The sequence below is a fragment of the Populus trichocarpa genome, chromosome 5 (assembly GCF_000002775.5).
Source record: "Populus trichocarpa isolate Nisqually-1 chromosome 5, P.trichocarpa_v4.1, whole genome shotgun sequence".
Taxonomy (NCBI): domain Eukaryota; kingdom Viridiplantae; phylum Streptophyta; class Magnoliopsida; order Malpighiales; family Salicaceae; genus Populus; species Populus trichocarpa.
Genome location: NC_037289.2, coordinates 10,210,141 through 10,282,229, shown reverse-complemented (window position 1 = coordinate 10,282,229; position 72,089 = coordinate 10,210,141). Strand labels below are relative to the sequence as shown.

Below are 72,089 nucleotides of genomic sequence, written 5' to 3'. Positions count from 1 at the left end.
AAATAAATTAAACCTACTTTTCTCCCAGCCTCCCAGCCTCCCAGCCTCCCTTCTTCAATGGAACAGCCGCCACATACATCTTCAAATTCTGCAGCACCAGCAGTCCAGCTTTCTTCTTCTCCGGCAGTGCAGCCCTCTTTTCTTGCAGCGCCTCCTATGCTTTCCTTTGCTGCGTCACCGCCTGGATTCTCCTCTGCCATGGCTGGTGAACGCCTCCTCTTGCAGCCCACGTCTGCTGCCTCTACTGCCGCAAACATTATCTCCCTTTCTCACACTCATCAAGTCATCTCCCTCAAATTAACAAACACCCATTATTTATATTGGCGTATGCAGATGTTGCCTTATCTCCTAGGCCAAGGAGTTTTTGGTTTTGTTGATGGCTCCAACACATGTCCATCAACACATGTTCTTGCCCATGATGGTATCTCTCTTCAGGTAAATCCGCTTTTTCAAACCTGGAAACAACAGGACCAACTCATTCTAAGTGCTCTTCTTTCCTCCCTATCTATGGAAGTTTTGCATCTTGTTGTTGGCTGTCAAAGTTCTTGTTCAGCTTGGGGCACTCTTGAGTGAGCTCTCGCTTCTACCTCCAACTCTCGTATTATGCAACTTCACGGCTCTCTTCAGGATCTTCGACAGGGTGATGAATCAGTAACTCAATTTATGCAAAAAGCGAAGGCCTTATTTGATGAATTGGCCGCTGCTGGTCGGCCAGTTTCACTTGAAGATTTCAATTTATATGTGTTTCGTGGTCTTCGGGGAGAGTTTAAAGACTTAGTTACCAGTCTTATTACCAAGGCTGAACCTTTATCATATGCAGATCTTCACAGCCATCTCCTCACACATGAATTTCTTCACAAATCTTCTGCTGCCATACATGCTCCTCTGCTGCCCACACCCAGCATTCCATCTTCTGCTCTTGTTGCGCAGCGCCAGACTTTTGGCAATTCTGGCCGCAGCAGGGGCCGCTTCAACGGTGGCTGGCGTCCCAACCAGTCCAACAGTAGAGGCAACCGATTTGCTGGCCCAGACCTGATCACCGCAGCTTCCAAAACTCCTCCTTCGGTGACAATAGGCAGGGCTCTTGGCAGCGCAATAGGGGGCAGAATCCACGCTGCCAACTGTGTCATAATTTCAGCCATACAGCTCCCCATTGCCCTCAATTCCAGCAGGGAGGTTATGGCTAATAGCCTACTGCCAATCTGACGCAGTGCAATCTCTCCTCAACCGGTTCTGTTGATTGGTTTCCGGATACTGGTGCCAATCAACACGTCACACCTGATCTTGCGACCCTGACTGCTTCAGAACCGTATCTTGGTAATGATAATTTGCATGTTGGTGATGGTAAGGGCCTCCCTATATCTCATCTTGGTCATACAAAAATATATACACCACATCGTTCTTTCACCTTATCTAATGTTCTTCATGTTCCTGCAATTACGAAACCTCTGCTCTCTGTTCAGAAATTTTGTCTTGATAATAATGTTTATTTTGAATTTCACCCTTGTGTGTTTTATGTCAAGGATCTCAACACCCATGAAATCCTTCTCTCAGGTCAGAGTAAAGATGGTCTCTATGCCCTTACCAAGTCTTCCGTCATGTCAGTTCCTCAAGCCTATTGGTCTCCCTGCACTTCTGCCTCTGCTGATTTATGGCATCGTCGACTAGGTCATCCTACTACACGTATTTTTCAATTGTTAATCTCAAAAAATATGATCAATTGTAACAAAAAACGTCTTAATTTTCAATGTCAAAGTTGTCCTTTAGGAAAATCATCACGTTTGTCTTTAGGACCTACGGGTCACAAAACTTCTGCTCCGCTTGAATTAATTTTTAGTGATGTATGGGGCCCTGCTCCTCTTTTTTCTTCAGATGGCTATCGTTATTTTGTTATCTTTGTTGATGCTTATACTAAATAAGTATGGTATTATCCTCTCGTTGACAAGTCTGATGTTTACTCTGTTTTTCATCAATTTCAGACTCTCGTTGAACGTCAATTTTCATTAAAAATAAAATCTGTTCAAACTGATTGGGGCGGTGAATACCGCAAATTATCCACATTTTTTCAGACTGTTGGTATTCATCATCGTCTGATTTGTCCTCACACTCATGAACAAAATGGCACAGTAGAGCGTCGTCATAGGCATATTGTGGAAACCTCTGTTTATCTTATAAATCGCATGCCTACTCCTGTTCTTGCCCATTGCTCTCCGTTTGATTGTTTATTTCACCGGTCTCCTGATTATCATTTTCTGCGTACTTTTGGGTGTCTCTGTTTTCCTTTTCTGCGTCCATATAATAATCATAAATTGGATTTTCGTTCCTCTCCATGTGTGTTCTTTGGATATAGTTCCTCCCATCTTGGTTATCAATGTTTTGACATTGCATCTCACCGTATTTATATTTCCCGTCATGTCCGTTTCCATGAACATGTGTTTCCTTTTGATAATTCTGAACAGATTGCAAAGGTTTCCACCACAACCCCCATCCCACCCGCTACTGTCACCCTTCCAAACTTGTTAAACCACCCACCACCACCCACTTTCATCAGCCACCCAAACATCCCACAACACACAGCTCTGCCACTCCAAACAGCCACCCGACCACAGCTCCCGACCATCCCTTGGCCATCATCACATGCTTGTTTATCTAACCCTTATGATGCAGGTTTAGGTCGTAAATTGATCTCCTCTCCTCATGGTCTTGGGGCACTCTCTAGCCCCTCCTCTACTTCGCCCACCCTGGCCAGCATTCCTGCAGATTCGGTCTCTATCGACAGCCCCTCCTCTGCTGACAGTCCTATGCTGGAGGCTGCTTCTTCATCATCCTCTCCCGCAGGTCTGCAACTTATGGTTGATTTATCTTCTTATCAGCTGCCATAGGTCTCCTCACTGCCACCATCTTCCCCTGCGTCTCCACCCTATGACTTTCAGACCGCGGCAGCCGAAGACAGCAAACCTGGCTGCTTCCGCTGCCGCCACCTCTGCCTCCATACGGGTATTGCATTCTCCTTCTTCTGAGCCCTTTGCATTTTCTGATGCTGACCGGTATGCAGTTTGGCATAATGCTATGTGTGATGAGATCGCTGCTTTGCGCTCAAATCGCACTTGGTCTTTGGTTCTGTTTCATTCTTCTATGAACGTTGTTGGTAGTAGATGGGTATATCGGATCAAACGTCGTGTTGATGGTAGTATTGAGCGCTATAAAGCGCGCCTTGTTGCTAGAGGTTTTACCCAGCAGGAAGGTATTGATTATTCTGAAACCTTCAGTCCAGTTATTAAGCAGGCCACTGTCCGATTGGTTTTCTCTATCGCGGTTTCGCGAAATTGGAAGATTCATCAACTTGATATTCATAATGTCTTCCTCAATGGTGTTCTTACTGAAGAGGTCTACATGAAACAGCCTCCAGGATTTGTTGACTCTTCTCTTCCATCTCATGTGTGCAGATTGCACAAATCATTGTATGGTTTGAAACAGGCACCGAAAGCATGGTACACTCGTCTAAGTGATTTTTTGCTCTCCATCGATTTCCGAGCTTCCAAGGTTGACACCTCCCTGTTTATCTTATCTGATGGTACTAATATCTTTTATCTCCTGGTGTATGTTGATGATATTCTGCTCACGGGTAGCAACTCTGCTATGCTCCAACACCTTATACAGTTACTCAGCTCTGAGTTCAAGCTTCGTGACTTAGGTGCTATTCACTACTTTCTGGGTATTGAAGTTCAGTCTACCGGTATGAGTTTAATGTTGCGTCAACATAAATATATTCTTGACATCCTCACCCGAGCTGGTATGACTTCCTGCAAACCAGTTGATACTCTAGTCTCCCCTTCGAAAGTCATTTTATTACCGGATCATTCATTCTCTGATCCTACACGATTTCGTCAAATCGTGGGTGCTCTTCAATATCTTACCTTCACCCGTCCAGATATATGTTTTGCTGTTAACAGAGTCTGTCAGTTTATGCATGCTCCTACAGATTCTCATTGGGCCGCTGTCAAACGTATTTTATGCTATCTTAAAGGTACGACATCTTATGGTTTCCATATCACTCGAGGCTCCTCTTTTGCTCTACATGGCTTTACAGATGAAGATTGGGCTGGTAGTATTGATGATCGTAAGTCTACGGGCGACTATCTTGTCTTTTTTGGTCAGACGCTGATTTCTTGGAAATCCGGCAAGCAACGCACTGTTTCTCGCTCCTCTACTAAGGCTGAGTATAAAGCCCTTGCTGATGGTACCGCTGAAGTCATTTGGCTTCAATACTTGTTAACAGATTTGCAGGTTCCCTCAGTCTCTGCTCCTACCATTTGGTGTGATAATCTTGGTGCTACCTATCTCTCAGCAAATCCTATCCTCCATGCTCGTACTAAGCATGTTGAAGTGGATTATCACTTTGTCCGTGACCGTGTTGCCAAGAAAGAATTTCAGATTCGTTTTGTTCCCTCTCGGGATCAACTTGCCGATGTCTTCACTAAACCGTTTCCTGTTGCATCCTTTACTGCTTTTCGGTTCAAGCTTCGGGTTGATCCCCCACCCTCAGCTTGAGGGGGCATATTATAGAATGTATATCATGTATCTATCAGAATAGGAAATTAATATAGGATGTTGTAATCATTACAGTTACTGCAGTGTTATGCTGCCTCTATATAAATAGGAAGGTTGGCTAAGGCACAACCTAACACATTCCATTATTCTCAACTTTGGGTGAGTATCTTATAATCAAAGCCATTGTGAAATCTTTGGTGTCCTATTGTATAACAAATAGCTAATGTGATAAGTTGTAGTCAACTGAAAATGGCACCATGCTAGAATCAAATCCAATTTGTTTTTATTGAAGTGATTTATTTTACCAAAGCACTTAAATTGATTTATTAAGGACCTGTAATAGATTATATAGCCTAGTTAGATTTTTAGCTTAAGTGGATCCAACTTGAGGAATCAGGAAAATAGATGAGTATAATTTTAGGTATAGGTTATGGTGTGTTAGAGAATAATATAAATTATATCTTGAAATCTTACCTAACATCTTACTTATTGGATTGAGATGGTTCTTTGACATAGTATCAGAGCCTTGATGACTAAGCGGTCACGAGTTCGAATCTCACCATCCCCATTTATTTGATAAAAATTAAGCACAAGGTAATGTGAACTTGTGCAAGTTTCAAACCCAAAGGGCTTTCACTTAAGGGGGTGTATTAGAGAATAATATAAATCATATTTTAGGACCTCACCTAACAATTTAATTAAGTTATTGGGTTGAGATGATTTTTTGACATTGTGATATTCTTTTGGTGCAAAAACAATAGTTTAGAAATTTTACTATATTGTGAATGTCATACTATTTTATTATAATTCTTTGTCTAATCTCGTTTTTAATTACTTACACATTTATTAATATTTCCTAATGGAATACATTAGGGCATTTGTTAATTAAAAATAATCTAAAATTCATACCAATATTTATTTCGTATAACCACTTCAGAATTTATCATATAAAGTAAAATTCATTATATATAAAATTTTAAATTATTTATTATTTAACATCCACTGGATTGAGTTCATTTATTGTACTTCATTGGATCATAACAATGATATATAACTTGTTAATTGTCTAGCCGGTTTCCGCTTAACATGAATTCTAGCTATTCTCATATGACGCAGGTTGTTTTTATAAGTTAGTTAGGAATCTATCATAACTGGGCTATGGGATGTATGTATAGTTTTTGCATGAATATTTATGGATTAATGTGATAGAGCTAAATTTAAAAAGAGATCTAGGTTGTGTTGAGTGATTGGTTTGATAAAAAGGTGTATAATTTTTTTATCTCGACTATTAAATCAAGCTTAAATTTTGTCAAGAGATTCCAAAAACATTGCTTTACGACAAGTTTGGCTCTCTTTAACCAATTGAAGTTCGAAAGACCTCTTGATTAGACCTAGAAAGTGTTGGTCAGACTAATTTTATTAATTTTTCTTTTTCTTTTTTGATTTTCTAGTTTTTTTATGACTTTTATTGCTTTTTCTGTTTAATTTTGAATTTCTTATTTTGTTAGATGAACATTTAGAATTTTTTAATGAGTTGTAAACCTTTCGGAGAGGTAGATTGCCTCAAAAGAAAATATTTAGTAATAAAAATTCTAATTATAATTTTATTGTGGGAACCCTATTTAGTAAAATTCTATGTTACTTGTATTTATTGTCTTTCTTGTGTTATTTCTGTTTGTGTTACTTTTCGATGTCATCATTAAAAAAAAATATAGGATTGTAAGAATATTATTAGTTGATTAGTTTTTCTTTTTTCTCATTTTTTGCGACAGTAAAATTGCATGGGTATGTTGTGTAATTAAGAGGATCATGAGGGGTGTTTTAGTATTTTCATATTATATTTTTTATTTTTTAATTGAAAAGCTGTTGGAGCGTGTTTCATATGCCCCAACAAATGGACGACACTCATGCTATTAAGGAGGCACGTGAGACGCTTCCCGGATGCCAAATCTGGCCATCCACCGTATCACTAGATGTGCAGTTGTGCTCTTTTTCACATGGTATGGTGTGTGTAGATATATTATGGTTGGATTGCCACTGATGATCGATTGTTTGCATTTTCTCTCTCCTAACAACTAAAGTGCACAATTGTCCTCTTTTTGTTTGTTGTTTGCTTGGGTCTGACAACCATTGGACCCAAGCATCATAGGTTCGACACCTACTAGACCCATGATCCATGGGTCTGGCACGACTGCCAAACCCAAGGCGCTTGGGTCTCGCATTGGTTCCATACCCAAGGCGCTTGGGTCCGGCATGGCCACCAGACCTAAAGCGTTTGGGTCTGGCATGACTGCCAGATACAAGATGTTTAGGTCCGGTATGACTGTAGGACATATGTCGCTTGGGTCCGACATGACCACCAGACCTAAGGCTCTTTGGTTCTGCATGGTTGCCAGACCCTTACCACAGTAGCCAAGGCGCTTGGATCTAGCACATTAGCTAGAGCCCAGCCAGACCCAAGGCACTTGGGTCTAGCATGGCCGCTAGACCCAATGTGCTTGGGTTTGGCATGGCCATTTGGGTCTTATATGGCCGCCAGACCCAAGTAGTTTTGGTTTCGCCATGGTTGCCAGACCCCTGCCTGACCCAAAGTTCTTGTGTCGGGCATGGCTGCTGGACCCAAGTTGCTTGGGTCGGGCATGGTCGCCAGACCAAAACTCTTGGGTCTGGCATGACTGTCAGACCCCTGCTAGACCCAAGATGCTTAGGTTTTCATGGCTTCCATGCCAGACCCAAGTCATTTAGGTCTGACATGACCACTAGACCAAAGGCGCTTAGGTCATACATGGCTGTCAGACCTTTACCAGACTCAATGCGCTTAGGTCCAGCATGACTGCCAGACCCAAGATGCTTGGGTCTAGCATGGCCACCGCTTTGGTCTGTGATGCAACCATATTATTCGATAGTTTTACCCATATTTAACTAGTGTTTTGCGTATGTTTTATATATAAAATGTCTTGATATTATTTGATTTATGTTTTGAAGGCACTTTTAGATGAAAGATGCAAAAATGAGTAAATTGGAGGTAATTGACAAATTTGACCTTCAGTCGATGTTTTGTGTACAACGTGAGCTCTGGAGGTTGAAATGAAGTGATTACAGTGCCATTAAAAAGCTAACATCCATACCTTTCTGAACATCCAAGACAAGAAAATAAAATAAGGAAGAGCATGAAAATCGCAGCCTTCAAAGTCAAATCTTGCAATCTGCCAGTGTTGACCTTCGACCATTCCGACTTGAATATCTAGAGTTAGAGAAGTCCAATTGATGCAAAATCAATTTCGTTGGATTCCTGACTCAAAGACCTATCAAAGCTCCCAATTTCAGCCAAAAAAGATGTCATATGAGGGAGATGAGAGTTTTCAAAGATGACAACTGAATTCTGCCAGCAAACAGGTTTCGTGAAGAAACGAGTTCAAATTACGTTCTGAAGCATCTAAACTGACATGCAAGTTTTTATTTCAGCAATTTAGCTCCTCTAAGTCAAAGCTTGAAGATTTCAAGAAAGTTTATTTCTCCGTTTTTAGAAAAATAGTTATTGAAGTATTTAAATATAAACTGTCTACTTAAGGGAGGACTATTTTGTAAAATAGAGACTAGGGTTTTCTAGGATATAAAAAGAATGAGCGAAGAGAAGGGAGGCAGCCAACCAATAAGAGAAAAACATCCCTTTCCTCTAAGAAACCCGAAATCATGCATTCCTCATTCTTTTTGATTAGTTGTTCAACAAACATGCAAGGCTAAACTCTTTTTCTTGATTGCAAGGACACGGAAACCTTCGGATTTCAAGAACTGTGGGATTTATTTTACCTTTTATTTTCAGTTTATATGATGAATATGAATGTTATCCTATTCTTATTTTTCCTATGATTGTTTATTTTAATTGCTAGAGTGGACTCTAATTTATTATTGTAGACAATCTATTGCTAAGTTTGATATCAAAACCGGAGTTGTGGTATATGAACTTGTGAAGCAACTAAGTTTAATAATTGTGGTGGATCTACATTATTAATCTTAGGGAGAACATTCAATCAAATCAAACATAGACTGCAGACATTTATGTTTTCTTGATTAATCAACTTATCTAGTTCTTAAGGCTGCCATTGAATTAAATTACTAGTGTGGACACTGTGGTTGTTTGATGGTTATGGTTAGTTATACGGCGGATCCGTTAAGTAACCAATGTTAAGAAGAGATATATATTCAAAATATAAATTGATGTCTCGTTTCCATGATCAGTTTTGATTTCTGTAAGTGGACGTTTACTTGTGACCAATGTTTGTTCTCTTGATCATTTTCTGATTTTATTTAATTTCGCTTGATAGTTTTCTGTTTTCTTTTACTTTAGCCTAGATAACGTCCAAACCCCTCCAAATTGCATATCATCTAGCATAAAAATCTGATTTGAAGCTTCCTCGTGGGATCGACCCCTTGCTTGCTTTATACTATCTTGTGTATTGTGTTTTAAGCTAGGGTAATTAATTTGTGCGACCGCTACATCACAACAGTTTGGTATGGATACCGCTTTGTTCTGGTATGGCCACTAGACCCAAGTCGCTTGGGTCGATAATGGCCGCCGCCAGACCCAAGGCGCTTGGGTCCAGCATGGCTGCCAGACCCAAGGTTCTTGGGTCCGGCATGACTGCCAAACCCCTTCAAAACCCAAGTTGCTTGGATTCGACATGGCCGCCAGACACAAGGCGTTTGGGTCCAGCATGACCACCACTTTGGTTTGACATGACTGCCAGATCCAATGCGTTTGGGTCAAGCATGACCGTCATATCCAAAGCTCATGAGTCCTACATGGCTGCCAAACCCCTACAAAACCCAAGTCTTTTGAGGTCATGCATGACTGTCAAACCCTTGCCAGACCCAAGACGCTTAGGTGTAGCAAGTCTGCCAGATCCAAGGCGCTTGAGTCTAGCATGACCACCAAACCTAAGGCGCTTGGGTCTTCATGGTTGTCATGCCAGACCCAAGTCGCTTGGGTCCAGTATGGCTGCCTGACCTAAAGCCAGACCCCTCCCAGGCCTAATGGAATGGCTGCCAGACTCAAGTCGTTTGGGTCAGGTATGACTGCCAAACCCAAGACTGCCACACCCAAGCGACTTGCCAGACCAAAGTTGTTTAGGTTTTGCATGGTTGTCAGACCCAAATCACTTAGGTCTTACATTGGTTCTAGACCTAAGTCTCTTGGGTCTGGCATGGCTCTCAGACCTAAAGCGCTTAGGTATGGTATGGATGCCAGACTCAAGGCTCTCAAGTCTGGCATGACTAGCAGACCCAAGGTGCTTAAAACATTCTCTATACACTTAATATTTTTTCTTACATTTTGAAAAAAATTGATTTTGACCCACTGCAGAGCGCGAGCCAATATACTAGTATACACTAATTGATAATCACATTAAAATTTAAACACTACTGGAAAATTAGAGAACATTAACAAAATGTTGATAAAAAATATTTTTTCATGATTTATCGATAAAAATTGTGATGGAATGTTTTCATCAGTAATTTTTGATGAAAAAGATGATGGAATAAAAAATAATAAAAATATTATGTTGACAATTCTATCAGCATGGCTAATGTGTAAAATTGCCAATAAAAATTTCATCAGTAATTTTAAAATGAATTAAAACCTGAATTCCTCACCTCTCCCTCGTTTCTTCTACTTCTTATTGACTAAAACAATAGTAATAGGAGCCCTTCCTACCCTAATTAAATCTAACAACCATACTTCCTCACTCACAAATCTGGCATTGAGACTACCTCTTTTTTACTCATCTCATGTATGATTTCTTTTTTTTCTATATTTAATAAACTTAGGGTTCGACATTGTTAAATTCTAAGTTAGGGTTAGGGTTTTTACATGATTTTGGGGTGATTTATTTTCCATTTGATTTATGTTATTTGAGTTTTTATGGGTTTTATTGATTTTTGAATGTTGGTAATAGAGAAATATTATTTTTGAAATTTTGTTATTGTTTTAAATGTGCAATATTTTTTTTACTTGGTTTAGTGGAGGATTTGTTTTGTTGATGATTTGATTGGGTTCATAGTGAAATAGAACTTTAATTAAATTGAATTTGATAATGTGTAGTTATGGATTTCTTATTCATATGATTTTATTTTTCAAAGGTTAGGTTTGACAATTGTTTTAATGAATTCATTCTTCTATGAAATGATGGTATGGTTTTCTTGTGAGCTTTGGGAAGAAATAGTAGAGGTTAAACGATGTGGTGCCTTTCCAAGCATTATTGTAAACAAGATGGGGGGTTTGGAGTAATATTTGAGGTAATATTGATAATTTTGATGTCATTGTGGAATTGAAATCATAGGTTTAATGATATATATATATATATATATATATATATATATATATATATAAAGTTTTAAGGAAAGGTCGATGCATAAGATATAACTTGAATTATGTTAATGTTGATGATCATAAGATATAACATGCATTTATGGGTTTTAAGATACAAGTATGATCGTGAGTTTAAGATAAAGTGTTGGTAATGCTCTAATTGTAGGCATTTTTCAATATGATTAGGAGAGTTAGATGAAATTTAAGGTTTTGTCAATGGTGTTTAATGGATGTTCTAGAATGGTTTCTATTGGTAATGAAAATTTCAAAGTAATTTTAACTAAGTGGTTTAGGTTAGATATTTGACAATTTTAGCCAATTTAAGGCAATACATGTTTTAATAAATAATAAGAGTTGAAGCAATTGCAATGTCAATAGTGGAGTTTTGAAAAATAGTATCTTGATTATTCTTTTTATTAAATAATGATATTCTTAAAATTTACCATATTATTGTCTCACAAATATGACTTCCTTTTGAATTTTGAATCCATTTTCCTTTTATTACATATGGGTAATGTATTATTGACTTATAAATAACTTGTTAAAGGTTTTGCTCATATTTGTGTTTCACCTAATTGATATCTTTTATTAATACAAGTGTGTAAGGGAAAAAGCTTTATTAAAGTGGTAATGAATATTCAGAAATGGAATCATTAAAGTAGAGCATTCAACTTTAATGTGGTGACTATCTGAACTTAAATGTCATAAGAATGCATTGTCATTGTGTTATTGTTTTCTCCTAGGTACCATTTATTCATGAATAAACAAGTCCAAGTCCAACAAAAGCATTACTACTTCATCAAGTAGTAGTCTCGGTAATGGTATCATGAATCTAGGTGATGATTATGAAGAGGCACCACTTAATATATAAGTTACCGATCAAGACTCAACCAATAAGGACAACAAAGTGGGCATCTCTTATTCGATAGAGCCTGTTTCATGCAAAATTATTGTAAAATACAAGGGTAACCTCCACTTGAAAATGAGATTAATGAAATTATTTTCAGGTTCACCAATAGTAAAGTTGCACGTTCAATCACCTCTATGATGAAGTGGTTGTTTGAAGAACCATTATTTCAATGGAGTTACCTTTATGAGCATCTTGAATAGATAAATATGGTAGATTTTTAGTGGAGAAAGTTTAAGGTTAGATAATTAAAAAAATCTCTATTTTAAGTTACTAGTTTTAAATTTTTTGAAAACTAATTAATATATGAAATTAATTAAAGAAAAGTTTTGGTGGGATGAGAGAAATGAGGTGTTTGTCATGAGAATGTGGAAAAACCAATTAGGTTAGTTTAAATCAACTAAATTTATATTATTCATAAACTCATGTTCTTTTATTTCCTTTATCTTTTCTTATAATTTTTTGTTATAGGTTGTATGATTTGTGGTATGATGTAAATAAACAAACAATTAGGAAAACCATCTCTAATGTCTTTGAGAGGTGGAAAAGATATAAATCGAGACATGTCACATAGAATAATTGGGCATTGTTTCAATAATTTGTGGAACCATACAAGTTTAGAAGGAGCTTCTGATCCAATGGATATGAGGGAATGAGAAAAGGTTTATTGATACAAGAGCGAAAGTGCTCATTGTAAGTTTTTTTATGTTGTTATCATTACCTTAATAATATTTATTTGCATCAATGATATAAAATGTAATTGAATTTAGGAATTTGATTTTATTTGTTAGATACATATAACGCTAGTATGACTATGAAATTTAGTGAAAACACTTTCACTTATCCTTCTCATTCCCTTAGTAATTTTAATGCACTACTATAAAATTAGAAAATGCTAACAGAATAGGTGATATCAATTTTGAAAACGTGCTTGCCAGGGTTTTCTATTTCATAGATAATTCTATTGGCATTGAAAAATATTAATGAAATATTTCATTGGCATTTTGAAGAACATTTCATAGGTGTTTTTTTTCTTTGTCTAAACAAGGCTACCAAGAAACCACCAACCTGAAGTAATAAAAAGCCTTCGTAAAAAAATAAAAATAAATATCAACGCTAAAAGACAACAACAATATTTGTAAGCTAAATGAAAGATAGATTCCTACTGAGTTCTTAATTTAAGCTCTTCATAGACAATAATCTCTACTCTTAATCACACAAGAACAACCTTCATCTAATGGTATGAAACATATACATAACACGATGACATAAAGACCTTGAACAAATAAATTGGTATATAAGAATATATTACTTGTTCTAGGCTATAAAATATTTCAATAAATTAATGGATACAAAATCCATGATACCAAAAATCATGATTAACAAAATATTAATTTTGTATTTCTAAGTAAAAAATTACAGATCATATCTTTTTTCATTGTCCGATGTTTAGGCATTTTATGCAAACAAAACAGTGGCCTATATGATAGGGTGGTCTTTTTCTAGACAAACGACGTTGAAATGCTCTTCGAAATGGTTTCAATCTGATGTTGGCTTAGAAAAAAGAAGTTTAAGCATAGGGTTTGCCAAAAATCTACTTGCCTCAAAAGTTTTAAAAAAGCTTTAGAATCATGAATAATAATATATAGAATGTCAATAAAACCATAACCAATTTGAAGGAAATTTCTTGTTTTTTTAGGTCATAACTTCTCAATCTTGATAACTCTCATTTTGATTAGAAAGGTCTTGTAAATGCATTTAATGTAGGCTAAGATGCATGTTTATGAAAAAAAGGAATTCGTTAGCCTAAAATACATGTAAAAGGTTCAAAAGATTTAGGATTACTTCTAGACAATCCTGCAATGTTTTCAACTTTTTATCCATTATGTTGCATGAACTCTTTTATATATATATATATATATATATATATATATATATATATATGCTTCTCGATGCTCATTTTTCATTGTCAATTTTTTTAAAATTTACCTCACCCTTGACCATAAGCTAATAGGACTTACTTTTTGCTCTAGCTCTTTTTAATTTTAATTTTGGTGTGCCTATTTTTTAGGACTTATCATGGATGCGCTACTATTTCTTTGAAATTTTACTTGGAACTTCCTTAATCTATTTGTGACTTTTGTTTGCCTGTAATATGGTAGTGAGATGAATGTTAAGGTTTGTTGCAAATATATATCTATATATTCTTTTTATTTACTAGGAATTAAAGAAGATCTTTTCCCATTTCAAACACGAATTGCTTATATTGATAATTATAGATCTCGTCCAATGTAATTTGCTCAAACTAGCATATAATTTTTTATCATTATTTCATGACTTTTGAATATATTGTGCCTCATTATATATAATTCCAAAGAAAAATATATGATATTCGAGGCAATGATGATTTATAAAAACTAAAGGTTTCTCACACTTTTTTTTTTTTTTTATTGTGGCCATTTTAGGGTAGGTTGCCTCTTACTACTCAGACAACATATTATAGGTTATGATATTCAACCTAAGTATGTTTTATTTATTTAACTGATTTTCCATCCCATTCTCTAATATGATGGAATGAGATGTTAAACATTGTTTTTAAATAAACATCGAGTTAATATTTGAAATCAAAATGCTATTCAATTTTTGTTAAAGAAATGTGACTCGTACATTTAGAAGGGAAATTTTTGTAAATCTAAGTGGGCTTGCTATAAAGTTATCCTAGGACCTCTAAAATTAAAAGGAATACAGAAAATGGAGTTGCCACTTGGCTAAAGGGACTAAGAATTTCAAAATATACATTGGTTTCAAAAATTTGTTATGAGAAAATGTTACCCTAGATTTGTGTTTCTTCTAAATTTTTACACATGTCATTACCCTTTCAAATTATTTTCTGAACTTATTCGAAAATCATTTATTATTTATTGATGTTCATTTAAGTTAGCAATGGACCTTAAATTAGAAGTATCGAAACACAATGATTTTTAATTTAGGATTTTTTATTTATATTTCTTGGTCTATTTTTTTCTAAAAAAACAAACTTGAAAGTAAAAGAGAGAAGAAACCCGAAACAACAAAAAAAACTTGAAAAAAATAGAAAAATAAGAGGGAAAGAAAAAATAAGAGAAAAAGAAGCCAACCCGAAGAGAAACAATGAAAACCAAGAGGTTAAGAGATAAATAGTCGTGAGTTAGAAAACAACCCTCCACTGCCAACACTATTGTTGTCTCCACCAGTAGCAGCAACCACAATAACCTTGCTTGGAACCAGCCTCGAGGTAAGCCTCTTATTTTTTCTTCTTTTATTTTCTTTCTCGTTTAGCTTTGCCAAAAAATGCCATGGAAGCAAAGGCTTTTTCAAAAGGTTGCCATACTACATCATAGGAGGTTTTGAGACTATCCACACACGGACAACCTCTTCTAATAATGATATAGGACGTTTAAACAAGGATTCGTAAGCAGGATTTACTTATGGAAAAAGTAGCAGTGAGATTGAGACTATTAAATAGAGGAATAAATTGAGTCTTACATGAAATATAATTAGCAGAGTTCAGCTTGATGAAAAACAATTGACGGGGTTGAGTATTGTAGGAATTCTGCTAAAGAAAAAGAATAGACATGAAAGTGGAAAGAACTAAAGTATTGGTAGCTATTGCAGGCTTTGATAATAAGTAGAAATTTTAGAGTAAGAAAATAATTAATTGAGAAGGAAATTGCAATTATATTCCTTATAAGAATACAATATATTGTTGCCTTTTATTTCCAATCAAAAGGAAATAACTTTTAGATGGATTCTACGTAAATTGGAAAGATAACGAAACGAAGCTAGGAAGACAGACATTGATTGAGTGGCTAGTGGTAAGATTGGTATTCAATATGTGTAGTTGTGCGATGTAAATAGCAGGATTGCATGCTTGGTATGCAATGGTGACATGGTGGTTATGAATAGAACAAAAATGAAGATGAAGTTTGTGGCTTTCTCCTGGTTTCTATAGCATTAGAGGTAGTTAAAAAGAAGTAGAAGGCTTAACCTTTAGTTAGCCAATTTTTTTCTATTTATATGTGTAGGGCAATATACAATAATAAAGGTAGAGATTACAACACTAGAATAGTGCCTATAATATTTTCTATATATACATCCTATAATATGCCCCCTCAAAGCCAAGGGTGGAGGATCGACCCGAAGCTTGAAGTGAAAAGCAGTAAAAGAAGCAGTAGGAACTGGCTTAGTGAAGACATTTGCAAGTTGATCCTAGGAGGAGATCAAACGAATCTGAATCTCCTTCTTCGCAACCCTATCTCGTATAAAATGATAATCAACCTCAATATGTTTTGTGCGAGTATGAAAAATAGAATTCGTATATAAATAAGTGGCACCAAGATTATCACATCAAATGGTAGTAGCAGAAACAAAAGGGATCTGGAGATCTGTCAATAAATATTGAAGCTAGATAACCTCAACAGTGTTGTCTGCTAAGGCTTTATACTCAGCTTCAGTAGAGGAGCGAACAACTGTACGTTACTTACCTGATTTTCATAAAATTAGCTTCTGACCAAAGAAAACAAGATAACCACCCGTAGATTTACTATCATCAATATTACCTTCCCAATTTGCATCCGTAAAGCCATGTAATGCAAAAGAAGAACTACAAGTAATATATAAGCCATAGGTTGTCGTACCCTGAAGGTAACACAAAATGCATTTAACGACGGTCCAATGAGAATTTGTAGGGGCATGCATAAATTGACAGACTATGTTAACAACAAAGCAGATGTCTAGTCTCGATCGTAAAGGTCATATATTAAAGAGCACCCACGATTTGATGAAATAGTATAGGATCATAAAAGAAAGGATCTGGCAGTATGATAGCTTTGGAGGTAGAGATAGGAGTATCAACAGGTTTTTAAGAGATCATATCAACCCGAGTAAGGATGTCGAGCATATATTTATGCTGTCATAGCATTAGACCCATATCGATGGACTGAACCTCAATGCCCAAAAAATAATGAATAGTGTCTAAGTCGCGAAGCTTAAACTCTGAGCTCAACAACTATATTAGGCAATGAAGCATATTAGAGTTTCTACTTGTAAGTAGAATATCATCAACATAAACTAGGAGGTAATAAATATCAGCACCAAACAAAGAAGATAAATAAGAAGATGTCAACCTTGGAAGCGTGAAAACCAATAGAAAGCAGAAAATCACTCAGACGAGTATACCAAACCCATAGAGCCTATTTTAAACCATATAGAGACTTATGCAATCTACACACATGAGAGGGAAGGGCAGAGTCAACAAAACCTGAAGGTTGTTTCATGTAAACCTCTTCATCAAGAATGCCATTGAGAAAGGCATTGTAGATATCAAGCTGATGATTCTTCCAATCACGCGAAACCAAAATGGAGAAGACTAATCTGACGGTCACCTGCTTGATAACAAGACTGAAAGTTTCAAAGTAATCAATACCTTCTTCCTGAGTAAAACCTCTAGCAACTAGGCACGCCTTATACCTCTCAATGCTGCCATCAACCCGATGCTTTATCCTATATGCCCACCAACTACCAACAACATTCATCGAAGGATGAAAGAGAACCAAGGTCTAAATGTCGTTAAAGCGCAAAGCCTGAATTTCCTCATGCATAGCACCATGCCAAGCCTTATGCTTAGAAAAAGCAATGGGTTTATGGGTAGGAGGAGACATTACCCGATAAATTGAAGCATCAATGGTGGCTGCAGATATTGTTCACAGTCTTGTTTTCGGTTGCCGAAGACGGAGTACCATGTGATGCTGACGAGTGACAACTCGAGGGGGAGAAGAACTTGTTCCTGTGAGTTGCTAGAGAAGATACTCGAAGAGATCAACATAGAGTTGCAGATTGGCTGGGGGACCTATTGAGGGGCTGGATCACGCAACAAACATTGGAGAACTTGTGACATAACCAATCTTCTCTATAGTAGCAAACCTAAAAGCATGAACTTCTGTAGGAGGAGAACTTGTTCCTGCATAATGATCATTAGAAAAAACAAACAAACAGTGACAATATGGCAGGGCTGGGTGGCGATGGAATGGTTGCAGACCCGATGAGCAAGTGGTGGATTGGAAGGGGTTAAACAAGTGGTAGGTCAGGGGAGCTGGTTTGGTGAATTTATGGGGTAGTAGGTTGAAAGTTTTGGGAAGGAGTCAAGGTTGAGAGGTGTGTAGGGTATGAGGAGGTAACCAGTTATTGTGCTATCTATTCAGAATTTATAAAAGGAAACACATCTTCATGAAAACGAACATGATAGGAGACAAACACATTGAGACGCTAAACCAAGACAACGATAATCAAGATGAGAAGAACTATATCCTAAGAACACTCATGGAGATGAACGAAAATCCAACTTATAAGCATGATATGGACGTAAAAAAGGAAAACAAAAACACCTAAAAATACGCAGAAAATCATAATCAGGAGTACGATGAAACAAACACTCAAATGAAGATTTATTTTGGAGGACAAGAGTAGGCATGCAATTAATAAGATATACTAATGATTTAAATACATAGTTCCAAAATCATAACGGTGCACTACATTGTTTTAGGAGGGTAAGACCAGTTTCGACAATGTGCCGATGGCGATGCTCAACGGTGCCATATTGTTCATGGGTATGAGGACAGATTAATTTGTGATGAATACCAATAGTCTGAAAGAACTGATTTAACTTACGATATTCACCACCCCAATCAGTTTGAACATATTTAATTTTACGTAAAAACTAACCTTAACAAGTGTTTGAAAACGATGAAAAATAGAAAACACATCGGATTTTACAATAAGAAGATAATACCATATATGTTTGGTATGCACATCGATAAAGATAATAAAGTAACGAAAACCATCAGAAGAAAATAGAGGAGCAGGACCCCAAATATCACTAAATATTAAATCAAGTGGGGCAGTAGTTTTGTGACTCGTAGGTCTTAACGGCAGACGTGATGACTTGCCTAATAGACAAGCTTGACATTGAGCAAGAAAGCATCTAGAAGTACGAACTATTTTATTTTTAGAAAATAACAAATTAAAAATACAGGAAGTAGTATGACTCAATCAACGATGCCATAGATTAGCACTCGCGGAGATGTAAGAAGAACAATAGGCTTGAGGGATTGAAATGGTAGAAGACTTAGATAAGATATAGAGACCATCATTACTCTGACTGGAAAGGAGCACTTCTTTGGTGATGGGATCCTTGACATAAAACACAAATTCATGAAATTCAAAATAAACATTATTATCACAATAAAATTTCTGAACAAAAAAGAGTGGTTTGGTAATATGAGGCATATAAAGAATGTTAGATAATTTAAAAATGCATTTTGAGGAATGTAACGTGGTATGTCCAATATGTGATATGGCAAGGCCTTTACCGTCACCAACATGCAAATGATTATTACCAAGATAGAATGCAAAATTAGTCAAAGTTGCAAGGTCAGCTGTAATGTGTTAGTTTGCGCCGGTGTTTGGGAACCAAGTAGAAACATAAACATTCCCAACAGCAAGGTGGACAGAGGGCTGTTGGCCACTGCCGTGAAACTGGGCACTTTGTGGAGTTGTGTGGCCGAAGGTTGAGCATAATTGACACTTGACATTCTTCTTAAAAAATTAGGGAGATGACCATTGTCCAAACCTAGTATTACGCCTGTTCTGCTGTCAATTGCTCTGCCTCTTGTCGGTAGCAGCCGAGGAATGAAGACCACGGTAGTCAAACCTGTTCGAATGATTGTAACGGTTGTTGTTGGGACACTAGTTGCCAAGAGAACGACCCCCATTACGTGTGAAATTGGGGTTGTGCTGAGATGTGACAAGATGAGCAGAAGTTGTTGGCAGCAATGGTGGTTGCGGTAGCAGATGTGATGACAGTAGAGGTGAGCTTGCATCCAAGGATTGAAGTAAGGTCTTATGTAGAAATTAATGGGCAAGGAGGTGGTTGTGAAGGTCGGTATATGACAATAATTTTTTCTTGGTTACAAGGCTAGTTACCAAGTCTTTGAACTCACCACAAAGTCCACAAATCACATATAGATTAAAGTCTTCAAAAGAGATAGGCCGACTAGCAGCAGCCAATTCATCAAATAATGATTTTGCTTGTTGCATATATATAGTAACTGATGCATCACCTTGTTGAAGATCTTGAAAAGACCCATAAAGTTATATAATGCGAGAGTTAGACGGAGACGCGAGAGCTTTTTCAAGAGTGTGCTAAACACAATGCGAGGTATGACAATCAATCACAAAGTGCATCACATCCATGGAGAGAGGAGAGTAATGTGCTAAAAATAAGTTGATCATGTTGCTTTAAACGAAGAAAAGATGGGTTGATTGTCAAAGAAAAACCAGCAAAACTGTCAGAAACATGAGAAGGAGGACTTAACACTAAGCCTTCAACAAAGTGAAAAACACATTGACCAAGAAGATACGGGTTCATCTACATTCGTCAATAGAGATAATTTGTGTTTGTAAGTTTCAACAAAACAACTTGTTGAGTGTTGGACAAAGCAACTATATCTGGAGTTGGTGTTCCTATAATATAAAGAGGAGTGGTAGAAACACGATAAAAAGAGTCATTGATGTGTTCTGCAAGTCTACTGCACCGGTAGTAGCTTGTGGGTGGCCGACTAGTTGGGCTCATCATGGACTTAGCAGCATAAAAGTTCTCTTTTAACCTGTTCCCTTCAGGTAAAATGCTTCTCGTATAACTGGTCTCACACAACCCATAATCCAACATGATGGTAGACACTTCTGCAACGGCTGATAATTTTCTATAATTTGTGCAAACATCCTATAATAGTTCATTAGAATCTTTTAAAAGATCAAAAAACCTTGTTGCGTCTACATTAGGTTCTTCATCTATGATTGGAAATTGACCGGCATGACCCTGATTTATTCTTATAACCATAGTTCTATAAGGATTACTGTTGTCAGTTTCAACTTCATGCACATTGCTAGCACTAGAAGTTGACCCGACCATCCTTTCTACTGTGGTCTCATAAGGAACAAATGATTCTCCGTATGCATACCAAGACAAGTATTTCTCCATAAACCATTTGTATAGATGATGCATCGTTACAACATCTGGATGGAGAAACTTTTTATTTTGACACCTCTTGTATTAATACCTAATACTGTCTCTACTAATATTATTTAGAATAGATGTTGTGTAATGAATAAAACCCTGAATCTCATTACAATAATTCATCCTCCGCAATCATTGTACATCAATGAACAATCATCCATGACTTCTATTGAACCTATATATATATATATATATATATTAACTATGTTAATTAAATAATCAACCTACTTTCACACTTCTCTTAATTCATTATCAATTATCTACGTACATATAAATTTATACACATTAATTTATAGAAATTACAACTCAGTAATAAAATTGACAAAATATAAAACGGACCCGTTAAACAAGCCACTATTTATATCATCACAGCACACCTAAGCATAGTTTTGAAACCCGAACCAGCCCGGAGGGTCGACCCGGGACCTGGCCGACCCGGGCCTGGGACCGGTCCGGGTCTAGGTAAAAACCCGTCAGGGAGTTGGCCCGGCAAAACCCGGGCGACCCGGGCAAACCCGGCTGAGACCCGGCATCTTTTTTTATATATATATACATGGACGTGAAACCACGTCGTTTTGGGCTCTTATTTTCTATTTCTACATTTTCTCAGAAACCAAACTGAGGATATCAAACAAAGCAGAGAATTTCAAAGTAAATCAAGAAACATTTAAATACCGATCATTTAATAAAAAGATATCTTCGTACCAACAGAAAAAAAATTTGTAAAGCTCTTAAATTTCAATTCAAAGAAAACAAAAAGAAGAAAAAATCATAATTTTAAACAGGCGTGAAAAACATATAAAATCTCTTTTTGAGCATCAAAAACTCTGTTTCTTATGACAAAATCATTTTCTTGAAATATCTAAGAAGATACTGCCCCTCCAGGTTCACTCACAACGTTTCTGTCATCCGCGTATCCACTCAAAAACCTTACCAGAGAGCTCACCTCAGCTGCCATATTCACAAAAACAGAGCTCATTTTCTCTTCTTCACAACTGCAGTAGCACTACTAGAGATTATGCCAACTAGAGAGACAGAGGGAGAGTGGGTGATGCAGAGTGGGTGATGCGGATGAGTTGGGGAGGAGAATTCAAAGAAAGGGAGGGGCCTAAATAAATGCTAGCATTTAATGCTTTGATATATCAGTCGACATTTTTGGCTCTTAATACTGACATACTGACATACTCACTGAGGATGCATTTAATGCTCTGATATCCCGGTTGATATTTTTTTTGGGTTGACCCGGGTCAACCCATCTGACCCGTAACCCGATCATTAAACCGGGTCAATTACCGGGTTGGGTTTCAAAACTATGCACCTAAGTCGGTAATTTGACATAAATTTCAACAATTTACAAACAAATATAATTTTAGAAAATAAAAAATAAACCATAACATGTACAAAATCATGTATCCATACAACAAGTTTGTTAGAGAAAAAAAATAAAACAAGTAAACACTCAAACAAGATACATATGCTACAAAAATAAATAAAAAAATTGACATTTCAAAATTGTGTTCAAATTTAAAAAATGATAGATTTACTTACTTAAAATGAAAAATCCACAATAAAATTGTTGTTGTGACTTGAAATTACACGTCATCATATTTTTTGGTTTTTTTAAAATTCATTTTATTCCGATTGGGATTCCCTCAGTATTTACCGACATAAATATTTTGTTTGTAAATACCGATAGAAATGGCGATGGGAACAATTCAGTCAATAAATACCACGTCAAAATACCAACAAAATATTTTCATGGTAATTTCATTTGTATTCGTATATTTTCTTGTAATAAACCAAGTTAGGAGATAGTTTTGTAATGCTAGTCTCGTGTGCTTACCTTCATTTAATCAAGTCCACTTTCCATAAAAGATATAAGAATTGTTTTTTTCTTTTTTTAATGAGAATCGAACAAGAAGAGTCATCTTAATTATTTGAAGTTAATATTGTAGGAATGAAACAAGACTACTTTCCGTCTTCAACTTTTTATAGTTGTCTTTGACTCTTTGTACAATTTTGAATGTAAACCGAAAGAACGCCCGGATTTAATGTATTTTCATTCCCATGCAAGTTGATATCATTAAAAAAACAAGAGTGAATGACTAGTCAAACCATACAAGGGATAAGAGTTTTTGATCAAAAGAGGCACCCTGACATTTCCAAGTGTCAACTTTTCAACACACGGTACGTTCTCTTTATATACTTCCAAGCATTAACATTATTAGGCCCAATCAAGTCATTGCAATATTATTAGAACCAAAAATCCATTACGTCCTCACAATTAGCCGAACCAGAAAATGGGAGACATCAACAACCAAGCAACCCGTCTCGTTTTAATACACGGTTCTTCCGCAGGAGCTTGGGTATGGTACAAGGTGAAGCCAATGCTAGAGGCAGCTGGGCACAGCATCACAGCTCTTGACATGAGTGCGTCAGGGGTGAACACAAAAACACTCGAGGAAGTTCGAACTTTTGACCAGTATAACGAGCCCTTGATTGAGTTCATGGCCAACTTGCCTGAAAATGAAAAGGTTGTGTTGGTGGGCCATAGTTTGGGTGGCTTAAACCTGGCCTTCGCTATGGAGAAGTTCCCAGAGAAGATTTCTCTTGCTATTTTTGTTACTGCAATCATGCCTGATACTCAGCACCAGCCATCGTATATGTTAGAGAAGGTACTTGGTTAATTACTTGCTCGTTACGGTGCGTTTAAATAATTTTACAATAACAATCGTTTAATTTTAAGGTCTTACTGTGTTTTAATATCTGACATCTACGAAACCGGTTTTTTGGCCAATTTGTTAGTTTACTGAAAGCATTTCCGGTGCAGACGAAGAGCAAGACACTGCAGTTTCATCCACGCCGTTTCAGCTCACCCCAATTGAGGTACAGTACACAAATTTAAGAACTTGAACCGCTCAGCTATTCCGTATATACAGTAGAAATTAACTATATAGTACTTGTTCTTAAGATACTTTTCTCTTGTTCAAATATCGCAGGATCTTACTCTCCAAGCGCTTTTAAACAGACCAGGATCAACGTTCGTTGAAAGTCTGTCCAAAGCAAACAAGTTCACTGAAGACAGATATGGATCAGTTCCCCGAGTATATATTGTCTGTACTGAGGATATATTGCTTTCTCCGTCGTTGCAACGCTTCATGATTGAACAAAATGAGGTTAAGGAAGTGATGGAGATTCCTGCAGATCATATGGCAGTTTTTTCTAAGCCTAAGGAACTCAGCCAGTGCATACTGGAATTGGCGCAAAAGCACGCTTAGATTGACAATTCTGTCTATGCCCTTACGAGTCTATAATTGTCAGTGCACTGCATCAATAATTAATCTATTGGATTTGTTAATTAGCGTATTCTTTCCCAATTACGTACGAATTTTGAATAAGATATAAAGTACCTCGTAGTTATTAATTAGTTATATAGTGCTCTTCCTCCTTAATATTATGTAGTCTACTTGCACTTTTGTCATCATCTGTTCACAAAGAACCGCAAAAATTCTCTTTCCTGATGTTGTGCTTGTGCATGCTATGCTATGCTAGTTTCTATTCTCTGATTGGATCCTTGGCAAGGTTCGAGTTGAGGTGCTTCGGAATATATAAGATGCTAGCTGCGAACAATTCTTGTTGATGGCACACAAAAAAAATATATGGATATATGGGAAGCAATCTCGCTTAAGCTGCCAGCCAGCTAGACCAAGGCTAGCTAGAGCAGCAACCCCACTGGGGTTTGTTGGTTATTGGATTAGGCCTCGTACATCTATAATAGATGGGTCTGGTCCAAATTATTAGAAGAGTTACTAAATGAAGTAACCATTTTCCTCTAATTATATATAAAGAGACATAACCCATATAAAAAAAGAAGTTTTTTTCATTTATTGAATAATCATTCTTTCTTTCTCTTCTCTCATCTTGGACTCTTTGCATTACTTTGACAAGATTTATAAAGATATTCGTACTGTGAAATATCATTTTGGTTCTAGTAATTGAAGTGACACTGAAGTAATCGATTCGGGGATAAAAAAACAAATTATCACAAGTAAGTTTTCCTTTCCCATCTACAGGGTTGCCAGCCAGCCAACCTAACCGAGGCTAGCTGCTTAAGCAGCCTCAGTTGGGTTCTAGCTAGCCTTACCAGACTCTCTCTTCTTTCTCTCTTTCCTTTCAACCTCTATCTTCTTCTTTTTTCCTCCTATCTTTTCTTTCTTTAGCTATTCACGTGCTTTTAACCGACCTGTCATGCAAATCTCGAAAATATTTTTATTCCCAATAATACATTACCCAATGCACACCACACAACCCTCTCTTGCTAATAAATAATTTCTTTCTAATTTCATATTTTCAATTTTTTCACTAAAAGTTATCTTAAACCTTGCCTATCAGCCCTTATGATTAATCACAAGTATGACATGTTAACCAGAACTTAATTTTCTATGAAAACATATATTTTTTATTATTTTTTTCTTCGTCAGGTGATTTCTAGTATCTGTAGTCTTACCCGGTATCAAGACAACCTTTAAGAATTTCTAAGAAAAATAACATATATCTAGCATCTTATTTTTAGAATGGAAAAAAGTCAGGCTTAAGGAGTCGTCACGTAGTATTATGGTCACTGAAAACTCTTGCTGGTCAATAGAGATTCTATAATATAGGACTGGCTACGCAAAATGGAAGATACTATCACCCCTTAAACATCCTACCTGAGGTACGTTGCATTACTGGTTTTGTCTTAAATTGCTTAAGGTATGTTTTATTCTGTTTTTTATGGTCAGCTTTTAATATTCCTAACTCTACTGCTAGTGAATATTCATTCGACTATGAATACTTCCAACTCTCACGTTGATAAATATTATGTAACCAAAAAAAGTATGGTATTCCTGACTCTAGCACCATTGAACAAATCAGTAAAATTTGGATTGAAAGCAAAACAAATCTTTTTATTATTTTTTAAAGAAAAAACAAAAAGACAGGTATGTATCGCATACCAGATTCGCATGTCACAGTAAAAGTCTACAACCCAAATACACAATAAAGTTAGTAAAAAAAAAGGTGTGAGGGACCCATAAATAAATAAATAAGGATCCCTGAATTTTTTTAGAATTTTCTGATATCTAAAAAGGCCTGCTTGGCTAGATATTAAGATAAAAAAAAGTGAAATTAAAGGGAAATGGCATAATGGTGTGTTTTGCCAAACACACCCTTAGCCCAAAGGAAATTGGGTTGGTTGGGCCTGTGGCCCAGGCCTAGCCCGGTCTCAATAGTTTTTGTTTTTTTTTTTAAGGAGGGGTTTGGATTTGGCCCAGCCATAAAGGTTGGGCTGGATCCAGCCGACCTGGTTTGGTTACTAGCCCTACCTAGTGACCAATCCGATCATTATCAGCAAACGTGCATTAATTGTTCACTCATGCTTGCTATAGAAACCAGGTAATTAAATTGCCAAAGGGGGAAGAAAGAAGACTTGCTTGGTGTGACTATTGCTGGAGGCAAAACTAATGGCGATGGTTGGGTGGTTCTGGAGACTGGTGGTTGGGCAACCGTCTCGACCTTTCTTTTGTTCTTCTGTGTTTCTTCTTTCTCTCTAGTCTTTTTTTTTTGTTCTCTCCCTTTCCATCTCTAGCTCCCTTTGTTTTCTTTTTTGTTCCCCCTCTTGTGACAATAGCTTTCCTTTGCTTTTATATGGATCATCCTCGATTCTAGGATAATGATCATATGGACAAAGATAAGCACGATTTGAGTTTGTTCAATGTTTGCATGGGATAAGGACACTTGCTAGATTGTTGATGATGACCTCCTTTACATTTTAATGGCGCATTGTGAGGTGAAAAAGGACTGGAAAAATGGGATAACTTTGGCTGTGGTGATGGGTCTGATAGAGGCCATTATCATTTTGTTCTTCTTTTCCCTTTTCTTGTAGGCGAGTTCCTTTGTTCCAAAGAGGACGAGGATGAACAGTCCTCCTTGGAACGACATCGTTTCTTTAGCTGAAATAGACATCTTCATTTTTCCCTCTCAAGTTCTGACATTTAGCAATTAGGCTCTTATTCATGGAAATCTTTTTTTCTATATACTTTAACCCCTGGATCAATTGCAATTGAGCCCCTAGATTTCAGCATCATTTACAAAATAGTCCTTAGTTTCAAATTTAATCAATCTAGTCCTTAATTGACTCCTCAACTTTTAATTCTTCCAAAATTACCCTTTGAAAAATCAATTAACCCCTATATAGTATCACCGCCTATGCACTTCGGTCCCTATAATTTATTTTCTAGCAATTTTAACCCAAATTGACCTTGAACTTTAATATTTATTTAATTAAGCCCCTGATTGCCTTAATTAATTAAATCAAAGTTTAATTAACTCCCCAAACTTATCAATTCTTCCAATTTTTTATGATAAGTACTTCCAAATTTATAATTTCATCCTTATTAGTCCTCAAACTTTCAATTTGTGTTGTCTTGACCCCAATTCTTAGATTATTTTCCATCTGTTCATTTTTTATTTTTTTGGAAATTCAAAAATCGGGTTATGATAGTTGTCCCGCTATTTATAATATTTACGATGCCAAGACATTGGAAAACTTCATTTTCTTTTAGCTTTGCATAGTAAATTTATAAAGAAAAGTAGACATGAAAAGGAACTTTTACTTCTTTCAAAAATCTTGAAAACTTCGAAAGTAGTAAAGTCACAGATGACCTTCCTTGAGAGAGAGTGAAATATAAAAAATTAGTCATTTGAGAGGTGACCCACCTTGTTAATAAAAAAATCCATAAATTTTTAGAAATGGTCTAATTGTTCCAAGCGATCTGCCCGTTGGTGAAAAATACAAATATTTTTTGGAAGTGGTCAAATTGCTCTAGGCGACCTACCCATTGGTCCAAAAATATAGAGATTTTTTATAAGTGGTCTAATTGTTCCAGGCGACCTGCCCGTTGGTCAAAAATATAGAGATTTTTCAAAAGTTGTCTATTTGTTTCGATGACATGGTCGTTGATGAAAAATATGAAGATTTTTCACAAGTGGTCTAATTATTTCAGTCAACCTGCCCGTTGGTGAAAAATATTAAGATTTTCCGGAAGTGGTCTAATTGTTGTTTCAGACAACCTGCCCGTTTTGTATGAAATACGAAGATTTTTTTGGAAGTGATCTAATTGTTCCAAGCGACCTATATGTTGGTGAAAAATACAAAGATTTTTTAGTAGTCTAATTGTTTCAGGCAATCTGCCTGTTGGTGTTGGTGAAAATGTTAGATACTTTGACTTTTCAAAAGTGGTCTAATTCTCATACGCGACCTAACTGTTAGTGAAAAACTTGAAGGTTTTTTTTCAATGTTGGTCTCATTGTAATGGGTGACCTTCCCAATTGAAAAATACAAAGATTTTTTTGGTGGTCTAATTCTTATAGGCAGCCCTGCCCAGGTCAAAAATTTCTCAAAAGTGAAAAATTTTCAAAAGTATTTTCAATTTTTGGCCATTTTGAGGTGGCCTTCCTTTTGATGGATCTCATTGAGGATTTCTGTTGTGAATTTTTGCGAAACACATTGTTCAATATTTAGGAGTTAGATAATATGCATGTATCTTTACCTGATTTGAAATATAAGCCCTCATTTCTTCTCAATCCCTTTGTTGTTTGATTGGTTAGCTCTTGCTATTTCTAATTTGAGCTCTCTTGGTCATTTGGCTTCTAGCCCACTTGAGTTGGCTTATGTAGGTCTCTTTAGAATATTTGTAATTTTACCCATCTCAGTTTTTATGGTGCTCGTCGTGACCCATTTATTTGCTGGAAATTATGTCTCATTAATCAATTTAAGAAGATCATTCATTGCTTCCTTGTCTCACTACTAAAAACATTTGGTGTCACTTGTTTAAAAGATTCAAATTGCCTCTTGTAAACAACAATGCCTCTTTGTCTCGTTGTAGGAAATGTTTTCTTTTTACTATTACTTTGAAGGGATCAATTTACCTTTTAAGTACAATATTACCCCCTTGTATTGGTCATTACCCCTAAGTGTGCTCTGTTAGAGACTTAGACAAATAATGGTTTTGAGTAATCATTCTCTCCTTGATCTCTCTTTTTGGTTATAGTGAAGAAATCTTTGTCTAGAATGAATCTTAAAATCTTGATCCTGCATTTTAAAAAACAAAAATTGTTTCAATGTGAGTTTACAATGATTTGCTTTTGAAATCTTGCAACTCCTTGATAATGTTTCTTGGAAAGGAGATGATTTGTTCTTGTGTCTGTGATATTGCAATTAGGAAAGGTACATCATGAGGTGACCTTCTACTTTTATTGGTTTCAAATCAAGAGGCTCGAGTAAAAGCTCAAGGTTTTGTTTGAGAAAAGTTTCTCTCTTTTTGAACACTTATTTTATCGGTATGAATAATAATGAGTAGCTTGTTTTCAATGTCACAACTCTTATGAACGTAGGTTGTGGTTCTTGGCTATAAAATAAAAGGATTCATAAAGCTCAAAAAAGTATTTCAAGGTTTCAAAGATTTAGGATCGTTATCATCAGTTTAACTCTTTATGTCTTTCAATCTTCTTCTTTTTAACCATTTTTCTTTGATTTCCCTTTTTTTTCATTATTTTGGTTGGTCATCCTCATTTATCACCTTTTCTTTTGAATTGGGCATGCTCCCTAGCTTTTGAGTTTCTTGAGTTGTTTTGCCCTTTTGGCTTTCTCACGGTTTTTTCATCATTATTGATTGTTGGCATTTCATTTGCTCCTAGTGTACGGCGTGATCCTAGTCGCGAATTTTCATGAAAGAAAATTTATTCAGGCTAAAAAAGGGACCACAAGGAACATGTGTATTTTAGAATGTGAAAGGGATAACAAAGATGTTATTTCCTCATTTCAAGCGCAAGCAATTAAAATCAATAAACTTTAACCTCATCTGATGTGATATTTTGGACTTTACAAAGAGATGTATTTCATGAATCCATAAAGAATGAATCAATTATTTATCATTATGCATATATTTAAAATACTTGGCTCAAGAGTCATTGTGTGAGGGTGAAGGTTCATTTTTTTTATTCATACTCTCTGGTTTAGAGTTTGGTCACCTCGATGAAGAAGTTGTTTGATTCATCTTACATTCTATGAATAGAATGTCAAAATGTTGTTTTAAATAAATATCAAATCATTTTTGAAATAAAAAAGCGAGTTCAATTTTTCAAAATTTCATTGGGGGGAAAAGATTTTGGTAAAAGAAATTAATTGAGTCTATGAGATCATGCAAGGCTGCAAATATGTATTTGTGAGTTCTTATAGGGAACCTCTTTTAGGATTTATGAAAATGAATAATATTTAATTGTAAATCAAAGAAAAAGACACAATTGAAGGACAAACTCATTTTTTCATTGAAACTTTAGAAAAGAGGTTTAACAAGAAAGACCTTATGCCAACATCTTAAGCTATGGTTACTAGCAAGGTAATACATAAAAGGGCTAAACTCTTAGCAACCATTGATTGGAATTTTCTAACTTTTTTTATGCAAGCTTCTAACTGGGCTCTTTCTTTGTTTTTCATTTGTTGTTTTCATAGTTGAGTGTTATAGGTGTGTTTCAATGGGGAACCTATATTTCAACCTGCTAAATGAAAATCATGCAATTATACAAAAGTGATGATGTTTTCAATAAGAAAAATGGGAATTCAATCTGGACTCGCCCTTCACGGGGTGACAACGGTCATTATTCATTGATTTTAGGAGCCTGATGTCATCATCATGCCAACGAGGGGATCCTTGTCCAGTCTTGCCTAAGTTTGAGCTTTTAATAAACCTTTCAACTTTCAATTCAAGTTAATTCCCCTTTTGTCAACTGTAACAACTCAAACTCTTGTATCCTATGTGATGATCATTTGCCACCCAATGGTCTTGGAATTCAAGATGTCACATGTTGCGCTTGCTATAGTGAGATTACACAGGGTACAACCTAGTAGGTAGGTTCTAGTCGTTAAATGCATTAAAGGATATGTTACTATCTAATCTCAAAGGGTCTCTCGCATGCTTAGTGATCATCCTTGAAAGGTCGATACAAGATTGACACGACCAAAAGATTGATGTCTTCTCCCAAGTGCAGGAGTGTCGAAGTAATAAATAATCCGGCAAGACCGGGGTCGAACCATAGGGAGGTTAACTATATAAATTATAAATAACAACAACAACAACAACAAGAAGAAGTTAAAGAGAGCTTTGAGATGTGATATTGATGTAAGGATTAAACAAGGATAAAATAATTGTCAAGGTTAGAGGATCCACTAATGGTATTTCAAACAAGTATAGTATAAACTCTTTTTATTACTCAACTGGAAACCACACACAAAGGAGGTTCCAATCGAATTATAACTTGTTAACATGATTACATTAGTTATCTTATTCGAATAATGTTAATACTTGTAAATGTTGTCAGGCATTCATGATTATAACTTATGTTAACAATAAATCAAATTCCTTTCATAGCACAGGTGTCAGTTATACCATATGGTTGGGCTATAAAAGTGTCAAGTATTTGTTGTACCAAGGGTTATACAACATAAATCTAGATTAACCATTTAACAAGCAAAGTATTAAAAGTGAACAAGATAACAAATATAAAACATGTTAGTATCAAACATTAAGGTCCATGTTGAGTTTATATTATACTTATTCTTACACCATTAGTGTAACCTTTTCACCTTGACATGATAAACTTAGCTAAACATAATGAAAGAGAGAAACATAAATAAACAAGGAAATGAAATGAAAAGCATAAGTAAGAGATTAATATACGCAAAACTTAAGCATTACAAAATATAAAGAGAGAGTAAGAGCATGATCTTGATCTGAAAAACCAAGATGCCTAAATACATGGCAAATGCCTCCTTTTATAGGCCAAAATTCGGAACTATTGATTTGTTGACTAATTGTTGAGTGGGTGGCCACATCTTGACTTGGTAACAATCCTTATCTTCTTGTCTGCCAAAAACATCATTGATAACGTCATAATTTGAACAAAATTAAATCATGAACGTTCTAGGAAATTGTCTCAGATTTCCAGGAAAAAAAAGTTGAGGTCATTTGGACTTCTAGAACTCGAGATATGGGTTGAACACTGAATAGTGTTTGGGCTGCAGAACAGATTCGGACTTCTCCGTTGTTGCTACAATTTGGACTTGAAAACGACCTTTTCAAATCTTGGACTCCGCATAAAAGTTTTAGTCCTATGTCTTAGCTTTCCATCCATATAAGGCAGACCTAAATCCAAGATCTACAGCTCCAGATATGACCCAATGACCGAACAGTGTTCCAGTTTGGACTGAACCAGCATCTCTTTTCTAAGTTTGACTCTCTCTTTGTCCTTTCAATTTCCGTACTTAAACTCATCAATCAATCCTTTTATTTATGTGATAGGCCTGCATTTAAGATGAACATTTACCATAAATTAAAGGTATCTTATGGTATCAGACTTGTTATTATAAAACATGCTTTAGTTAAGGAGTTATTGATACTTCAAGTGCAAAATGATGATATAAAATCTTGATAAAAATGCACTTTTAAGTATTAATCAAAGATCATCATACCAACCACTTTCAGGTAAGCAATCAATAGAGAGTTGGATGGTTTCATGAGTCTTGCTCAGGCTAAAGTCATTGGGGTATCGTTACTTCCCCTCATATCCTAAATTTTAAGGTGTATGCTCTTAAAGTGATGCATAACAATAAAGATGCGTGCTAAAGCTGTAAAAAACAATAACCAAATAAACACAGCATAACAGACATTATAACAATTGACAAACAAAAGGCAAAGTTTAATATTAAGATCATTAGGAACCCTTACTGGTCAATAAAGATTCTATAATATAGGACTAGTTACACAAAAAAAGAAGATATTATCATCCCTTAAGTGTCCTACCTGAGGTAAGTTACATTGTTGGTTTTGTCTTAAATTGCTAAATGTATGTTTTATTCTGTTTTTTATGGTCTACTTATAATATTCCTGACTCTACTGCAAGTGATTATTTGACAACGAATACTTCCAACTTTCGCATTGATAAATATTACGTAACAAAAAAAAATATGGTTTTCCTGACTCTAGCGCTATTGAATAAATCAGTAAAATTTGGATTGAAAGCAAAACATTTCTTTTTTATTTATTTTTTAAAGAAAAAAGAAAAAGATAGGTATGTATCGCATACCAGATTCACATTTTACAGTAAAAGTCTACAACTCAAATACATAATAAAGTCAGTAAAAAAAGGTGCGAGGGACCCATAAATAAATAAAAAAGGATCCCTAATTTTTTTTAGAATTTTATGATATCTAAAAAAGCCTGTTTGGCTAGATATCAAGATAAAGAAAAGTAAAATTAAAAGGAAAGGGCATAATGGTGTATTTGACCTTAGCCCAAAGGAAATTGAGTTGGCTCGGCCTAAGGCTCAGACCTAACCGGTCTCAATAGTTTCTATTTTTTTTTTAGGTCTGGATCTGGCCGAGCCATATGGGCTGGGTTGGATCTAGCCGACCTGGCTTGGTTACTAGCTCAACCTAATGACCAAGCCGGTCATTATTAGCAGGCGTGCATGAATTGTTCATGCATGCTTTCTATAGGAACCAAGTAATTAAAATGCCAAGAGGGGAAGAAAAAAGACATACTTGGTGTGACTGTTGCTGGAGGCGAAACTAATGGCGATAGTCGGGTGGTACTAGAGACTGGTGGCTGGGCAATCGTCTCGATCTTTCTTTCGTTCTTTTATGTTTCTTCTTTTTCTCTGGTCCCTTTTTTTGTGTTTGTTCTCTCCCTTTCCCTCTCTAGCTCCCTTTATTTTTCTTTGTTCTTCCTCTTTCTTGTGTTTTTGTGTCTTATAGTCTGGGCTAGTGGTTTGTTGTAAGGGAGAGCAAAGATCTCCTTCTGGTTTCTTATGTTTTTTTTTTACTCTTCGAGTTTTCTCTCTGGCTCCTTATGTTTTCTTTTATGTTCCCCCCTTGTGACACTGACTTTCCTTTGCTTTTATAGGGATCATCCCTGATTCTACCAGTAAGCTCTGCCTCTTATCTTCTAAGATAATGATCCTATGGATGAAGATAAGCACGGTTTAAGCTTGTTTCATATTTGGATGGGATGAGGACACCAACAGTCCTGCCATTGTTGAACTGTTAATGATAACCTCCTTTATGTTTTAATGGCTCATCGTGGGGTGAAAGAGGATTGAAAAATGGAATAATTTTGGCTGTGGTGATGGGTCTAATAGAGGTCATCATCATTTCGTTCTTCTTTTCCCTTTTCTTGCAAGCGGGTTCCTCTGTTCCAAGAAGTAATAGGATGAACAATCCTTCTTGGAACAACATCGTTTCTTCGGCTGAAATAGGCATCTTCATTTAGCCCCCTAAAGTTCTGACATTTAGCAATTAGACTCTTATTCATGCAAATCTTCTTCTTCTTTTTTTAATTTTGGCCCTGGATCAATTGCAATTGGGCCCCTAGATTTCAACATCATTTACAAAATAGTTCTTGGTTTCAAATTTAATTAATTCAGTCCTTAATTGACACTTCAACTTTTAATTCTTTCAAAATTACCCCTGAAAAAATCAATTAACCCCTATATAGTATCACCGCTTACTCACTTCGGTCCCTAGAATTTAATTTCTTGTAATTTTGACCCAAATTGATCTCGAACTTTGATATTTCTTTAATTAAACCCCTGATTACCTTAATTAATTAAATGAAAGTTTAATTAATCAATTCTTCCAATTTTTAGCCAAATTGACTTCAAATTTATATTTCATCCTTATTAGTCCTCAAACTTTCAATTTGTGTTGTCTTGATTCAATTCTCAAATTATTTTTCATTCATTCATTTTTTTATTTTTTTGAAAATTCAAAAATTGAGTTACGACATCTATAAATATCCAAAATCACTAAATTACAAGGGGAAAAACTCACTTCATTACTCTCTTGTCCTATATTCCTTTACTTTCATGTTCCATATATTTTCTTTGCACAAACATCTTACCCCTTCTTTATTTACTAGCTTAAGTATCGGAGGGTCCTCTGTTATGATAAGGAACATATTTCTCAAGTTAAAACCCACAAGACAAGGTCAAGACTAGTCATCTTAGCTTAGGACATAGTCATGGAAAGCCCAATTCTAATCTGAAGTTTTTCACAAATTTATTAGTGGCATCGTTTGTGAGAAAATAACAGAAAGCTAGTTAATACTTGTTACACACCTTTCACCAAAAATTTCAAGATACGGGAGAGTAATTGATCTTCCTACCATAAGAGCTCTAGCTCTCTTAGGTCACCAATAAATTTCTCATCAAGTGCAAATGCTTAACAATGTTCTTATAGCCATACAAAAATAGCTTTGTACTCTTCAATTCCATAGACAGGAAATACAACACACAACTTAGAAGCAACAAGTGCAAAAAGACAAATGTAGTTCTTTAAAGGAACATGAAAAAACAACGAGTGAAATAGGCACGATACTCCAACTCTATAAAGAAGCGAGAACTTCTCATTAGATCCTAGCCATCAGCATGGCTATTAACGTTAATCTTCTTCTGATTTTTACTCGTATGATCCTTATCAAAAAAGACATAAACACGAGACTATACCATCTCTAAAGAATAAGAATGCACACCATTACCACCAGGTGAGAGACTCTTCAGTAATTTATTGAGTGTTACACACTCATCTCACCAAATATTATGTCTCTATAAAAGCCAACCTACACTACTATAATGACCTTTTAGATCCTAAAAAACACATATAAAATGTCAAAAGCATTCTTGAACTTGTAAAATAAAAGAGTGACAATATATGCAAAACTATCCCTATAAATTTCAATGGATCTGCTAGAGTGTGGTATTATAGCCTAGAATATGGTTCCATCATTAGCCATCATGATCATTATATTACGCTCATCTATCATTCCAATACTAACATTCTAGTTAAAAATAGCATGACAAAGCTATTCATCATCACCCAACATAAAGATGAAAGCACCGTAGCATATCTCTAGAGATTTAACAAGGAAATGCTGAACATAAAAAATACACTTGAACCCATTACCACTAAGGCCCTAATCAGTGGAGTTTACAATTATACATTATAGGAAATCTTATATACTATTTCTCATAGGACTCTCCTCAATGTAAAAAAGGATATAGAGAACCATGTTCAAGTAGAAGAAGCAAGTCTCGACAGACAAAGACACCCTTGATTCTAAAAAGTAAAGTCTCCACAAAGACACCCTTGTTCAAGTAGAAGAAGCAAGTCTCGACAGACAAAGACACCCTTGATTCTAAAAAGTAAAGTCTCCACAACACTATCAGTATACTACCAGAGCATCTAAGAAGAGTACTAAAGGATCTATTTATGATCTTTTAAAATTTCCTGAACTCCTGACCACACCTATTACCACCACATATGTTAAGATGTTGCTTCCATTTAGGGAAAGGATTTTGTGTGATATCCACCTCTTATAAAAAAAAGGCATGAATACAAGAAGCTTTAACAAGTTCTGTCAGTTTCACCTTGAATACGATTATGACACCGAGGAATATCATACCTTGAAAAAATAAATATAAAGGTTGGTCTCCAAGAGATACCTTTAACAATTTATGAGAAAATATATATCACTTAACTAGATTGAATAAAATCTTTATGATGTACTACCTGAGATCAAATAACTTTCAAAAATTATATCTCAACTATCTTTTGAATGTTTCAAATAAAAAAAAGTAGTGTTTCTACATATATCCATGAAAATCTTCATGTCTCCAACGAAAGGTCTCAATGAAAATCTTCATATATCTAAAGAAAGATCTCCATTTGTAACATCCCATGTATTTTCAAGTAAATTCGTACATTAAATCATGTCACCCTTATGAATTTCAAGGTCATTTTTTTTACACATCATGTAACAAACCTTCCCTTCACAAAATTTCTAATGCGGTGATTCCTTTCTATTTTACTTTTCCTTTTATTTTACCTTATCTCAACAGTTATTTCTTTTTCCTTATTTTTCTCCACTTTTATCATATTCGACTTATATTTGATCAGACTCATAATTGATTCCATAAACTTACACTTTTCTGATTTAATATGACTTTGGCAAAGTATCCCCTTATATGGAACTCTTTCTAAAATTGTAATTCCACACAATCCATATAAACTCATCATCAATATCATATTTATGTGTTTCCATACCACATAAATCCAACCATTATTTGATAGGTAACCTAAAGCATATCTTATTCCATAATCAATCACATCCATACAATACCATCTTTATACTACCCAATTGCATAAATGATTTCAATACTATTTTAAATAAAATATCGCACGTGAATAATAATTCTAATTAATTTCAATTATAAGTTCATTAATTACAATCCAAAAGGAGTATCTAGGTAAAATAACAAGTTAATTACATATCAAAAGGCATCAGTACTAAAGGTCTACCTAAATATAACAAAAGAAATATACATTATTATTGTTGTCATGGAAGACGAGATAGACATAAAAATACATAATACATAGTATTAGCTATCATATAAAATATATAGTCCATTCATGTAATATGTAACTAATTTGACATCAGGAAACACAATAATTTATATCATATAATCATGTTTAATAAAGCACAACTTCATTTTAATGGCCATATTTTTTCCATCCCATTAATTTTTCATTAGCTCATTTATTTCTTTTTTTATACAATCCAATACTCAACTATGATCTAAGCTACTTTTCTTAGATCACTTTACATCTTGTGATGTACTTGATCATTAAGTATATAGTATGTCCATACGATTGGTTGAATTCTTTTCAATCTCTTTAATCCTTTTTTTTTTTTTTGGATTATGTCCAAAACATATAATCAATGAGCTTCCCCACTCATGTGGTTGATTTGTGACCCCTGTTCAGTAGCGCCCACTCATATGGTTGGCTTGATAATAATTGATTAGCAGCACCCACTCATGTGGTTGGCTTAATAATAATTTATTAATAGCCCCTACAAATACAATCGACTTGACAATAACTAATCAGTAGCCCCTACTCATATGGTCGACTTGACAATATATATCAGTAGCCCTACTCATGCGGCGAACTTAACAAGATCTGATCAATAGCCCTCATTCATATGATCAACTTAACAATATTTGATTAGTAGCCCTCACTCATGATGTTGGCTTAACAATACCTGATTAGTAGCCCCCATTCATATGGTCAACTTAACATTATCTAACATTCCTTACTATATTCTCACTTCTTTCTTTCTTTGATATTTCTCCTTTCTTTTCAGATTGAAAAATACAATAACGATAAAGAATTTAAGAACAACATTCTTTTAAATAAATAAAAAAAGGTCCAACTACTGGTGTCTCTCCCAGTAAAAAAAGTGATGCTAACATCGGTTTATAATTTTCAAATTTTATGAATTTGCATTCATGTTATCCTTGTTCAAATCATATCAAGACATCTAATAACACATTCCATTTTTCTTCAATTAATTCATTTCTTATTTCTATTACCTTTCCATATAAATAATTGTTTTTATAATTATACATGATACCCATTTAATATTTCCTTACATTAAGGTTTCCCATTAACTTTGGTTCATAACCTTCGTATTGACATAATTACATAACAACATTAACTAGCCTTTTTTTCTCTTTTAGCTGAAGTGTTTTTGTTCCATTTTGAACCATTCACAACTTTGTAACTTAGTCCTATTTTTAATTTCTTCTTATAAGTCAATACTTTTCATATTGCCTACACAATTTAATATATTTTTTGATACTCTACTTGTCATAACATCTTTTCATGTTTTTGTTCATTTTATACTCTACTTGTCATAACATCTTTTATAATCTTATTTTCATATAAGATATTCAAACCACTTAATTATCTAATATCTTAACTAATTTTTCAACTTTTAAAAATCCACAACTAGTTATTGGGTTAGCATAAACCACCTTGAAATTTCTAAACTTTCTTGGTACACAGTAAACATAATATCATAACAATTAGCATATTTGTAATAATCTAAACTTTCTTGTTTCAATACTAAGATTGTAAACTTCACACTAATTACTCTCCAACACTTCACCCTATATTTACATCCATCAATTTCCAACTTCATCTTTACTCCTTAAATTTATCATATTTGTAAAAATCTATGCATAATTTTACATTACAACATATACAACATTTTGTTTTCCATGTCTCATTTATTCATCACTTTTCTATTTTACTTTCCTATACTATATTAATCGATTTCCAAGTTGTACCTAACATAAATACCAATAATCTTACATTTAATAATTTATATTTTATGCATCATTTCATAAATATCACACACACACACACACACATTATATATGTGTGTGTGTGTGTTGCGATGTCGCGGTCGCACAAATTAATTACCCTAGCTTAAAACATAACACACAAGATAGTATAGAGCAAGCAAGAGGTCAATCCCATGAGGAAGGTTCAAGTCAAATTTTTATGCTAGATGATATGCAATTTGGGGGGGGGTTTGGATGTTATCTAGGTTAAAGCAAAAGAAAACAGAAAACTATCAAGCAAAATTAAATAAAATCAGAAAACTATCAAAAGAACAAACCTTAGTCACAAGTAAACATCCACCTACTGAAATCAGAATTGGTCATGGAAACGAAACATCAATTTATATTCTGAATATTTATCTTTTCTTAACATTGGTTAGTTAATGGATCCACCATATAACTAACCATAACCATCAAACAACCACAGTGTCCGCACTAGTAATTTAATTCACTGGCAGCTTTAAGAACTAAGTTGATTAATCAAGAAAACATAATTGTTTGCAGTCTATATTTGATTTGATTGAATGTTCTCCCTAAGATTAATAATGTAGATCCGCCACAATTATTAAACTCAGCTGCTTCACAAGTTCATATACCACAACTCTAGTTTTGATATCAAACTTAGTAATAGATTGCCTACAATAATAATTTAAAGTCCGCTCTAGTAATTAAAATAAACAATCATAGAAAAAATAAGCATAGGAGAACAAACATATTCATCATATAAACTGAAAAGAAAATGTAAAATAAATCCCACAGTTCTTGAAATCCGAAGGTTTCTGTGTCCTTGCAACCAAGAAAAAGAGTTTAGCCTTGCATGTTTGTTGAACAACTAATCAAAAAGAAGGAGGAATGCATGATTTCGGGTTTCTTAGAGGAATGGGGCATTTTTCTCTTCTTGGCTAGTTACCCCTCTTCTCTTCTCTCATTCTTTTTATATCCTAGGAAACGCTAGTCTTTATTTTACAAAATAGTCCTCCCTTAAGTAGACAGTTTACATTTAAGTACTTCAATAACTATTTTCCTAAAAAAAAAGAAATAGTCTTGCATGAAATCATCAAGCTTTGACTTAGAGGAGCTAAATTGTTGAAATAAAAACTTGGATGTCGGTTTAGATGCTTCAGAACGTAATTTGGACTCGTTTCTTCACGAAACTTGTTTGCTGGTAAAATTCAGTTGTCATATTTGAAAACTCATATCTCCCTCATATGACATCTTTTTTGTTTGACATTTGGAGAGTTGATAGGTATTTGATTCAACAATCTAAAACAATTGAGTTTGCATCAATTGGACTTCTTTAGCTCCAGATATTCAAGTTGGAATGACTGAAGGTCAACATTGGCAGATTGCGAGATTTGACTTTGAAGGCTGCGATTTCCATGCTCTTCCTTATTTTATTTTCTTGCCTTAGATTTCCAGAAATGTATGGATGTTAGCTTTTTAATTTCATTGGAATCACTTCATTTCGACCTCTAGAGCTCACGCTCTGCACAAAATATCGACTGAAGATCAAATCTGTCAATTACCTCCAATTTACTCCTTTTTGCATCTTTCATTCAAAATTGTCTTCAAAACATAAAACAAAGAATATCAAGGCATTTTATATATAAAACATAGGCAAAACACTAGTTAAATGTGGGTGAAACTATCGAATAATATGGTTGCATCAGTGTGTGTGTGTGTGTCCAATTTAGTAATTACACATAAACTTTAAAATCTTTCTTTCATTTTCTTAATATAAAACCATATTTCTCAACAAGTCAAATTGCATAACTCACATACTCAACCTTAATATCAATCACATAACCTCCTTCCGACATAAATTTATCAACTGACACACAATTACATCAAATTTCATTCAATTCTTTCATTTCCCTTACTTTACTCATGGTCGGCCCTAAGCCTACTAACCATTCCATGATTTTTCTTCAATTTTGAATCCAATTCCACTTAATCTAACTCTTATTCTACATAATTTCCTAAATTTCATTACTGAATACCTTTTTCCTTAACTTTTATAACACACAAATGATGTTCCCTTTACAATTCTATAACACCCATTATATTTTCAAACTAAATACTTATACCAAATAATACATCTCATACATATACATCAAAATAACAATTAATTTCACACAACTTTAGTTTACTTCTTCCTTTCTCTAAATTACTCAAAAATCCTTTATAGCATTGATAAATTGGGTATTTCTTTCCCTAAGTATGAAACACAAATTAACAAGAAATTGAGTTATTATACTACTTTATCCAATTATTTGGAACAAAAATTAGGAATTCTTTGCAATTTTCTTCTTCTTTCCTCTATTTCTCTTCAAATTTCTTGTTTCTTTCTCTCTAAAATTTGATCTCTTGATTTCCCCTAACCCCAAGCAAATTTATGTATAATTTTCTCTCACTCATCTTAACTTAAATCACTCCCAAGTCAAATCTCACCCTTAGTTTTAAAGAGAAGAAGAAGAAATTAAAGAAAAAGATGAACTTCCCTTTCTTTTCTTTCATTATAGCAGCCAGCCCTAATAAAGAGGAGAGGGGGTATTTTTCAAAATTTTAAAAAATGCCATTACTGTTTGCTTCAGTGTTATTTGAAGTGTACCCAACCATAAATATTTTCTCAATTTAACTTTTGGGAAAACTTCAAGGAATGTTTGTTTATTTTTAATATTTATTTCCTCCTATCAAGAATTTCTATACTTTGACACTACTTTACTAATTCAAGAAAAGCTAAAGGTAAAATTCTCATGTCGCATAGCCAAAAAGGTAATGTAAATATTTTCTCCCCTGTTTTTGGTAAAAGTTTGGTTTGTAGAGATAGCCAGAACAAGAAGAAGTGCATGTAGGCCCCGTCAAATCCATATGAATGCATGCTAAAAGGAGTCTTGCATCTTGAAAAAGGAATGGAAGACGGTGTTGCCTTTCCATATTGATAACTTTCACAAATTTCTCCACCTACTAATTTCTTTTACACCATAACTTCCAGTTTATTATTAGCTTTTGGATTCAAGCCTCGCCGCATGTCGGCTAAAAATTTGGTTAACATGTAGTGTCTGAGATAACTTTCCTTCTCGTTAATATATAATTCTTTGATGTAGAATTCAATATCATTTAGGTAGAACATCAGAGATTTGATTGTATTTACTTTCTGTTCAATTCCAATGTCTTTGTGCTTTTGTTTCTTTTTTCTTGGAACTTTTAGGTTCAACCAATATTTTTGTTGATTGGTTTTAATTGCTCATAAAAGTATAATCATACACAAAATAAGTGCACGTTAAGGTCAACATAAGAGTATATTTTAAATAATTGTGTTAAATTCAAGACATAATAATAATAATAATAATAATAATAAGATTGCTTCTCTTGTCATGTGTTAAGTTCAACATTAATGACAGGTGAGGTGACTACTTTTATTTTAAATATTATATATGACGTGTTTTTTTTTTTTTTTTTGTTAAGAAAATCAAATACCAAAAGTCAAACAAAAAAATAATAAGAAGGAAGAGTTGTTTTTGGATTTGAGTTAGTTTTAGATCCTCAAACTATTCTTCTCCGTTATAACCCAAAAAGAAGGCTACTTTCATCTTCATTTACGTTATCCATTACTAGATGAATATTACTACATTTTACCTATTTGTTTCGTAATTATAAATTTATATAGAATTTATAAGATAGACTGAATCTACCCATAATTTATCTTTGTGGACCATGGAGATGGCTGCTATTCCTCCAAAGAAAACTAGAATAAATGACTAGTCAACGAATACATCATGGCCTAGATGGTGCTTGATGAAAAAGAGGCCACTTGGACTGGACGTTTCCAACTTCTCAGCATCGTCTTCTCTCCCTATATATTCCACCGAGCAATAGCAAATATCAGTATCAAACCAAAACATCAAAAGAATGGGAGAGGTCAACAATCAAAAAAAGCATTTTGTTTTGATCCATGGTTCAGTTGCAGGAGCTTGGATATGGTACAAGGTCAAGCCAAGGCTAGAGGAAGCTGGCCACCGAGTCACAGCTCTTGACATGGCTGCATCAGGGGTGAACACAAAAACAATTGAAGAAGTTCGCACTTTCGATCTGTATAATGAGCCCTTGATGGAGTTCATGGCCAAATTACCTGAAAATGAAAAGGTTGTATTGGTGGGGCACAGTTTAGGTGGCTTGAATCTGGCTTTTGCTATGGAGAAATTCCCAGAGAAGGTTTCTCTTGCTGTTTTTCTTACTGCAATCTTGCCTGATACCGTGCACCAGCCATCTTATATGTTAGAAAAGGTACCTCTCTGTTATTATTATTATTATTATTATTATTATTAAGACCCCTTTTTCCCTTTCTAATTAAGATGATTCATGCACGAAAATGGGTTGATCTATTTTGTTTGGTTTCTCCATTCCAGTAAATGCTATGAATAACCCTAGGTTTGAAGAAATCTGATTTTGAAAATAGAATAATTTTAAGGTCTTGAGACTCTCTTTTTTTTCATAAAAGTATTTCTTAGTTCACTGATGAAATCAATTCGAACAGTATCAAATCAGATGGAATAACAACCCTCACATTAGTTTTTGAAGAGTGTGAGGTAGATCGTCCTCTTGTATGTATGATCTAATGAAAGATCCAAAAGGCTAAAAGTGATAATTGGTATTCGAAATGCTTGATTAGCTTCAATCATTTGCTTAATTCAAGATGAGGTTTTAATGCACACACATGCAAATGTAAAAGTCATTATCAATCATGTTCTAACATCAAAATGATATTTTGGCCTCCTTGTTAGTTTGCTGAAATCGGTCCCAGGGACGAAGAATGGCAAGACACTCTGTTTTCATTCCATGGAACCCCTGAAGAACCGCATACATGTGTTCATATGGGTTGCGAGTTTATGAAGTGCAAGCCCTTTCATCTTTCCTCCGCTGAGGTACACAAATCTTTCTTAAAAATTATGAATCTTGGACTAGTTTTCATTGTAATAACCAGTTATGATACTGTTGTTGTTCGCAGGATCTCGCTCTGCAGATGCTCTTAAATAGACCAGGATCGATGTTTGTGGAAAGCCTGTCCAAGGCAAAGAAGTTCACTGATGAGAGATATGGATCAGTGCCGCGAGTTTATATTGTTTGTACTGAGGATTTAATGATGCTTGCCTCATTTCAGCGCTGGATGATTGAGCAAAATGGGGTAAAGGAAGTGATGGAGATTCCTGCAGATCATATGCCAGTTTTTTCTACGCCTACAGAACTCTGCCATTCTATACTGGAGTTGGCACGCAAGCATGCTTAGATTGCATATACGCCGCGTATCCTTAGCTGGTGTGCTTATTATGTATGTGATAGTTGTACAGCCCATCTTGGCTGCATTTGCTTCGGATTTGTGTTAAGATTGTAGAAGGAATCGGGTTGTTTTTATTTTTTGCTATTAAAGAAAAAGAAAAAGGAAATAGGAGAAATAAATGGAGATGGATTGAGTTTGTTATGTTTGTTCACAGAGAATTCAAAAGATTTTAACTTGACCTAGCTACTTGATAAGTAATGATTGGGAATGAAAATAATCCTGATCAGGTTGACGTGCCCTGTATTTTTCCTGAAAAGTGAAGGAGGAGGTATCTTAACTCTGGTGGGGAATGGTGGTAGAACCTGGAGGCGATGTAGTTGGGACCAAGAACTAAGGCAGTTGGAGAGTTGTCAGGGCCATTACCAAACACATATTTCGTATCCATGTAGGAGATTGATCTTTGAGAAGGCTGCATGTTTTTGAGAAGTACGTAAGATTATATATATATATATTAATAAAATTTAACTAGGTAATAAAATACAAACCAGCAACAAAAACCCGAAAATGTTAGAAAGCTCTCCTCAAGTAAATCTCCAAGCAGCATTATGTCCTTACCCTGTAAGTCTATAACCATAACCAACAGGTTACTTGACATTAGATCATGCTGCTTAAACTCATCTGTTCTGAAAGAACTAGCAACTTAAGTTGATAACAAACAGCATATCGAACCGATCCTATTCTCTAAGAATTTCTAACCAGATCCATAGCATATACAACAGTATCAGCAATCTTCATGCCTTGGACAAAATCTAACTAGTTACGGCATATAAAGTTTGGAAACCAGCTATTTAGTCCACTGGCAGGACCTGGCAAATTACAGCAGATTTATAACTACCAGTATTGCAGCCAGAAAAAATGGCTAAAAGCCTAAATCCCCTATCTTAAGAGTACTTTTTAGTTTGGAAAAGAAGATACCACTTAACTGTCTTGAAAGTCTCTTACATAGAGAAATAGAAAGAATGTCTACTCTCTTCCATGGGAGTCGCAATACCATGTTGACCTGACCTCGACAACCATGTACATGTTGATTGCATATCAATTAGCAGAGAGACACTTATGTTGATCCTCGATCTATGTTATTGAATCCTAGCTCAATTAGCAGAACAACAATATGTTTTGCAATCAAGCCTTTCTTCAGTTTAATCCCTCTTCGGGATACTGCAATAAAAAACTTTCGTACTTGAGCGAAGTTCTCAGGAACAAACCCTGTTAAAATTACCCTTATAAGGACCCCTATTTTCTTGTACAATTTATCAACTCATTACCTATTGATTATGATCTTTTTTAAATGAATTATAATAATATAAAAAACAAAAAGAATCTGCATGAACCGCACATTATTTTTGTTAAGAAGGAAATGAGATTTAAAATTCAAGGAACTCATTTCATTTATTTTATAAGTAATCAAGAAGTATGAAAAAGATAAACATGAACCACTGAAGATAAATGAATCTTTTGTTTAAGTTCATATTAAAGAACATAAAAATGATAAGAGTATTTTCTATAAAAAAAAAAAAAACCTAGATATTTTCACGAAGATTGCGTGAAATGTAAGGCATGGTTCGAAAGAATTTAAGCCTGGTGCTAGTGCTTTTGTGTGTTTGGAAACAAATTTATTTAAGGTTTCTTATAATAGTTTATGGATTTATTCATGTTGCAATTTCTTCAAATCATATATATATATATATATATATATATATATATATATGTTTTTTATGTTACTTTTTTCAATAAAAAATTTGTATCACCTATATTGATGACTGCTTACATTATGGATATGTTTATTTGTTACATGACAACTCTCAAGCAATAGATGCCTTTTAGGTATTTGTTAATGAGTTTGAAAAACAAATAACTATAAATATAAAAGTTGTCAAATCAAATAGAGATTGTGAATATTATGAAAGATATAATGAGACTGCATAATGATGAGGTTTATTCTCCAAATTCTTTATGAATTGTGGTATATGTTCTTAATACACAATGCTAGGTACACCATAATAAAATTGTCGCAGAAAAGTATAATCGTACTTTATTAGATATGGTTAGGAGTATGTTAAGTCATTCATTTGTACCAACATCATTGTTGATATATATATTGAAAAATGTTAGGAATTTATTAAATATTCTTCCTAGTAAAGCAATTCCAAAACACCTAATGAATTGTGGACAGATGAAAAACCTAGTTTAAGACACTTATATGTTTAAGGTTGCCCTGCAGAAGTAAGAATTTATAATTTACATGAAAAGAAATTGGATTCAATTAGAACAGCTAGTGTACTCTTCTTTGGTTATCCAAAAAAAAATATACAAGGTATAGATTTTATTTTCCTAATCATAACACAAGAATTGTTTAAACAGAAAATACTAGGTTCATTGAAATTGATGAAGTTAATGAGAGTAAAATATCATGCAATATAAAAATTCAAGAAAGTAGGGTATAAGTTCCCTTACTCTCTATATATTCTAAAGTTGTTCCTTAAATTATTGAATAGTTTAACAAATATCAAGAACAACAATTAATGATTATACACCTCACAATGAGAACATTGTTGATGACCCTATAATAGATGAGCCACAAGAAAAAGTAATAATAAGGTATCAAAGACAAAGAAAGTTTACTATTTTTAATTATATTTTGAATCAGGAATTGATAATAATCTAATTTTATTTTCCTATGACATTGATAGAAGTAATTCTAATAAATGGCTAAACAAGAAGTAGATACCATAAAAGATGCATTAAAATCTATAGAACAAAATAAAGTTTAGGGCCTTGTTGAAATACTTACAGGTTGTAAAATATTTGAATGTAATTAGGTTTTTAAGACCAAATTAGATTCAAATAACAACATTGAACAATACAAAACCAAACTTGTTCCCAAAAGTTTTACTTAAAAAGATGATGTTGATTAAAAGGAGATATTTTCACCAATGACTATGAAAGACTCACTTAGAATTATCATCACTTTGGTAGCTCATTATGACTTAGATTGGCAACTAAATGAATGTAAAAATTGTCTTTTTAAATGATAATTTAGAAAAAAAAAAGTCTATATGGATTAACTATAGGGATTTCCAGCAGAAATAAAAGAGCACATGGTGTGCAAATTTAAGAAAACAATATATAAACTTAAATAAGCTTCTAAATAATAGTATCTCAAGTTTGATGATACTGCTATTTTCTTTAGATTTAAGAAATGCAATTTTGACTAGTGTATGTATCTGAAGGTTAAAGGGAGCAAGTTTATATTCTTTTATTTTTTATATTGATGATATATTGCTTGTAACTAATGATCTTGGTTTATCATATGAGACCAAGATTTCTCTCTAATACCTTTGAAATGAAAGATATGAAAGAGGCAACTTATATGATAAGGATAAAAATACTCCGAGATAAATCTCAAGGATTGTTAGGTTGTCTTAAAAAGCATCTAACAATAAGATTTTAGAAAGATTTATAATATATAAATGTTTAGTAAAGGTGTTTCAATTAAAAAAATATGGTAAATTTAACCTCATGCAATGTCTAAATAATGAGTAGAAACACAAACAAATTAAAGGAATTTCTTGTGCATCAATTATTAGGAGCTTGATGTATGTTCAAACTTGTACCAAGCCAAACATTAGTTTTGATGATGGAAAGCCAGGTAGATACTAAATAATGTAATGAGCTACTTGCAAAGAAAAAATGATTATATGCCCACTTATAGAAAATATGATCAACTTGAGATTGTTATATATTCAAATTAAGATTTTGTTAGATGTGTGGATAAAAAAAAATATCAATATTATGGTATTTGCTCCTTTAAGTTAGAGGAGCAATCTCATAAAAGCATGTGAAGTAGTTTATTATTGTTGCATCTAATATGAAAGCTGAATTCGTGGCATGTTTTGTGGCTATATTTTAAACAAATTGGTTTCAAAATTTTATTTGAATACTAAGTAATTTCCAAAGAATAAAAACTTTAAAAACCAATCGCTGCCACAATATCAAATACTATCTTTGTGATGAGTAGCAGGTTTCTTAAAAAAAAAAAAAGTGTATCATGTCTTTTGCATGTTTCTAGTGGAAAAAAAAATTGATTTCCATGAAAAAGAAAAGGAATTGAAGATCTTAACTTTTAATCTTGATCTTGGTTTTAGTGACACTAAGAAATAAGGTAGGTTAATGCCAGCCATTAATCCTAATCCTAATCTTTTTTTTTTTTTTTTTTAGTTGAGAATGTATGCATGTGGCAGGAGCATCTCCTCTCCTGAAGAGTTCTTGACTTCCCCTCTTCAACCAAAAAGAAAAGGAGTATGCAATGCAAGAGTCTAATTTAGGACACAAACATCATGCACCGTTTATTATCTTCTCTAAAAAAATATGCGATGATCTAGGTCCCATTGTTGGGCATAAAAAAGTCTTGTCAAAGTTATAAAAAAAGTAGAAAGTGTTGTTTTCTCAATGCAAAGTAGTTATCCATATGGTAAATAAATATCTTGTTGAGTAAAACATGGTAAAGATTGGTTACTAACTTGGAATCAAATCATGCTTGTATCTAAATTTAAAGAATTAAGAAAAATGGACATCCTTCTAGGCTTCAACACAGCACCAAATTTTATAGGTTGCATATATCAAAAAATAAACCTAAACCTTACTTGTAGACGATCCAATTTATCTAACTTAGAGAAATTAAATGTTATTTCAACAAGTTGTATGATCTTTTATCATCATATATAAAATTATTTTAAAAGAGATTAATTTATTTAACAACCCTCTTATACTAATGTTATATATTCTTATTATTATTTCTCATGAAATAAAGAAAGAAGCTTTCAAAGTGAAAATTGCTAAGGTTTTTTTTTTTTTTTGGTGTTCACCATACTTACTTTCCATGACAAAAGCTACGACCTCTCTTATGTTGTGCATTAGCAAACTAATCCTTATTCCTCTAATCATTTGCAAATAATAGCATGTTCCTCCAATAAAGTGGTAATTGAAAATATCAGAAGTATTTATTGACAATCTCTTGGAGGCAAGAGCACATCTCTTGTGGTTTAGAAAACATGAACATGTGATAAGAACAAAGAACAGCCTTTACTTTATCAGGTGGATTGTTTTCAATCAATTATCTCTATAAACCTTCCTCTGTTATGTTATCTTGGTCACACACTATATAAACTCGTGGGACAGGTCCATATTTATCCTTTGTAAACTCGACTTCTTTTTAAGTTGTCTCAATGCTAAACAAATGGAAAGGTGGCAGTAATAACATTGACAGCGTAAGATCCTGGTCAAGATTAACAAATCAGTAATAACAAAGAAAATTCAACCAAATACAATCTATTTTTAGGTAGATCGCGGTGAAGTAAAATATACTTGAATCATGTAGAAAGATATTATAGGGGAGAACTAGTACAACTGGGTTGACATGCAGTCAACCCAAACAAAAAGGACATTGGATGATTCTTAGGCCCATTACTAAACATATATTGTAAGTGAAAGTCCATCAAGGAATTCTCATGTTGATTCAATGTTTGATTTCGTAGTGGCATAGTACTTTGAAAAAAAATGATTTTTTTAATATAAATTAATTATTTTTAGTATTTTTGGATTGTTTTGATATGTTGATGTTAAAACAAAATCAATTATTTTTATGTATTTCCAAGCAGAATGGTTGACTAATGATTTATTCTGGTTTTCTTCGAAGGAATAGTGGCCACATCCTTAATTAATAAAGATAAAAATATAAATATATTCTATAATATATATTTATCTTTTTTTATTAATATAGGTGTTCGGACTAATTTGCGCGCACTAGACTAATCATGCGAGTCCTAAAATTAACGACCATGTAAACCTCCAGTGGCTTAGGGTTTATAAAACTCGAACTGATAACCTCTAAAAAACAAATTTAAAATCTAATAAGTTGAGTTACACCCCACGGCATCCATATATATTTATCTTTATTAACCAAGGATGTGGCTACTATTCCTTTGAAGAAAACCAGATTAAATCATTAGTCAACCAATACGAACTTGTTTGTTTCTGTGGTTGCTTTTGCTTTTGAAGCAAATCACAGAAAACAATCATTTGGTAATGGATAATAAATTATTTACTGTTTATGGGACTCACCAAATTTGCGTTTGAAACGCAGTGCCACTGAAAGCAGCTCAAAGCTGCTTCTCCTCTTCTTCAGCTATTTCTCTTTCTCCATTATAACTTTGAACTAACATAACTCTCTAAATGAGCTCTAGGGCCTTATGTTATCTCCGGGTATAATATAATATATCTCGCTCTTTAGTGCAATCTCAGACTGATAAAACTCGTCAATGAGGCTCCTGGACCTTATACTATCTCTAGGTATGATCTCAGATCTACCACTCTTAGGTACAATCTCTCTCTAGTAAGGTGATTCTAGCCCCCCACCCCCCAACACCACCACTAGGAAGGCCATAGGCCTCCCACTCTTCAGCGATATCCTTCTCCAATGGTGAGCTCCTAAGCCTCACACCGTTACTAGGAAGGTCACAAACCTCCCACTATAGTGTGATCTTTCTTCAATATAGGCTTTTAAACCCCGTATCATTGAATATGAGACCTCAAGCCTCGCTCTCTTCAATACAATTTTAGATTGATATGGGGCTTTCAAGCCTCATGTTACCGCATTGAACGACCCTCTAGGGGTTACCCCTAACCATTTATAAAATTTTATAAGTATGAGTTTCTCCTTTTTAGGTTTCCTAAGAATGTTTTACAAGCTTCTCCTTCAGGGGTTACCATCAAACTCTTATAAATTTTCTAAGTGTAGGCTCACTCTCTTTAGGTTCATATAGCCTCTTAAAAAAAATTCTAAGTATATGCTCACCATTCTTAGATCCTCTCAAACACTTATAAATTTTTCTAAGTATGGGTTTATTTTTATTGGGTTCCCTCGACCTTTTAAATATATTTTCTAAGTATGAGCTTCTCTTCCAGATGCTACCCTCAGCTTTTTAGAAATTTTTTAAGTATATGTTCACCCTCTTTAAGTTCTCACATCCTCTTAAAATATACAGGCTCACCCTTCATGGGTTTTCCTTAGCTGGGTGTGACATGCCTAGCCTTTCTTGGAGTGCTATCATGCCTAGCTGAGGTGATGGGCATGCACCTTAGTGTCCCTGGAGCTAAGTACCAGCCAAGCATCCCTATGGGCTCAAGCATGTGCCTGACCCCAGTGTTGGCACCACCCCGTCACCCAAGCCTAACGACCATGGACCCAGACAATGCCTTTAGATCCATTTTCTTCTCCAAGTGGGCTCAAGCAACTTGCGTGGGCCCAATACTTTTTTATATATTTTTAACTAAACTAATATATTTTGGATCCTACTCTCTTTACACACCTGGGTGTATAAAAATCTCTTATGGCCTACAATATCTTCATCGCATTAATGTTTGTGTAAAAGATATTTATCCATCATTAATGCATGTGTAAATGATATTTATCATTCATTAATATTATTAGAGCAAAATTACACTCCGACTCTCCTCTCTACAAAACAACAAGACTCATGGTCTATAAATATCTCATGAATCTTCCAAGTTCAAGGTGGACAATCTCTTCATTCTCGATATTTTTAGCACATATATTTTCAGAGTCTATCTCTCTAAAATATATTTGTATTTTCTCTCTTAATAAGTTATTCACTTAAGCAAGCAACTAAAAGTCCTTATATTTATCAAAGATAACCTTTTACAAGTATCAACTATAAATTATCCTGACTTACCAGGCACCAGCTAGCTGCTACTAGCGACCTAAGTTTTTTATATAGAGTCACTAGATATCTTGACTATAGAAAATAGATCAAATTATTATAATTAAAAGATTAACGGATTATCTAAAATATAAATTTTATCAGTAAGGTACTTGGATATTCTTTACTACTTCATCCATAACCCAAAAAAAAAAAAAGAGGCTACTTTTCATTTTCATTTTTAATTTGTCACCCTCCCATTTCAAGGTATAATTAATTAACGATAAATTATTGAACAGATTTATCTGATCAAGATTGGGAGGAACCTCGAAGCAGCTGTTGTCTGCTGATTGTGCTATAGTTTTTTTTCCTAGGCCTTAAGCATTCTTGGCATTTACGTTATATATATATATACACGAGATGACATGCCCGCGCGCCCAACACTAGATAAGTATTAGAAACTAAAGGTATGATGGAGCAAATATTTCATGAAGGAAAAAAAAGTTGTGTTGGTGATCAAAAACTTAGAGACTGAACAAAATGATTTGTAGCAATCTACAGTGTTTTGTGAGGAAAGATACAGTCCTTTCGTCACATGATTTAGCTTTTCTGTTAATAAAAAGCAAAAAAAATTACAAAACTAAATTCTCTACCAACTTAATATTAAAAAAAAAGCCAACAAAGATAATTTTGGAAGAAAAACAAACCCATGAGGAAAAACATTGTAGAAATTGACAATGTTTTGTGAGGAAAACTATAGTGTTTTCCCCAATAAAATAAAATAAAAAAACCTTTTAGAGAAATATTGTAGCAATCCACAGTGTTTTGTGAGAAAAACTACAATGCTTTCCTCATATGATTTACCTTTATTGTAATTATAATTCTTAATCAACTCAATATTAAAAAAAAATCAACAAAGATAATTTTGGAAAAAATCATAAAAAAATCATATAGGAAAACACTAGAACAATTCACAGTGTTTTAAAGAAAAAAAATTATAAAACTAAATTCTTAATCAGCTCAATATTAAAAAAAATCGACAAAGACAATTTTAGAAAAAAAAATAACAAAAAAAACACCAAAAAAAGAGAAAAACAAATCATGTTGGAAACACTGTAGCAATTCACAATGTTTTGTGATGAAAGCTACAGTGCTTCCCCACATGATTTATCCTTATTTGTAATGACTTCTAATTGTAATTCTCGAACAACTCAATATTAAAAAAAAATTGACAAAGATAATTTGGAAAAAATTATAAGAAAAAAAAATCATGCGGAGAGACACTGTAGCAATCCACAATGTTTTGTGAGGAAAGCTACAGTGTTTTCCCCACATGATTAAGCTTTATTACAAAGTTAAATTCTAACAACTCAATATTAAAAAAAATCAACGAAGATAATTTTGGAAAAAAATATTACAAAAAAAGAAACTGGAAAAAAACCATGTGAGGAAAAACTGTATCAATCCATAGTGTTTTGTGAGGAAAAACTTGTATTTACTTATAATTGCAATTCTTAACCAGCTTAATATTTAAAAAATAAAATTGACAAAGATAATTTTAGGGAAAAACATAACAAAAACAAAAAAAAACCATATGGGAAAAAACACTGTAGCAATCCACAGTAATGTTTTAGGAAAGTTACAGTGTTTTCCTCACATATTGTAACTGTAATTTTTAATCAGCTCAATATTAAAAAATAAAATAAAAAAAAAGATAATTTCGGAGAAAATCATAAAAAAAAAACTATGCGGAGAAACACTGTAGTAATCAACAATGTTTTAAAGAAAAAAAATTACAAAACTAAATTCTCAATTAGCTCAATATTAAAAAAAAATTGACAAGATATAATTTTGAAAAATAAAAAAATAAAATAGAAAAACTATGTGGAAAAACACCGCAGCAATCCACAGTATTTTAAAAAAAATTACAAAGCGAAATTTTTAATCATATCAATATTTAAAAAGTAAAATCAACAAAAATAATTTTAGAAAAAAAATAAATGCAAAAAAAAAAATAGGAAAGTTGAAAAAAAAAAGTGATTTTGAAAAAAAAAAGAAAAAAGGAAAAAGTTGGAAAAAAAAGGCAAAAAAAAAAAGAGAAGGAATGCACTGTGGATTACTACCACACTGCATTGTGTGTGGAGAAACAGTGATTCAACCACACCATATATATATATATATATTATTTTACCTATTTGTTTTGTAATTATAAATTTATATAGAATTATATTAAATGGACAGAATCTACCCATAATTTATCATTTTTTTATCTAAGAATATATTAAAGATAAAAAATATATAAGATCAGAGAACACCGAGTTCAATATATAAAAATATATAAAAAAAAACAGACTTTCTAACTAGGCATAAACATCCAGAAAGATAAACTAACAACCAAGCAGACAAGCCTAACCAAAAAAAAAAAAAAAAACTATCATTGCTAAAAACCGAATGAGGACATGCTGCATCAAAGCAGACATCAAGCCTCAAGGACCCTTAATTTACCTTTATTAACTAAGGACGACATGACTTGCCCGCGCGCTGTCGCGGGCTTATAAAATAAATGCACTTGATAGTGTTATAATTGTGAACCAGCGCTAGATAAGTAATAGAAATTAAAGGTATGATGGAGCAAATATTTCATGACAGAAAAAAAAAGTTGTGTTGGTGATCAAAAACTTAGAGACTGAACAAAATAATTTGTAGCAATCTACAGTGTTTTGTGAGGAAAGATACAGTGCTTTCGCCACATGATTTAGCTTTTCAGTTAATAAAAAGCAAAAAAAAAAAACAAAGCTAAACTCTCTACCAACTTAATATTAAAAAAAACCAACAAAGATAATTTTGGAAGGAAAAAAAAACCCATGAGAAAAAATGTTGCAGCAATTGACAATATTTTGTGAGGAAAACTATAGCGCTTTTCCCAATAAAATAAACTAAAAAACTATTTAGAGAAATATTGTAGCAATCCACAGTGTTTTGTGAGAAAAACTACAACGCTTTCCTCATATGATTTAGCTTTATTATAATTATAATTCTTAACCAACTCAATATTAAAAAAAAAATCGACAAAGATAATTTTGGAAAAAATCATAAAAAAATCACAAGGAAAAACATTGCAACAATTCACAGTGTTTTAAAGAAAAAAAAAATAACAAAGCTAAATTCTTAATCGGCTCAATATTAAAAAAAAATCAACATAGATAATTTTAGAAAAAAAAATAACAAAACAAACACCAAAAAAAGGTGAAAAAATCATGTTGGAAACACTGTAGCAATTCACAGTGTTTTGTGATGAAAGCTACAGTGCTTCCCCACTTGATTTAGCCTTATTTGTAACGACTTGTAATTGTAATTCACAAAAAACTCAATATTAAAAAAATAAATTTGAAAAAGATAATTTGAAAAAAATTACAAAAAAAAAAAAACTATGCGGAGAGACACTGTAGCAATCCACAATGTTTTAAAAAAAAATTACAAAACTAAATTCTCAATTAGCTCAATATTAAAAAAAATTGACAAGATATAAAAGATATAATTTTGAAAAATAAAAAAATAAAATAGAAAAACTATGTGGAAAAACACCGCAGCAATCCACAGTATTTTAAAAAAAATTACAAAGCGAAATTTTTAATCAGATCAATATTTAAAAAGTAAAATCAACAAAAATAATTTTAGAAAAAAAATAAATGCAAAAAAAAAATAGGAAAGTTGAAAAAAAAAAGTGATTTTGAAAAAAAAAAAGAAAAAAGGAAAAAGTTGGAAAAAAAAGGCAAAAAAAAAAAGAGAAGGAATGCACTATGGATTACTACCACACTGCATTGTGTGTGGAGAAACAGTGATTCAACCACACCATATATATATATATATATATATATATATATATTATTTTACCTATTTGTTTTGTAATTATAAATTTATATAGAATTATATTAAATGGACAGAATCTACCCATAATTTATCATTTTTTTATCTAAGAATATATTAAAGATAAAAAATATATAAGATCAGAGAACACCGAGTTCAATATATAAAAATATATAAAAAAAAACAGACTTTCTAACTAGGCATAAACATCCAGAAAGATAAACTAACAACCAAGCAGACAAGCCTAACCAAAAAAAAAAAAAAAACTATCATTGCTAAAAACCGAATGAGGACATGCTGCATCAAAGCAGACATCAAGCCTCAAGGACCCTTAATTTACCTTTATTAACTAAGGACGACATGACTTGCCCGCGCGCTGTCGCGGGCTTATAAAATAAATGCACTTGATAGTGTTATAATTGTGAACCAGCGCTAGATAAGTAATAGAAATTAAAGGTATGATGGAGCAAATATTTCATGACAGAAAAAAAAAGTTGTGTTGGTGATCAAAAACTTAGAGACTGAACAAAATAATTTGTAGCAATCTACAGTGTTTTGTGAGGAAAGATACAGTGCTTTCGCCACATGATTTAGCTTTTCAGTTAATAAAAAGCAAAAAAAAAAAACAAAGCTAAACTCTCTACCAACTTAATATTAAAAAAAACCAACAAAGATAATTTTGGAAGGAAAAAAAAAACCCATGAGAAAAAATGTTGCAGCAATTGACAATATTTTGTGAGGAAAACTATAGCGCTTTTCCCAATAAAATAAACTAAAAAACTATTTAGAGAAATATTGTAGCAATCCACAGTGTTTTGTGAGAAAAACTACAACGCTTTCCTCATATGATTTAGCTTTATTATAATTATAATTCTTAACCAACTCAATATTAAAAAAAAAATCGACAAAGATAATTTTGGAAAAAATCATAAAAAAATCACATGGAAAAACACTGCAACAATTCACAGTGTTTTAAAGAAAAAAAAATAACAAAGCTAAATTCTTAATCGGCTCAATATTAAAAAAAAATCAACAGAGATAATTTTAGAAAAAAAAATAACAAAACAAACACCAAAAAAAGGTGAAAAAATCATGTTGGAAACACTGTAGCAATTCACAGTGTTTTGTGATGAAAGCTACAGTGCTTCCCCACATGATTTAGCCTTATTTGTAACGACTTGTAATTGTAATTCACAAAAAACTCAATATTAAAAAAATAAATTTGAAAAAGATAATTTGAAAAAAATTTCAAAAAAAAAAAAAACTATGCGGAGAGACACTGTAGCAATCCACAATGTTTTAAAAAAAAAATTACAAAACTAAATTCTCAATTAGCTCAATATTAAAAAAAATTGACAAGATATAATTTTGAAAAATAAAAAAATAAAATAGAAAAACTATGTGGAAAAACACCGCAGCAATCCACAGTATTTTAAAAAAAATTACAAAGCGAAATTTTTAATCAGATCAATATTTAAAAAGTAAAATCAACAAAAATAATTTTAGAAAAAAAATAAATGCAAAAAAAAAAATAGGAAAGTTGAAAAAAAAAGTGATTTTGAAAAAAAAAGAAAAAAGGAAAAAAGTTGCAAAAAAAATGCAAAAAAAAAAGAGAAGGAATGCACTGTGGATTACTACCACACTGCATTGTGTGTGGAGAAACAGTGATTCAACCACACCATATATATATATATATATATATATATATATATATATATATATATTATTTTACCTATTTGTTTTGTAATTATAAATTTATATAGAATTATATTAAATGGACAGAATCTACCCATAATTTATCATTTTTTTATCTAAGAATATATTAAAGATAAAAAATATATAAGATCAGAGAACACCGAGTTCAATATATAAAAAAATATATAAAAAAAACAGACTTTCTAACTAGGCATAAACATCCAGAAAGATAAACTAACAACCAAGCAGACAAGCCTAACCAAAAAAAAAAAAAAAAAACTATCATTGTTAAAAACCGAATGAGGACATGCTGCATCAAAGCAGACAACAACCCTCAAGGACCCATAATTTACTTTTATTAACTAAGGACCACATGACTTGCCCGCGTGTTGCCGCGGGCTTATAAAATAAATGCACTTGATAGTGTTATAATTGTGAACCAGTGCTAGATAAGTAATAGAAATTAAAGGTATGATGGAGCAAATATTTCATGACAGAAAAAAAAAAGTTGTGTTGGTGATCAAAAACTTAGAGACTGAACAAAATAATTTGTAGCAATCTACAGTGTTTTGTGAGGAAAGATACAGTGCTTTCGCCACATGATTTAGCTTTTCAGTTAATAAAAAGCAAAAAAAAAAAAAACAAAGCTAAACTCTCTACCAACTTAATATTAAAAAAAAAAACCAACAAAGATAATTTTGGAAGGAAAAAAAACCCATGAGAAAAAATGTTGCAGCAATTGACAATGTTTTGTGAGGAAAACTATAGCGCTTTTCCCAATAAAATAAACTAAAAAACTATTTAGAGAAATATTGTAGCAATCCACAGTGTTTTGTGAGAAAAACTACAACGCTTTCCTCATATGATTTAGCTTTATTATAATTATAATTCTTAACCAACTCAATATTAAAAAAAAAATCGACAAAGATAATTTTGGAAAAAATCATAAAAAAATCACATGGGAAAACACTTCAACAATTCACAGTGTTTTAAAGAAAAAAATAACAAAGCTAAATTCTTAATCGGCTCAATATTAAAAAAAAATCAACAGAGATAATTTTAGAAAAAAAAATAACAAAACAAACACCAAAAAAAGGTGAAAAAATCATGTTGGAAACACTGTAGCAATTCATAGTGTTTTGTGATGAAAGCTACAGTGCTTCCCCACATGATTTAGTCTTATTTGTAATGACTTGTAATTGTAATTCACAAACAACTCAATATTAAAAAAATAAAATTAAAAAAGATAATTTGAAAAAAATTACAAAAAAAAAACTATGCGGAGAGACAATGTAGCAATCCACAATGTTTTATGAGCAAAGCTACAATACTTTCCCCACATGATTAAGCTTTATTACAAAGTTAAATTTTAACCAACTCAATATTTAAAAAATAAAATCGACAAAAATAATTTTGGAAAAAAATATTACAAAAAAAGAAAACACAAAAGAAACTGGAAAAAAAACCATGTGAGGAAAAACTGTATCAATCCATAGTGTTTTTTTAGGAAAAACTTGTATTTACTTGTAATTACAATTCTTAACCAGCTTAATATTTAAAAAATAAAATTGACAAATATAATTTTAGGGAAAAACATAACGAAAACAAAAAAAAAACCATGTCGGAAAAAACACTGTAGCAACCAACAGTAATTTTCGAGGAAAGTTAAAGTACTTTCCTCACATATTGTAACTATAATTTTTAACCAGCTCAATATTAAAAAATAAAATAAAAAAAGATAATTTCGGAGAAAATCATAAAAAAAAACCATGCGGACAAACATTGTAGCAATAAACAATGTTTTAAAAAAAAATTACAAAACTAAATTCTCAATCAGCTCCATATTAAAAAAAAATTGAAAAATATAATTTTGAAAAATAAAGAAATAAAATAGAAAAACTATGTGGAAAAATATCGCAGCAATCCACAGTATTTTAAAAAAAAATTACAAAGCAAAAATTTTAACCAGGTCAATATTTAAATGTAAAATCAACAAAAATAATTTTGGAAAAAACAAAAGAAAAAATAATTGAAAAAAAAAAAGAAAAATTAGGAAAGTTGAAAAAAAAGTAATTTTGAAAAAAAAAACAAAAAAAAATGAAAAAGTTAAAAAAAAAATATCACTATAAATTATTATTGTAATTTACAGTGAAATGTGTGTGAATAAATAATAATTCCTCCGCATCATTTAGACATTTAGAGTATGTTTTAATATGGCTAGTATTCCTCCAAAGAAAACCAGAATAAATGACTAGTCAACGAATACATCATGGGGTCGACGACGGAGCGAACAACGGAACTTTACGACAGCTTTTTCGTACCCTAGAAGGTTCTTGATGAAAAGTAGGCCACTTGGACCGGACATTTCCAACTTTTCAGCATCGTCTTCTCTCCCATTATACTCCACCGAGCAATAGCAAATATCAGTATCAAACCACGACATCAAAAGAATGGGAGAGGTCAACAATCAAAAACAGCATTTTGTTTTGATCCATGGTTCAGTTGCAGGAGCTTGGATATGGTACAAGGTCAAGCCAAGGCTAGAGGAAGCTGGCCACCGTGTCACAGCTCTTGACATGGCTGCATCAGGGGTGAACACACAAAAAATTGAAGAAGTTCGCACTTTTGATCAGTATAATGAGCCCTTGATGGAGTTCATGGCCAAATTACCTGAAAATGAAAAGGTTGTATTGGTGGGGCACAGTTTAGGTGGCTTGAATCTGGCTTTTGCTATGGAGAAATTCCCAGAGAAGGTTTCTCTTGCTGTTTTTCTTACTGCAATCTTGCCTGATACGGTGCACCAGCCATCTTATATGTTAGAAAAGGTACCTCTCTGTTCTTATTATTATTATTATTAAGACCCCTTTTTCCCTTTCTAATTAAGATGATCATGCACGAAAATGGGTTGATCTATTTTGTTTGGTTTCTCCATTCCAGTAAATGCTATGAATAACCCTAGGTTTGAAGAAATCTGATTTTGAAAATAGAATAATTTTAAGGTCTTGAGACTCTCTTTTTTTTCATAAAAGTATTTCTTAGTTCACTGATGAAATCAATTCGAACAGTATCAAATCAGATGGAATCACAACCCTCACATTAGTTATTGAACAGTATGATCTAATGAAAGATCCAAAAGGCTAAAAGTGATAATTGGTATTCGAAATGCTTGATTAGCTTCAGTCTGTTGTTTAATTCAAGATAAAGTTTTAATGCACCCGCATGCAAATGTGAAAGTCATTATCAATCATGTTCTAACATCAAAATGATATTTTGGCCTCTTTGTTAGTTTGCTGAAATCGGTCCCAAGGGAGAAGAGTGGCAAGACACTCTGTTTTCATTCCATGGAACCCCTGAAGAACCGCATACATGTGTTCACATGGGATGCGAGTTTATGAAGTGCAAGCCCTTTCATCTTTCCTCCGCTGAGGTACACAAATCTTTCTTAAAAATTATGAATCCTGGAATAGTTTTCATTGTAATAACGAGTTATGATACTGTTCTTGTTTGCAGGATCTAGCTCTGCAGATGCTCTTAAATAGACCAGGATCGATGTTTGTGGAAAGCCTGTCCAAGGCAAAGAAGTTCACTGATGAGAGATATGGATCAGTGCCGCGAGTTTATATTGTTTGTACTGAGGATTTAATGATGCCTGCCTCATTTCAGCGCTGGATGATTGAGCAAAATGGGGTAAAGGAAGTGATGGAGATTCCTGCAGATCATATGCCAGTTTTTTCTACGCCTACAGAACTCTGCCATTCTATACTGGAGTTGGCACGCAAGCATGCTTAGATTGCATATTCGCCGCGTATCCTTAGCTGGTGTGCTTATTATGTATGTGATAGTTGTGCAGCCCATCTTGGCTGCATTTGCTTCGGATTTGTGTTAGATTGTAGAAGGAATCGGGTTGTTTTTATTTTTTATTTTTGGCTATTAAAGTAAAAGAAAATAGGAGAAATAAATGGTTATTCATTTGTGTTAGATTGTAGAAGGAATTGGATCGTGTCCATAGCTGGTGTGCTAATTATGTATTATGATTTGAGTTTGTTATGTTTGTTCACGAAGATTCAAAAGATTTTAACTTGATAAGTTGCTTCCCTTTATTGTTCTGTTCTCTGACTAGCTCCTCAATTACTTCCCTTTATTTGTTATTATGATTGCCAAACTGAGTTGCTTCCTCGCATCATACGTCCACTTCTGCCCATGGCAGTTCAGCAGATCTAAAATGGAATTTATTTCACCAGAACAAGTCTCCAAACCCAAAAATCATGTCTCCCGTGATCCTGTGACTCCTGCTATAAACTGTAAAAAGTTCCATTACATTTTAAACAACATGGAAGAGATGAAACCAAGAAACATGGTTGGACGAATCAAGCAAATTGATGAATGTTGTCATGTCGAATGGCGGAGCTGCTTTCTTAGAATGTTAAAGGGGGTTTTTGGTTTAATCATGAGATTATAATTATTGGATTCATAAATTGTCACTTAATATTATGGTCACTAAAAAATCTAATGGCTTATGATAGTCTGGGTAAGAGGACTAGTTGTGCAAGGAAAAGATGCATCACCCCTCGTGCACCCTACCTAAAGTAAGCTGCATTGCTTGTCAATTGTTTTCTAGGTCAATGTTTTTATATGTTGGTTTCGTCTAAGGTTCAAGGTAGATCTTTTTTTATGAGGAAAGATCTTATTAGATTAATTCATAACCATTCTAAGTCCTAGATTTATCGTCACATTTATTTCCTAATGTTTCGGGTAACAAACTAGTTACTATGGGATTTTTTGTATTTTGATCAAACTCTAATGAATAACCATAAACTGGTTATGACATTCTTTTTTAATTTTTTAAAACGTGATAGAAATGTGATTTTTTTAGGGAACAATATGCATGAAAAACCTTTAGGATTTGGTCGTATGTACGAACACAAAACATCTTTTTTTTTTTTAAATGAGGAAATTAATTTAATTTTTTAAGATTTTTTTTGAAGTTTTGGAGAAACCAGGTACTTTTAATACCAGGCTCGTATCTTATAGTGTACATCTACGACTTGGTATTAGACAAAATTATTAAAAAAAATACGCGTCGAACTGAAAAATATTTTTAAAATTGTCTTTGAAAATTTTGAATTTTCTTTTATTCATTATTATTTAATAAATGTGTTGGATTTAACCCGAAATTAAAGCCCAATCCTATCTAATTGGGTTAAGACAACCAACAGCCCAACAAACTTCTTTTTTTATTATTATATTGGGCTGACCCGGCTGAGGGCCAGCCCATCTCTTTCTTAATTGAAATACATGAGAGGCAAAATTAATTCATGTATTGCATGCCTTATCTAAAGAAAGAAAGAAAAAAAAGGAAGCAAGGCGCAAGTTATTGAAGGAAGAAAATTACCTGGCGCAGGGGTTGTGTTTTGGCTGTACACGGTAGTGGAGGAACTGGCGGTCATGATGGCGTAGAGGAGGCAAGCTATTGGAGTTGTTGCCGCTGATAAAGGTGGAAATCGAGAGGAAAAGGGAGCTATTGTCTTTATTACAGTGGGGGAAGAGGCTTTGGCTGCCGGTTTTAATGGGCTATCAACTACCGGTTAAGGTTAGCGTCGCTGCTGAAAGGAGCTGAGGTTGAGTACATGACAGAGGAAAAGAAAGATAGGACTGGTAGATGAAAAAAAAAAATTGAGACAGGCTGGTTTTTTTTTTGTCTACTTTGCACTCAGATTTCTTATCTCTCAATGCCCAAAATCCACTCTTATTTATAAGGATGAAAAGGGATATCTTGTTTTTATCGGGGACCAATTTTAACCCTTGATTCAAGCGGGGAAGATCCCAACTATAGGCTCAAAGATGTCATCATGATCTGTGAAAATTAGGCTGGTTAGGTTGGCCTCTTTGGAGCAACGCCACAGTGGCTGTAGGGGCTATCAGCTAGCAAAAATTACATTATGGTGTATTAAGACGTCAGGTCATCATAGTGATGTATGGTTTGTTCGATTTAGTTAATGAAATGAATCATTAAATGCTTTAAAAAGGTAGTCACCCGAGTAGTCTTTTTAAGTAAAAAGATAGGGGATGATGAACAGTAACCATACAATAAGTCGTCTGCTTTTTTCTTTTTTTTTTCTTGTTTCTGCTTGGTCAAAATACCACCGTTTTGGTCAAAACATGGCGTTTTATTTAAATGAAATTGTGTCATTTTGACTTTTGATTTTTTTAATTAGGGATTTGATTAAAGTTCAATTTAGTTATATGACTTTTAATTTCTTTTAATTACATCCCTAATTATCCTTGAACTTTTAATTTTATACAATTGTACAACTATTGAACTTCAATATCAACCTTGAATTTCAACGCCTTTTTCATTGTGACCCTTAGTTTTGGATTTATACAAATTCACTTTCAATTAAACCATTAAACTTTCAATTTCACCTTTGTCTTCAACTGAATTACGTCCTCGAAGTTTAGAGCATTTTTTAAAATGGTCCTTTATTGTGGATTTTTTTAATTTAATCCTTAAATGACCCTAAACTTTCATTTTCTTGCAATTTTATCCATGATTTCGATCAATTGACTTTGTAAAAATTAAATTTGGTCCTCTAAAATTTTAATATTCTTAATTAAGCCTAAATTGGGCTCCCAAACTTAATTTTTCACCAATTAAGTCCCTAATAAAATTAATTTAACCCATTAAAAGTATAATTAAGTCCTTGCAACTAATTAAATATTTTAATTAACCTCAATTAACTCTTAAACATAATTAAAATTTTAATTTGGCCCATGATTAAATCAAATTGGCCTATTAAAAATCTAATTATGTCATTGGACTTAATTTTTATGCGAACTCGTTCAATAATCATTTAGTTTGACCTTGAATCTGTATTGTCTCTCCAGTCTTGGGTACAATAGGGTATGATTAAGCTCTCAATTTCGTTTAAAACTCCAGCTTGATTCTTCTATATATATCTGAAACCTTCCTCAACCAGCTTTTACCAATTGTCATTCTTCTTGTTATTATTGCTTTTGATTTTTTATTTTTATAAGGAAAAAAGGATAAATTTTGAAGAATAACCCAAAAATAAATTATGACAATGATATCTCTAAATAATTCTAATTAAGATTCAATTTACGTTGTTACGTATATAGATGTGTTGAAGGATAAATACTTTGATATACTATTTTATTGTTTATATGTTGTTAGGTAACCTTATTTTGGATTCTCATTCAATTCATAGTATTTTATAACAGTCCAAAACCAGAATATTTTTGTGTTGTCTAAAAAGCACTAAACTACACCTGCTTTTGTTGTGAAAAAGCCTTTATTTGTTTGTACCGTATTTATGATATGAGTACAACCCTGATTTCCCTTTCGTTTCTGATCCAATAGTTCTGGCATTATATTTCCCTACGGCTGACACAACAGCGCTTTTAGAACTGGCTCCCTGTGGTCCCCGCTAACCAAAGTATATAATTTGCCAACGCATTCACAAAACTCAAAATGGGAAACACTATATGTAAAGTTTAATCGAGTTTCTAAAATTCAAAGTCATGCGATATTATCCCCAATTAAAAGTAATTAGCAAAAACAATTTTCATTCATGCGTTTTTATTTTCATGTCCCATTATTGGTAATATTATTTCCACCCTCAAAACCCAATCCCAATTACAGTGATAAAATATGAAATCACGCACACTAATTTTTCTCTTCATTTACTCGATTAATTCTTCTACAATTATATATATATATATATATATAATTTGTTTTTCCTTGTAACAAGGAATTTAATTCAATACCACAGGGTGATACTGGAGTTGGGAGAACCAAAAAGTTACCCATAATTGACAAATTTCTTTTCAAATGTAAGAATGTAAGGGTGACATTATTAATATTTCTTTTCAAGTGCTTGAAAGTGTGGTTGTGATTGCTTTTCAAAATGTTTTTTACTCAGAAATGTATCAAAATAATATTTTTTTTGTTTTTAAAAAATTATTTTGATATCAACACATCAAAATGATCTAAAAATACTAAAAAAATATTAATTTGAAGCAAAAAAAATAAAAAAATTAATTATTTGTGTTATAAATATTCTTGGGTTTTTTAATATAATTATTTGTAATTATTTGTAATTATTTGTATTATAAATATTATTATTTTTATTATAATTCAAAGTATTAATATAAAAAATATTATAATTTGTGTTATAAATATTATTGGAATTATTATTATTATTATTATTATTATTATTATTATTATTATTATTATTATTCATCTCAAAAATATTATTATTTGTGTTAGAAATATTCTTGGGTTTATAAATATACTTATTTGTGTTATGAATATTATTATTTTTATGATAATTCAAAGTCTTAATATAAAAAAAATATTATTATTTGTGTTATAAATATTCTTGGAATTATTAATATTATTATTATTATTATTATAATTCTAAATATTCATCTCAAAAATATTATTATTTGTGTTAGAAGTATTCTTGGGTTTCTAAATATAATTATTTGTGTTATAAATATTATTATTTTTATTTTAACTAATAGTATTAATATTAAAAATATTATCATTTGTATTATGAATATTATTATTTTTATTATAATTAATAATATTATATTTAAAAATATTATTATTATCATCATCATCATCATCATCATCATCATCATCATCATTAATAAATTTTAAAAGTATTGGATGAAAAACTATTATTTTTTTAAGATTAAAATATATAATTCAAAGTATTCATATAAAAATATAATTATTTGTGTGATAAATATTATTATTTTTCTTATAATTCAAAGTATTCATATCAAAAATATTATTAATTGTGTTATAAATATTATTATTTTTATTATAATTCAAAGTGTTAATATAAAAAATATTATTATTTGTGTTATAAATATTTTTAATATTCATAATATTAATTATAATAAAAATAATAATATTTATAATACAAATAACAATATTTTTTAAAATCAATCATATTAATTATAATAATAATAATAATATTTTTAATACAAATAATAATATTTTTAATATTAATAATAATATTAAACTTGCTTGACCCAAGTTTAAGTGGGTCTAGCTGTAACACCAAACCGAAAAGCTTTGGACCCTTCTTAAACGTCAGACCCCAGATCCTCGGGTCTGACTACAACGTCGGACCCGTTGGCCTCCTGGCGTCGGATCCATTAGCCTTGGGTCCAGATGTCGGACCCAAGAGCCTTGGGTCCCGACGTTGAAGGCATTAACTTTGGGTCCGGACATCGGACCCAAAGTCTTGGGTTACGCGGGGTAGCAAGACCCAAGGGACTTTGGGTCTGCGCCCCTGCCACACCCAAGCAACTTGGGTTAGACGCTCTTTTCCAGTCCCAAGCTTCTTGGGTCTGAAAGGGGATGTCAGATCCAATATAATAATAACAACAACAATAATAATAATTAATTTTACCTTTCAAATCAAATCTATGTTTTTTCGATAGTAATAATATTTATTTCAAATTTAAAAACATTAATGAATTTAATAGTATTTATAATATTTAACTTGTCTGACCCAAATTCTTATAATTTTTAATCTCTCTAAATAAAATTTATGGTTTTTCTATAGTAATAATATTTGTTTTCAAATTTATTGATGATGATGATGATGATAATAATAATAATAATAATAATTATTATTATTATTATTATTATTATTATTATTATTATTATTATTATTATGTTTTTTTCGATAGTAATAATATTTATTTCAAATTTATTAATATTTATAATATTAATAATAGTATTTAACTTGTCTAACCCAAGTTCTTATAGTTTTTAATTCATTCAAATCAAATTTACGGTTTTTCTTCAATAGTAATAATATTTGTTTCAGACTCGCGCGCTTGAGTCTCGAAACCCCGTAAAAATTGAAATCATATCTTCCCTTTGAAATAATTAATGTTTTATGTTATTTTTGTTATAACTGTTGTTGTTGTTGTTGTTGTTGTTGTTATTCAAGTAAACTTGGGTTGGGCATGTTTGTCAGACCCAGGTAACGTAGGTCAAAAAATTATTTATAAATGAAGTATAAATAATTTATAACAAAAAACTTCATAAAAATCTAATTTAATGTTTTAGATTTAAAAATTCGGTCTAACTGACATGCTTAACCCCAGTGTCAGGTGTATGTCAGTCATGTCATTCTCCAGGATCAGACCCCAAAAAACCTGAATTGTCCCCAACCATCCTTTCAATGTCAAATGTATCATATGAAAAAGACAACCTCACCCCAACTCCATGCCTGACAAGTTTCTTTGGCAAGGACAATCACTTCATTACACTACTTCAATCCACAGTGTTTTGTTTACATGGATGAACAATGAAAACTACACACCATTTAGCTTTTGTTTTTTGACTCATGTTACCTTTGTCTGATAAATATGTCTAACACAAGTTTACTTGAATAATCATCATAACAATAAAAATTATAATAAAAATAACAATAACAATAACAATAATAACAACAACAAAAACAACATAAAACATTAACTATTTCAATGGTTGCGGGGATCTGCAGAACCCAGGTGCGGTTCAGCAGACCTGGGCAGACCCATGCAAGCGGGTCTGCACCCCCTGCACGGTTTTGCAGACCCTAGACGCGGGTCTGCAAACACAAGCGCACGGGTCTGGCCCTTACGCATAGGGTCTGGCTGACATGTCTAACCCTAACATCAGGTGTTTGTCAGCCAAGCACCATGTGTCTGTCAATCATGCCTTTCATCAGCGTCAAACCCCAAAAAACTTGAATTGTCCCAAACTATCCTTCCAATATCAAATGTATCACATGGAAAAAACAACCTCACCCCCAACTGCATGCCTAACAAATTTCTTTGATTAGGACAAAAACTTCATTACACTACTCTAATTCACACTAAACAGCGTAGGGATGAACAGTGAAAACTAAATTTATATAGAATATATTAAATGGACAGAATCTACCCATAATTGATCTTTATTAACTAAGGATATGGCTAGTATTCCTCCAAGGAAAAACCAGAATAAATGACTAGTCAACGAATACATCATTGCCCGGAAGGTTCTTGATGAAAAGTAGGTCACTGGGACCGGACATTTCCAACTTTTCACCATCGTCTTCTCTCCCTATATACTCCACCGAGCAATAGCAAATATCAGTATCAAACCACAACATCAAAAGAATGGGAGAGGTCACCAATCAAAAACAGCATTTTGTTTTGATCCATGGTTCAGTAGCAGGAGCTTGGATATGGTACAAGATCAAGCCAAGGCTAGAGGAAGCTGGGCACCGTGTCACAGCTCTTGACATGGCTGCATCAGGGGTGAACACAAAAACAATTGAAGAAGTTCGCACTTTTGATCTGTATAATGAGCCCTTGATGGAGTTCATGGCCAAATTACCTGAAAATGAAAAGGTTGTATTGGTGGGGCACAGTTTAGGTGGCTTGAATCTGGCTTTTGCTATGGAGAAATTCCCAGAGAAGGTTTCTCTTGCAGTTTTTCTTACTGCAATCTTGCCTGATACCGTGCACCAGCCATCTTATATGTTAGAAAAGGTACCTCTCTGTTATTATTATTATTATTATTATTATTATTATTAAGACCCCTTTTTCCCTTTCTAATTAAGATGATCATGCACGAAAATGGGTTGATCTATTTTGTTTGGTTTCTCCATTCCAGTAAATGCTATGAATAACCCTAGGTTTGAAGAAATCTGATTTTGAAAATAGAATAATTTTAAGGTCTTGAGACTCTCTTTTTTCATAAAAGTATTTCTTAGTTCACTGATGAAATCAATTCGAACAGTATCAAATCAGATGGAATCACAACCCTCACATTAGTTATTAAAGAGTGTGAGGGAGATCGGCCTCTTGTATATATGATCTAATGAAAGATCCAAAAGGCTAAAAGTGATAATTGGTATTCGAAATGCTTGATTAGCTTCAGTCTGTTGTTTAATTCAAGATAAAGTTTTAATGCACCCGCATGCAAATGTGAAAGTCATTATCAATCATGTTCTAACATCAAAATGATATTTTGGCCTCTTTGTTAGTTTGCTGAAATCGGTCCCAAGGGAGAAGAGTGGCAAGACACTCTGTTTTCATTCCATGGAACCCCTGAAGAACCGCATACATGTGTTCACATGGGATGCGAGTTTATGAAGTGCAAGCCCTTTCATCTTTCCTCCGCTGAGGTACACAAATCTTTCTTAAAAATTATGAATCCTGGAATAGTTTTCATTGTAATAACGAGTTATGATACTGTTCTTGTTTGCAGGATCTAGCTCTGCAGATGCTCTTAAATAGACCAGGATCGATGTTTGTGGAAAGCCTGTCCAAGGCAAAGAAGTTCACTGATGAGAGATATGGATCAGTGCCGCGAGTTTATATTGTTTGTACTGAGGATTTAATGATGCCTGCCTCATTTCAGCGCTGGATGATTGAGCAAAATGGGGTAAAGGAAGTGATGGAGATTCCTGCAGATCATATGCCAGTTTTTTCTACGCCTACAGAACTCTGCCATTCTATACTGGAGTTGGCACGCAAGCATGCTTAGATTGCATATTCGCCGCGTATCCTTAGCTGGTGTGCTTATTATGTATGTGATAGTTGTGCAGCCCATCTTGGCTGCATTTGCTTCGGATTTGTGTTAGATTGTAGAAGGAATCGGGTTGTTTTTATTTTTTATTTTTGGCTATTAAAGTAAAAGAAAATAGGAGAAATAAATGGTTATTCATTTGTGTTAGATTGTAGAAGGAATTGGATCGTGTCCATAGCTGGTGTGCTAATTATGTATTATGATTTGAGTTTGTTATGTTTGTTCACGAAGATTCAAAAGATTTTAACTTGATAAGTTGCTTCCCTTTATTGTTCTGTTCTCTGACTAGCTCCTCAATTACTTCCCTTTATTTGTTATTATGATTGCCAAACTGAGTTGCTTCCTCGCATCATACGTCCACTTCTGCCCATGGCAGTTCAGCAGATCTAAAATGGAATTTATTTCACCAGAACAAGTCTCCAAACCCAAAAATCATGTCTCCCGTGATCCTGTGACTCCTGCTATAAACTGTAAAAAGTTCCATTACATTTTAAACAACATGGAAGAGATGAAACCAAGAAACATGGTTGGACGAATCAAGCAAATTGATGAATGTTGTCATGTCGAATGGCGGAGCTGCTTCCTTAGAATGTTAAAGGGGGTTTTTGGTTTAATCATGAGATTATGATTATTGGATTCATAAATTGTCACTTAATATTATGGTCACTAAAAAATCTAATGGCTTATGATAGTCTGGGTAAGAGGACTAGTTGTGCAAGGAAAAGATGCATCACCCCTCGTGCACCCTACCTAAAGTAAGCTGCATTGCTTGTCAATTGTTTTCTAGGTCAATGTTTTTATATGTTGGTTTCGTCTAAGGTTCAAGGTAGATCTTTTTTTATGAGGAAAGATCTTATTAGATTAATTCATAACCATTCTAAGTCCTAGATTTATCGTCACATTTATTTCCTAATGTTTCGGGTAACAAACTAGTTACTATGGGATTTTTTGTATTTTGATCAAACTCTAATGAATAACCATAAACTGGTTATGACATTCTTTTTTAATTTTTTAAAACGTGATAGAAATGTGATTTTTTTAGGGAACAATATGCATTAAAAACCTTTAGGATTTGGTCGTATGCACGAAAACAAAACATCTTTTTTTTTTTGAAATGAGGAAATTAATTTAATTTTTTAGGATTTTTTTTGAAGTTTTGGAGAAACCAGGTACTTTTAATACCAGGCTCGTATCTTATAGTGTACATCTACGACTTGGTATTAGACAAAATTGTTAAAAAAATACGCGTCGAACTGAAAAATATTTTTTAAAATTGTCTTTGAAAATTTTGAATTTTATTTATTTATTATTATTTAATAAATGTGTTGGATTCAACCCGAAATCAAAGCCCAATCCTATCTAATTGGGTTAAGACAACCAACAGCCCAACAAACTTCTCTTTTTTTTATTATATTGGGCTGACCCGGCCTAGCCATAGGCTAGGCTGAGGGCCAGCCCATCTCTTTCTTAATTGAAATACATGAGAGGCAAAATTAATTCATGTATTGCATGCCTTATCTAAAGAAAGAAAGAAAAAAAAGGAAGCAAGGCGCAAGTTATTGAAGGAAGAAAATTACCTGGCGCA

General features: G+C 33.3%; 2 protein-coding genes across 9 annotated transcripts; both read left to right on the top strand.

Moving 5' to 3' along the window:
• Positions 1-23,153: 23,153 nt before the first annotated feature.
• On the top strand, positions 23,154-24,458 carry LOC7480493 (methylesterase 1). The gene is made up of 3 exons (XM_002307209.3): positions 23,154-23,612; positions 23,743-23,823; positions 23,937-24,458. Exons 1-3 carry the CDS (start codon positions 23,238-23,240, stop codon positions 24,213-24,215), a joined length of 735 nt encoding a protein of 244 aa, XP_002307245.1. The 5' UTR covers positions 23,154-23,237; the 3' UTR covers positions 24,216-24,458.
• An 18,598-nt stretch (positions 24,459-43,056) lies between these two features.
• On the top strand, positions 43,057-70,773 carry LOC7492148 (salicylic acid-binding protein 2). Of its 8 annotated transcripts, none has more exons than XM_052452879.1 (4): positions 43,057-43,266; positions 69,166-69,462; positions 69,960-70,100; positions 70,184-70,773. In XM_052452879.1, the coding sequence occupies exons 1-4, from the start codon at positions 43,189-43,191 to the stop codon at positions 70,460-70,462; spliced, it is 795 nt and encodes a 264-aa protein (XP_052308839.1). In that variant the 5' UTR covers positions 43,057-43,188; the 3' UTR covers positions 70,463-70,773. The 8 variants fall into 8 exon arrangements, with proteins under 8 accessions (XP_052308839.1, XP_052308840.1, XP_052308841.1 ...); XM_002307207.4 differs by lacking the exons at positions 69,166-69,462; positions 69,960-70,100; positions 70,184-70,773 and adding exons at positions 60,423-60,719; positions 61,181-61,321; positions 61,405-61,994 and having other exon boundaries at positions 43,060-43,266; XM_006383231.3 differs by lacking the exon at positions 43,057-43,266 and adding an exon at positions 60,231-60,422.
• Positions 70,774-72,089: the final 1,316 nt, after the last annotated feature.

What these genes read in the sequence shown, in the direction of transcription:
- LOC7492148 (XM_052452879.1), top strand. Translation starts at nt 43,189, where the DNA reads ATGGGAGAGGTCAACAATCAAAAAAAGCATTTTGTTTTGATCCATGGT. An exon ending in CATCTTATATGTTAGAAAAG is followed by an intron (nt 69,463 to 69,959) that starts GTACCTCTCTGT and finishes CCTCTTTGTTAG; the next exon opens with TTTGCTGAAATCGGTCCCAA. An exon ending in TTCATCTTTCCTCCGCTGAG is followed by an intron (nt 70,101 to 70,183) that starts GTACACAAATCT and finishes TCTTGTTTGCAG; the next exon opens with GATCTAGCTCTGCAGATGCT.
- LOC7480493 (XM_002307209.3), top strand. Translation starts at nt 23,238, where the DNA reads ATGGGAGACATCAACAACCAAGCAACCCGTCTCGTTTTAATACACGGT. An exon ending in CATCGTATATGTTAGAGAAG is followed by an intron (nt 23,613 to 23,742) that starts GTACTTGGTTAA and finishes CCAATTTGTTAG; the next exon opens with TTTACTGAAAGCATTTCCGG. An exon ending in TTCAGCTCACCCCAATTGAG is followed by an intron (nt 23,824 to 23,936) that starts GTACAGTACACA and finishes CAAATATCGCAG; the next exon opens with GATCTTACTCTCCAAGCGCT.